Below are 72,089 nucleotides of genomic sequence, written 5' to 3' on the forward strand. Positions count from 1 at the left end.
TTCAATTTTGACCTTTTCAACACCAATACCGAAAAGATTACTTTTTTGGTAATTAACTTTTAAACTGGACGTGAGCTCAAAACATTTAAGGAGATTGAAGAGGTTTCGAAGATTTGGAGCACTCCATTCACCAAAAAAAATGGTGTCATCCGCATATTGAAGATGCGAGATGAGAACTTTATCGTAACCAATTTCAACACCAAGAAATTTTTTTGTTACATACTGCCATTTTCGCCAACACATTTAAACCTATCGCCGCGATTATGAAGAGGAAAGGTGAAAGTGGGTCACCTTTCCGGACACCTCTCTCCATTTTGAATTCACAAGTAGGCGAGCCATTTACAAGAATAGAGATTGATGCCGACAAAAGACAAGAGCGGATCCAACCTCTCCATTTGTTCCCGAACCCCATTATTTCCATTAAAAATTCCTAATTTAAACAATCAAACGCCTTCTCAAAATCAACTTTGAAAATAAGACTTTTCGCACGATTATGTTTTAAATAACTAAAAGTCTCGTTTGCAATCAAAGCACCATCAAGAATATTCCGCCCCTTTATGAATGCACTTTGTTCATATCCGACAAGATTCGGAATAACCTTCCTTGATCTATTGGAAAGTAATTTAGCAATGATTTTGTAGAAGCTTCCAATGAGACTAATAGTTCGGTAGTCGTTGAGCATTGAAGGATCATGTTTTTTCGGGACCAAAGTGATGAAGCAAGATTACATCCGTTAGAGATTACACCCTTGGAACAAAACTCATCAATAACTAACATCAAATCATCTTTAACTACATACCAAATTTTTTTGAAGAACCTCATATTAAAACCGTTCAGCCCATAGGCTTTGGAGCTACCACAACCTTTAATTGCCTCCCACACTTCACTTTTGGAAAATTTTGTTTCTAATAAGTCAGCTCTCTCTTTTGAAATCGTCTTTACATCAGGCCTGGTTGGTGGATCAGACCCAACAAGCTTGTGCGCAGGCCCATTAAGCCGAGCTGGCTCCAAATTATTACTATCGGACTGATTTGGACTGAACAGAGGGGTTGGAACAGGAATCTGTTCAACAACAACGCCCAGAAGCGAATTAGGATTATTGGGCTGAGCCTGATTTATCAAGATATTGGGCCTGATCAAATTTGTAGCGTTGAATCTGTCACGGAAGTAATTACATATAGTCGATTTTATAATATTGGGATCTTCGTACCATGAACCATTAATATTAAGACCTCTAATATTATTTTTGTTGTACTTCCTTTTCATTGTAGAGTGAAAAAATCTTGAGTTCTCATCACCATCAATTGCCCAACGAATGCGCGCCTTTTGTCTTAACATACTTATCTTGACTTTTTCTTTCGCGATCCAATTCTTTCGGGCTTCAAGCCAACTTAATCTCTCATTTTCCGATAATGTCCCGTTTTCCGCTTTAACCTCCCAACTAAGTGCAATATCCTTCAACATCTTAATTTCCTCATCAAGATTGCCAAATTCTTTCTTACTCCAACTTCTCAATTCGGATTTAACATTTTTAAGCTTATCGCAAAATATACAATCTTTCCTATACCCCGTACTTCTTTGTTCCATCCCTCCGCAATTACTTTATCCACCACATCTTTGTGTAGCCATTCATCGAAGACTTTAAATGGTTTCAGCCCAAAGTCGGTTATACCATCATGAAGAATCAATGGACAATGGTCCGAATCCATTCTATCAAGAACATTAATGGAGAGATCATTCCATGAATTGATGAAACTATCCGAAACAAAAAATCTATCAAGTTTGCTAAATTTGGTGCCATCATCAATAATTCTTGTAAATTTCCTCCTGTTGCTTGGTATCTCAATGAGATTGTTCCTAGTAATGAATTTATTGAACCTTCTAGCTCTAGCTACATGAAACATACAATTTAGTCTATCCGATTGATCACACACTTCATTAAAATCACCACAAAGAACCCATCCCGAATCAACCCCCACCATTAGCTTATCAAGATCTTCCCACATTTTCTTTTTATCGACATTACTATGAGGACCATATACATTAACTAAAATAGTATCGTGCCCAAAACCTACCCAATTACACCTAATAGCTAAGAAAAAATCACCTCTCACAACACAGTTAACCTTAAATCGATTACTATCCCAAATAATTAACAACCCACCCGAATTACCTATAGCAACCTTTTGAACATAGCCTACATCACTATTACCCCACAATTGGTGAACCCAAAAATCATTGAGATTCTTACACTTCGTTTCTTGTAGCGCAACAATATCCGGTTTCTCATTAAAACACAAATTCTTAACCCAACCAAATTTACCCGCAACCCCAGTTTCTCATTAAAACACAAATTCTTAACCCAACCAAATTTACCCGCAACCCCGAAACCCCTTACATTTACAGACATGATCTTCATAATTGAAATAAAGACAAACGACTGGAAGAGGAAACTTACTGATGCTTAGGCCAACATCATTTATCGAACCCCCCCCCCCCCCAACCAAGAATCTCATCCCATGACTTACGCTTGATTTTCTTGACTTGCTTTTCGGGATATGTTTCCTACAACAATTCTTACACTTGAGAAGCCTCTCACCATTCTTGTTGTTAATTCGTGCCATCTTCTTTAGTTTCATTATTCGTGAGGACGCCTTCCAATTCCCAATCGTATCCCAGTAACAGTCGTTGCAGATGGAAACATCACGTGTTTCCAAACTTTGTTTTGATTTGGACTGACGAGACTTACTTTTAGAATTTATCTTCTGTACAGGACCCTTCGATTTATCCCTTTTTTATTATTCACGTCACACATGGGCTCTGCATCAATAGGCCCACCACCGATAACACCAGCTTCATATTGGGCTTGAGTATCATTTACTTTATCACAGTTGGTCTCAATTCAAACCTCTGTTGGGCCAAAATTAATATTGGGTTGTTTAGGACTTTTCTCAGGCTCAATAGTTCTGGAAACGTCTGGTCCAATTACCTTTGAACCCACCTCATCGTTTGGAACATTAGTAGCATGAATTGGTGTATTGGAATGATTAAAATCGCCGTCAATATCCCGACGTCTGTCATTATTATCTTTTTTGGAATTGGCTTTTTCCACATCATTAACTTGTGTTTCCCCAACAAACTCCTCGTTCCCATCAAAGAGACAGCCAAACCCATAGCAATTAGACTCATGATCTTCTTCTATTACTGGACTTTTGGGATGATTATCGGCATTAATATAGTTCGGTTTGAAATCCTGAATTCGAACGGATTCTGGGTATTCACTCGCATCTGAATCATCATCATCATGTGAACTAAACGAATCATCTGCATCAATCTCATCCGTAGGTCCGATGAGTTCCTCATCACTAGGAATATCGTCGGAGTTTATAACCTCTGTCTGTACCCGTTAGAGTTGTGATCATCATAAATGGAATCATCAATGGACTTCATATTTCCCTTTTTCTCTTCAACTACACTAATAAAATAAGCTTAATATAAGCTCTACCATAATCTAAACGATTAGCTTTAACAAGATCACAATTGTGTAACTCATAAATCATGCCTCACCACTCGGCAATGGACATGAAGGTTTTTTCATTGCAGCAATGTGGTGGAACACCTTGGATTTGAAGCCAAACCATACGACCTTCAGGCCATAGTGAGGGATCCCACTTGCTTATCTTATGAACCCATCTTCTGAGGGGATGGTTTGATCAATTAATCACGTCTGAAAAAGACTCTTCGTTATTGAATATCAACAAAACACTCAGCCCACCTAGAGATTTGACAAGAACATTACTAAACCCTTCATCTGCACATATTGATTCAAGTTTTTTAAGAACCATTGAGTTAATTGCATCACCCACTACCGCATACTTTAGTGTTTTATTATTACAATCATCATCTACAACAGTAACATTAAACGTCTTATCCCCATTACAATCATCACCAGTAGGTCGAGAGGCACCACCCCAACCTTTCTTTGTGTTTAACTTGTAACGTAGATCCTCCTTATTTTGATTCAGTCCATTACGTAAGTCATCACCATTCATCCCTAAGATCTCATCTTTTTTCTTTTCCTCTCTCATCTTAAACCCTAATAACTCATCAAATCTTCTGTCATCACTATAACTATCATTGAAATCCCTAGCATGATTAAAAACTTCAGCCCCAGCATTGCTTTTATTGGTTGACTTGTTGCCTACATCAACTGATATGGGTTTACGATTTGTTTCCCTAAAGACCTTAATAGGTTTCTCACCAAACTTCACGCTTCCTAATCGACGTAACATGAAATCCGGATCCCTAACCTCAGCAAATCGGACAAAAGCATACCTTTCACCATCCTTTAAACAATTCCCAGCAATGTAGACGTCCCTTACCGAGCCATACGGCTTGAAAGTTTTCCAAAGATCAACTACCTTGAAGTCACTCGAAAAATTGAAGAACATGTACGATGTCAGATCGTTTCTGCTTGACCACTTGGACCGGTGTTGATAGTCGTCGCCGTTGTATCCACCCTGAACCCTAGCCGACCCTGCCCTCACTCTCTCTCTATTTTCTCTCTCACACATAGTTTCTCTCTCTTAGTAGGTATACAATACAATGTTTACTATCGGGTAAATCCAACTAAACATGTTTTCTTTGACTTATTTGACTATTTGACTTTTGAGCCAAACTTTGATGCTTATTTTCTGTAAACACAAAATGTACTTTTGTACTTTGAAACATATTTTGCTAAGGCCATTCACTATCCGTGTCCTTTTTGCGTTATGAATCGTACTACAGAATTCTATATTATGTTTCTCATCCTTTTCCTTCCATAATACTCCAACATGTCAAAATTTATGACAATGCCATATCAAGGTTGTTCAAATTACTCTGACCCTACGATATCAGCAAACTTGTAAATATGTGATTTTTTTAGGTTAACAATCCTATTTTTTTATTCGGATATCATATTATTATTAAAATGATATGTACACTAAAGCACATTTCATTATGCCCTGCAGGGATGTTTGAAGGAAAAATATGATAAACAAGTTGGATTATACATTGTAACAGACTTAATGAGACAAAATTGTTTCCTTATGAGTAACAAATAAATAAACTACCATAACATAAACCACTAAATTCCAACGAACGCACATCAATCACACTTGCTCTATAGCAAGTTTACCTCAAAATCTCTTTGTGGTTTTGCAGATACTCTTTCTTAAGAGCAGTGAACGTGTTAACTAACTCATCATAGTCCGGGAGTTTCGGGTGAACATGTGGGGAAGACGGTGGAATTTGAAAAGATTGCGACCTCCTTATACTAATTTCATCTTCAAAATTTGTCGCACGCTTACATGGCATAGTCATTGCCCTTGAACGCTTTCCTGGTTCTCCAATTGGTAGTTGATGACTTTTATGGTTTTTTGAAACAAGTGACGATTTAAAAATAAAAGCTCTTTGGTCTATTTCGACATCACCCATTCTCAGTGGAGATTTGATCTCTTCAATATTGTCAATGTATGTTATTTCTTCTGGCTCGTGAGAGTTCGAACGTTCAATCGAGGATTCAGGGTCAACATGATGGGTAACTGAATCTTCTTTGTTATCGATAGGATGGTCAAAGTCAAACTGATTCGACGAATGGTCACCCGTAGCTGGAGCATGCTGAGTATCATTTTCTTCAATTGCCTATTATGCAAATTAATATGATGTACAAGTGTTATATGTCTATATGGTCGCAATGTGCACTTCATCGTAACGTAAAAGCAATTAGTACATGGTGAAAAACATTTGATGATAACATAGAATAAGAACAATGGTTTTATTGCAAAAAAGATTACACATACCTGTGGATGTTGGTCAGTATGAAATTTATAGATATGGATCAAAGATGTTGATCCGAGAATATTTGTACTTATGTCCTCAAGCAATTTGTACATCACTTCATATGGTACTTTTACCATTGATAGAATTCCTCTAATATTTTCTCTCATCTGTATCATTTTACATAGTTAACATTCCATTTATCAATAAAACTTTGAACTAGGAGAAACTAATTTATAAGAACTTGAATTTAAATACCTGAAAATTGACAAGATTTCCTGGTAGTAAACCGAGAGCCGTGGCCTCAAAACGCTCACCAAAAAACTCTCTAAAAAGCCTCTGTATGCGTATAAGCTCAGGCAGGTCCTCTCCAAATCTCGTTGATGCAAAAATTAGACTTGATATTGCTTCATTAACGTTGTTAGGGCAATCCCTATAATCCAAACAAATATAACAACTTTTAGTGAAAAAACGTGTTTTTTATTATAAATAAAAACATCTATATTTTTTGATGATCTAGGATAAAATATACTTGGTTCGCCAAACATAGGAAACTTCATGAGAAAGAATTTGACAAAATTTAGCCAAAAGGTTGTATACTTCAACCATGCACTCGTCCTTGTAAATTTGTTCAACCTGATGTTTTAAAAACGCCAAAAAATCAGCTAAATTTATACTTTATCATGTTAGAATGATAATTTCAAAATTCATTCAAAAGATTAACTTATCAAATTTGACATCAGAGTCTACACCGGGCAAAAATGTCCATTTGGATGATTTTTTTTTTTTTTTTTTAAAGACAAGCCCCTCAAAATGTGGGTAGTGAGGATTGAACCTTGGTCTCCTTTGGAGATTTCCAAACACCTAACCACTAGACCACCCCTTGAGGGTTCACTTGGATGATTACATATTGACTAGTCAGCATATTAGATTTTAGACTAGCATAGTAGTACTTCATACAATCATAGCCTTGATTAAATCCACAAAACCACAATCAAAACCATAAAGCATATTTACATAGCTAACTACAGTACGTGTCTATGTACAATTTAATGAGATTAACTACGTATTATATACGATTCCATTATGTTAATGATCTTAGTTACTCCAATTAATGTGGTAAGTACGTACTCGTTTTTATTTAGGATATAAGTTTATACAGAGTACTAGAATCTTAATTCTTAATAAGTCATTAAATCATCATGTAATATCAATAAATAATTAAATGATAAATAAATAAATAAATGTTAAATATTTATAATTTATAATAAAAAATAAAAAAAAGTGAATGCTAAGCTTACCATATTCAATTTAATACCAAAACTAAAAATAAGGAATGTCAATATTAAAAAAAATCTCAAAAATATAAACTAATCTCAGTCTCTTTTATACGGAGTATTATATAAAAAATAGCAAAGTGATGAAGAGTTGAAGAAAAACATACTATATCAAATACATTTTGGTAATGACCTTCTCGAGCCAATTGCACAATGTCGTTTCTTCGTATATTTATAAATGAACATTTCTCGACCTTCAACACATTCATACGACGCTTAAGCTTCTTGATCAGATTCTTGCTGCATAGATTTCATTAGTTAAGGTATGTAATATTTAATGCAGTTATTATACATAATAAGATAAGATTATAAAATCAACAACACATAATGTTATTGATCAAGAATTAAAGTAGAACTTCACCATTCGGAAACTTTTGTCCATCCAAATAAGAAATAAAACGTAAAAAGATTACTCATATTTTTGTAATTGGACGAGATCAAAATTACAATGTGAAGGATAATGGGTTAAGTAGGGTGGTTATTTGCTTAACCTTAATTAAGCATGCGGAATGTAAGTTAAAAATTTGCAGTAAAGAACAAATTATGAGGAGTGGGGATGGTGGGTGAGATTAAAAAGGATTTAGTGGGCCTGGGTGTTAAACAAATATTTTTCATGGCCCGTGGGCTTAACTTAAACTGTTCTCAACTCAAATGGCATGTGCAACTAGAAAAATTAAATATCCGATTCTTTAACTTTTTCCTTTTCATTGTGATGTGAATTGTGACTGTGATATATATTAAAAAAATGGACATTAAATAAATCTAGTCCTATAAGCTATGATTAAGATTACGTATTTACTATTTTTTAAATTAATTACAAAGTATCAATATTCTATTTATATATTAACTTTCTTTGTTTAAATTTAGGAATAATATTATTCATGGTAGGGTTTAAATTTAGGAATTATTCATGGTAAGGAGGAGAGTTACGATTTTGAAATAAAGATTAATATGACAACCTTAATCATAGCCTTTGTTATCATTTTCTTTAAAAAAATTATAATACTCCCTATCTATTTTTAAATCATACTAGTGAAATGACCCGTGAAATCACGGATTTGTTTAAATGAAACAATTTAATGACATGTTTTACGTATTAAGTGAATGTAAATGCTACAGTCATTTATTTTAATGACCCGTTTGACTAAGAAACTTTTTGTTGTTTTTACAAATATATAGAGACATTATTTTCGCATACATATATAGCGTAACTAATTTCGTAAAAAGAATTAATATTTAAATATTAATAATATAATAATTCTAATTATAATTATTATATTGAAGATAAATAATAATAGTAAAGTTCGCTCAAAGTTGAGTATTTATATTTTTAATAATAATAATAATAATAATAATTATTAGTAATAACAAATGCCTTTTAAATATTTAAAAAAAAATTAAAATACTATTATATAAAAGTTGTACAATATTCTTTGAAATTTAGGTATTCTGTAGAAGATTTTATAATTTAGGAGAGATTAATATTTCCTTTTATAAAAGATTTCGTATTATTTTTTAATTAAATTAATATAAAATTATGACATCTTCATTATAAAAATTAAAGGGTAACTAATTTAATGATAACATTATCATTTTAGAGTTTTATATGACCATATAAATTTAGGACAAAATAGCTTAAAACTATTTAATTCACTTATTAATATTGCAATTAAAAAATCACCAAATCGTGACTTGTGTTAACAAGATTCACACAAATCGTGCTTATACCAATATCTACATCAAACTATTGTCACCACAAAATTAATAACTAACTAGAATGTACAATTAATTTAAGTGGACAACGCAACCCTAACATTAGAAAAATTAAAAAAAAAAAAAAAAAAACAAAAATGACGGTTAGCAATTTTTCTTATAACTAATATTTCCCTTAAGACTTGTACAATAATGCAAATACATATTAATACATATTGAGTTATAACCTGGTCCAACAAACAATGAAACATAATGTCTAGGTAATTTGTAAACAAGACCAATATTTTTTAAGAACTAACCTATAAAAATCATAGATATTATTAATTTTATTCAGCTATGCATGGATCATTTTTTTTTTTTTTTTTTTTTTTTTTGAAAGGCAACAAGAATTATATATTAAAAGAAAACTCGGAGTACAATTACACGAATGGAAGAAAAACACACGCGAGCAACCACTTAGATAAGGATGCCAAACTAGTAACCTAAACAAACTAGATGAGAATACAACGAATGAACATCACGAATTAAGGATTAAGAAGAAGATGTGGACAAGTATGCATGGATCATGAAAATTTTATATCCATTCATGAGATCATCTTTGCTCAACTGCTGCATTAAACATCATACTAAAAGCTTTCTCAGTGCATATTCCGAACTTAACAAGATCTATAAGACCTTTTTCCGCTCCTACCACAACCATTAACGGGTCCATTAAGTTATTAGCGTCACCGTTAGACTCTGCCATAAAGTTACCATAATCATTAGTTCAAAATACATTGAATGTACCCTAATTAATCAGCTTTGTACCTGTGGAACATTGACCACCATGAAATACAAGCCTTTGATCGGTTGATTAACAAGAGCCATCTTTTCAAGTGGCCCGATCATATTTGAAACCATCATGCTTGAATTCTTGAACGTGCTATGAATGTGATGTGTAAAATCGTACCCTAAAATAACTAGCAAAATACCTAACAATTATCACACAAATAAACTAGTTCGTATTGTAATTTAATAAGTATTAGATTACTTCGTTTCACATATAGCGGTTTAATTAAGAATCTCAAAACTAATAATTATCCTAAGTAAATGGGGGGTTTTTGGTTGAAATCGAATAAATTGAAGAAAATGCGTAAAGTAATTTGAACTAAAATCAGTAGAGACATATGTATCCACTTAGAATCTATTCTCTGAAATCAGAATTTCTTGTTAAACCAGTTTAAACATATGTAATTATGGTGACATTGCAATTATCTTTCGACTTTCACAGTTTATTAACTACTCTGTAATTCCTTAGTATAATTGTCGTTATCCTAGTTTACTAATTCATTCGCCAAAAAACTACCCAAGATAATAATCTAACTTAAGTTGTTTTGGTTTCCCTTCACAACTTCACAATTATCGCAGTACATCACAGTTTAATTGCTAATTGTCGAATTATATTGATTTCCCGCATACGATTTTACGAAATCCTAAATCATTCACGTTTAATAACCTAGTAGAATACCAATTCTTTTAAGTTTCGTTAAAAAACTAATAAAGTCCGCAATTTAAACTAGTCAATTAACCTAGATAACGGTCATTTATCAATTAAACAAGATCTGAGCAATTTAATTAATTGTATAAAACCTAAAGATAGCAATCCATCACCTTAGTTCAATCATCTAAGTGAACACTACAAATTTAACTACTCATGATCATTCAAGAAGTAAATAAACATAAGGAATAAACATAAATAAACATTGTATTAATCGAAATTGAAAGAAGAAGAGTTATCACACGATTAAAACTAGCTACAATTGAGACCCAAGTGTAAACTCTCTCCAAATAAATATGAAAACGGTATTTTCATACATATGCATGGGAAATAATTTCCCCACACATGTGGAGATCGCTCCGGCATATAAAACGGTATTTTCGTATATATGCATGGGAAATAATTGCCCCACACATTTATCAAACATTGAGTGCTCTTGGGAGCTCATTGGCAGAGCATTGTTCAATTCGTCATTAAAACCATAACGTTATGTGCCTACATTGGTGCAGGATGAAGAGATGAACGTCTTATCGACAAAAAAGAAGTTCTCCTTCCAAGACGCAGGTACTTTTCGTTTTGGTGCCTGAGTAAAAACCACTATTATCTTTAAAAGAGTACCAACCCTGGTCGAACCGTTCATAGCTAAAAATATTCTCGAAAAGATTTAATTTGGGTGTAAATTTATGCGCGTTGCACCACATCTGAAATAAAGAAAGATGGCAAGCGATGTCTGGATCGAGTTGCTCAACACCGATGCTTAAATGAGAAACGAGCATGAAAAATTTAGTGGGAGGAGTACGAATGTTTCCACGTTCCATTACCAGGTTATAAACAGAAACTTTATTTGGAGGAGGACGATTATAGAAATAGCAAGGCTGCTTGACACCATTGTTTCCGGATAGGTATCGCCCGTGCTTCTCTTGTGAGAAGCACTCCCTTGCTTCTGGACATACAGGTTATAGATTTATATTCTTTCTTCCTGCTTTCTCTGGTGGAGCTTGGAAAGCACCCCAACTTGCTTCCGGATTGCTATTCTCTCTTCCTGCTTTACCTGGTCGTGCTTGGGATGCACTCCCTGCTGCTTTCCGGACAGATAATTTTATATTTATAAACCATGACCGCTCGAGAAAACAACTATATATATATATATATATATATATATATATATATATATATATATACAATGGTAAGGTGTACGCTCCGGGACCTTGCCTTGTTTTCTTTCATAAGGGTCACATCCAATGGTCCTAACGCTCAGAGGTTGTGCCTTTTTTGGGTGTCACTCAGGGCTTAGAACTGTGACTCGAGTAAAGAAAGATACAGTCGTCCTCTAGTAAAGCACTCCTTGCATGTTCCGGTCGGACATATTAAATAGTTTTCTTCACTTGCCTGCTTTCTCCAGTCGTACTTGTCACACCACCAAAAGTGGTCCAGTGTAAATGTGACTCATCATATCATAAACACAATTGTATAACTAGAACGACTCTAAATGAACCATTTTAAAATAACAATAAATAATTTTTGCAGCAAAAAATAAGATTCATTGTTTACATCACTATGAAATAAATGAAATATAATGTTTAATAAAATAGAAAATGATAAATGTGGACTCCATGTAGGCAGCAATCAATCATCATATAGCACATAGTTAGTTACCTGAGACAAAACATGCTTAAAAAGTCAACACAAAGGTTGAGTGAAATTCATAGGTTTATAAATAATAACCAAGTTGTTTTAGACCACAAGATTTAGGTAAAAAAAGGTTGATATAAACATATCAAATAAAAATGCCATGAGCGTATAATATCGAAGCTAAAAAAGTTACCACATGACACTTAGACTTCGTGTCGGTAATCATTATCATGTAACCAATTGACCAGAGATCAATGGATAGAGACGTTGCTCTCAATAGGCCTATTCACAATAATTAAGTTTGCATAATAAAAACCAGCAATTGACGATATTATGGTGGGGATTTTGCATGTACAAAAACATGAAATAAGACTACTCGTGTGGGTTGCTGATATTGGCTAAAAAGTCACGTTTTTACCCCTCATATTAGCCCCATTTATGATAAAGTAATTGACTTTATCATTTAAATAAGCATTTATTTGCTTCATTTGGTAGATTTTGTCATTACAAAGGCTATGTTTCAAGAATCACTAAAAACGGATGAAAAACGAGGAAAAACGAGCAAAACCGGCTAAGACGATTAACTCGCGTTTAAATAACTTATTTTATAATCGGTTCAAAAGTTTATTTACTTAATCTCATGTTGTAGGATATTTAATTACGAACGCGTGGGCGCAAGAATCGTCAAAAAACTGAGCTAAAACGAAGATTCTAGAGCGAAAATGGTGAAAGACAAGTTATGATCCATCAAACGGCTTGTCATAAGGAAAAACGGACTGCCAGCAAACAGGCACCAAAAATGGCTTGCCTTGGCAAACGGGCATCGAAAACGACCTTGGCAAACGGCTTGCCAAACGGTCTGCCAAACGGACTGCCAGGGGTTTTTCAGCCATTTAATTACAATTTTGCCACCAAGCATTTCCTATAAATGGGGGTTTCATCCCACCATTTCAACACACACCATTCTTCACTTCTCTCTCTAAATATCTCTCTATAGTCGCTTTCTAGTGATCTATAGGAGATTAGTTCTCTCTCTACTTTCTCTCTCTAGATTCTAGAGAGAAAAGTACAGAGATTAGGAAAATAATTATCTCTTTATTGTCGCTCTCTAGTGATCAATAGGAGATTAGTATGTAGTTAGTAGTAGAAGCTATCGAGCATTGTAACGCTACGGATATTATGAAGAAATACAAGTGTTATTCTGCCGACATTATTCGGTAATATCTATCTTTTCTTTTATTAATTTATTATAATATTCTTGTTACATGTTTGTGATTTATTAATATTAGAAATGCTTGTTGCCATGATGTGTGAGTAATTGCTTGATTGTTTGCCATGATTTAATAATGTTAGTTAGGGATGATTATCGTTTCGTACTTGCTTTCTGTCTATGATATTAAACCTCGTTATTATCGTCCTTCCCCCAATAAACGTGATTAAAACCTTTTATAAAGTCGACAATTATAAGGTAATTAATTATCTGTGTTTATACACTGGTCAAGGTATGAACCCATCGGAAATATTATAAAGTACATGGGGAATTCCCGTAGGACCAGATCAAGACATTGGTCAAGAGTATAAGACTCGAGGAAATACTGTTGCAACAGTAGAGTACAGTGTTGATGTACTATTGTTGGTCTCTTGATAAACAACAGAAGTTTTGTAGGGGGGGGGGAATACAATTCTTTTTAATTAACTTAAAAGTTAAACGCAATTTAGTATTCAAGCAAGTAAATTAAATAGAGTCAAAGGTAATTTTCCAACAATTATTCTTTATTGATTAAATCACAAAGAATTACAATTATCCTTGGCGGAATGATAGTTGGTTGATACAGATTTACCTAAGTATAGCTACAGAGTGTGTTCTAATCTATTACACGTTTTGGGACTCTAAATAAACAAACTCACACCACTAGTTGTTACAAAAGTGGATACATCAATTTATACTAGTCCTATTATCCGTGTAATTGTTCTATTGTCCACTGGTACATAGGATGTCTGTACTTGTGGGGACAACTACATCAGAGAGCGTGCTCTCCTCTTTCCTCTTTGGTAGCTATTTGTTGGAACACCCCAATTCGGTTTGGCACCACTATTTGTTTAAACAAATAGAATGTTGTGTTTTCTAGGCATTGACAAAGTATAACACATGTCTGCACATGCGTTAAACTTCTGCATTCCCACGTGGTCATGTAAGGTCACTTGTCAGTCACCGACGCGTATCCTTTTCTATTCAACTTTGTCTTTGACTTTTGTTGAATAGTACGATTGATGTAGACCACTCAGGAAACCACTATGCTTATAGTGGAGCATAGCTTTCTTGTATAGTAAGCTGCATTCTAGCTATGCTGGTTCTTCATTGCTAAGTCAATTGATATTCTTGAATTGCTGAGTACACGTCATGTTCTTAATTGAAGAATACTGTCTACCTTGTGTTGGTAGACTAGGCAGCAAACTAAACACTCGACACAGTAATATCTGCTGTCTATACATAAACAAACTTGTGCTGGCTGCACATAACATTTTAGTACAAATAAATTACAGTTTTGTCATAATTAAATCCTTAATTATTTTGGGGACTCAACAACTATAGGACCACTTGAGCATGGTCAAGGTTAGAAGCTATGGAACCACTATAAGTCTAGTACATGGTGGATAACTAAGGGATTTATTGGGTAGATTTAAGTAAGGGCTGGTTTAAGTCATAAAAGGGAGTTTAACGCACTACAATACAAACTAAGCTTATAAATCTTTAAGGATGACTGAGAACTATCAGAGGTTCTAATTTGTCTACAGACCCTTAGATTTTACCAAACTATTGACAGAAAAAGATTCGAAACACAATCATAACCACTCACTTGGGTGATATACTAAGGTGTTAAAAAAGGTTGGATATTATATGTATATGGCTATGCTACTTTATTCATGCGCCCAAGGTATGCATTGCACCCAATGTGGGCCGCTTATATTCTTAAACTGGATAAAGTGTCGGGAGTTGGGCACAGTCCATCCGATCAGAATATTCAAAGCCTAGTTCCTCGTGACATGCTAATCGGGAAACCGCTTAGTAGGGAATCTAGTGTTCACACCAAGGTATATCTATCCAAGGAGTGTCTCATAATCATCCTGACACTACTTTATCTTAAATCATGGTGAACCACGTCTTCTCTATCCTTAGATGTTGCATGCTAGCTAGCTTATTATAATTATATTGCTTTAATATTTTAATTACAATTATAAATCAAATAAACCCAACTATTGCCTTTACATAATTTGATATTCCTGATAAAGTGGTGTCTAGAATAAACCGGTTGGACTTGGTTGTTGAATTTTCCGAACAGTCGCCAATTTACTGGGACCAAAAGGATCATGCCTCTCCACACAAGGTGTACCTGACCACTAGTCTTGGATACTAAATTGTGTATAAACTCAATCTTAATTACTAAATTATCTGGTTTAGCTCCGTTTCAAATTCGACCGCTCAAGGAACGACCCTAGGTCATATTGGCCCTTGCTAACCCATAGGAAGGAATAATAGATTTGGGCCAAGCATATATAAGCTAAATAACCAACTTCTTCTGTTGATATCCTGAATTGACGTTTTACAACCTAACGACACCGCATAAATAAACTGTCTAATTCGTGCATATCATAGGTAGTAGTTAATTTTTGGCGCCGCTGCCGGGGAGCGGTAGTACGATTTGGAGCGTGTTTAGATTAGTTAGTTTTTAAGAGACCCTTTTGAATGAGTCTAGCTGTGTCAGAAGTTACTAGTTTACCGTATTTAGGTTAGATAATATTAGCTTAATTTAGTTTAATTAAATAGTTTATAATGGACTTCCTTATTAGTGAACCTTTAGGATGGTTTAACCTACTTAGACCGCTAAGAATTCTTCTGACACATCCTTTCTTCTATCCGATATCATACATTGTACCCATCCGACGAGATCCACACTTACCTGCCGATAGTTCGATGATGACCGCACGCATCACTCTCGTTGACATAACCAATCCCTCGTTAGAAGGACGAGGAGGACCGATACTCTATCCAGAGGTTAACGGAGCGTCTTTTGTGCTTAAGCATAGCATCATACAACTCATTCACAACTATTGCCAGTTCCATGGCTTACCAATTGATGATCCCAACTCTCACTTAGATAGATTCCTCTCCTTATCCAACTCATATAAGCAAAACGGGGTTGAACAAGATGTAGTTCATCTGTATCTGTTCCCCTATTCCTTAACTCTTCATGCACAAACCTGGTTTGAGGGGTTAGAACCCAACTCTATCACCTCATGGGAGGAAATGGCAACATCTTTTTTAATCAAGTACTTTCCCCCATCAAAACAAATCAGACTTAGGAATGACATCGTAAACTTTCAACAAGCTTGCGATGAATCACTCTACACTGCATGGGAAAGATTCAAACACTTGCTTCGAAGATGCCCAAATCACCGTCTTGAGAGCTCTGATCAAATTTTGACCTTCTACAAAGGTCTGAAACGGAACAACAAGTCTACTCTTGATGCTATTTCTCAGGGTAACTTCATGAACTTCACTGCTGACGAGGCCTGGAGATTGATCGAGGAGATGACTATGCACCATCATGATTGGAACACGGAAGAGCAAATTTCATCAGCAACACCGCTTTCCGCCTTCGATCCTATCGAAAATAAAACCATCAAATTTCTCTTGGACCAAATAGAAAACCTCACCAAAGAAGTCGGTGAGCTAAAGAAACTCCCGCAACATGTGTCTTAAGTGCAATTATGCCAGAATTGTACAGACCCACATCCAGCTAAGGTATATGAGGCTGAATGTGAGGACTCTGTTGTCTAATCCGATAAGATCCTAGCTCATCCACACAACCTACCCACTAAACCCACTACCCCACTAGAGACAAGTCTAGACGATATCCTACTGCGAATCATCCACATGATTATAGCAAGACAAGATGCAGCTGACTTAGTCATGACTAATCACTTGAGTAGTCTTGAAAATCAAATAAGCCAGCTAAATTAGCGTCTTGATTCTCTAGGTTGTCTTAAAAATGACTCAAAGGGGGCACATAGCCAACCTTCAGTTTCTTCTAAGGAGGAGAAACTAACTAATACTCGTTCGGTAGTAGTCATTGAGTCATCACCTAAACCTACTGGGAAAGCACCCATTCCATTCCCGGGTCATCTCAAGCAAAGACATAACAAGATGAAATCTTTCAAGCTTGACGGTAAATTTTTGGACACTGTGTCTAAAAATCCTCATAGTAAGAAGTATTTTAGGAAACTCCTATCAAACAAGGATAAGGTACCCGAAGTACCCAATGCCCCGCTGAACGCGGATTGTTCAGCCATTATCTTAAATACTCTTCCTGAAAAACTAGGGGATACTGGACGATTTACCCTTCCTTGTTTTATCTACCAATCTGGTACTATCTATTCTCTCGCTGACCTTGGTGCCAGCATCAATCCCATGCCCTACTCACTGTTCCAGAGACTCAAAATTGAAAACCTTACCCCTACCAAAATGAGCATCCATCTATCTGACCAATCCACTAGATATCCTAAGGGAATAGCTGAGAACATCATGGTTAAGGTCAACAAATTCCTCTTTCCGACTGACTTTGTGGTTATGGACTATAAAGAAGACATGAAAACCCCTATCATCTTAGGAAGGCCTTTCATGAATACAGCCAAAGCAATCACTGACGTTTATTCACGGACTATCACCTTGAGAGCCCGTGGAAAAGAAGTCACTTTCACGATCGATGAGTCTGTATGTCCTTCTGATGGGAACGCCGAAGTAAATACCATCTCCACTAGGAAAGTCACCTTCTATTATAAGAATGAAGAGAAGAAGATAGAAGTAGAAGACAAGAAGAATAACCACTCCACACCAATCCAATCTTCATTCCCACCTTATTTTGATCTTTTAATGACTGGAGAGGATTTCGTTCTAGAAGAACTCTCTGAACCAATTATACTTGAATCTCTCGACCAGAGTGACGAGGAGGTGGATGAAGAAATTGGAATGGAGAGCCCGGATGAGAAGAAGGAGATGGAGGATTCTAGCATCGAAGTAGTTGTTAATGTTGTTACCACATTGGAGACGTCAATGGACATTGTCCCACCTCCATGCCTAGAGTACAACATTATGACCAACCTGAAGTCACAAAGAAGAAAGACGAGTTTTGCGTCGGGGCTACCCTATAAACCATCACTCAAATACATAATGACATACACATCATGGAGTGATGAGGACCCCTTTGACCATCTCGTACCAATCAAGGAGGAAGAAGAAGTTGATAGCTTTGTTATACCTCAAGTTAAACAAATCATTCACTTCGAACCACCTTCTCCTCTCACTGCACATACCTTATTCTATTTCCGCTTCAATATTTTCGGTATGTTCTAATATTACCTCTTGTGTCTACTGATGGATGCAAGGGAGACGCCTAGAGTTCCTGATAAATAAGGCTAGAGTCAGGCTCGTGACTCGAACAAAAACAAGCGATTCTCGAGAGGCAACCCGTATGTTTATTTTTCTATAGCTTTAGTAGTAGTTAGATTAGGATAATTAGGTTAATTGAATAAATGAGAAAGTGAAACTTAAAATAAAATTTTCAACGTCTCTTAGGACGAATTCACTTCTCCTACTTTTCTTGAGCTTAAATGCATTAATTGCTACATTATTTCAAAAGTCTTAAATTTAAAGGTAGTCAACACTTTAAGTGTGTGATTAAGCTTTTTAGTCATACATTGATTTGTTGAATTTTCAAAAACCTAATTTTGAAACCCTCAAGTTTTCAAATAACTTTTTCATCAAAACGCAAATCAGTGAGTCTATGGCCTAAAGCTTAATCACATGTCTAGGTTTAATCTTTTCCATTTTTATAAGTAATAGACAGTTATTGATTCCTGTGGTGGAGACTCTTTGAATAATGATGAAACGACAAGGAAATCCATTGATTATTTCATTGCAAGTTATTGGTGGATGGTGTATGGAGGATGAGAACGCCATAATGAGCTCGAGTACACTTCAAGAAGACCAATTCGAATCCAGCAGAAGATGGTTCTGACTTAGTCTACCTTCAGATCCTCAGCTCACAACCACGCCCAAGGGGACCAAAGTTTGAGGGACCAAAGTTGCCAAGTGGGCAAACTAGTTGACTAGGTCAACTACTCAACCCATTTTCCACCACTCATTCATTTCATCTTCAACCTCCTCTCTCTTTTCTTACTTCCACTTTTATAGTCTCAAACCCTCAAACACAAATTCATCATCCAAATTAGATCTATCAAGCACCAACTAAAACAAATTACATATTCGGAATCCTCGCATCTTCCTCTTCGAATCCATACCAACTTCATCTCGTTTGGATAACTTTATAAAAACACTAAGTTTCTTGTTCTTGATCTTTTAAACTTAAAAGTGTGTTAATTAGTATCTATGGCTCAAGTCTAACATGAATTCATGATTTGTATGTTCGATCATGTTGTTTTAGTATAACTAGCTTGAACTTGAAAAGTATGTGTTTAATCTTGAGTTTTGGATGATTAAATGTTGTTGTTATGTTAAAGTTCATGTATTAAATGTGTTACTAGCATCATTAGCTTCAATTTGATGTGTAGGTTGATTAAGAAAACTTCACTAACATGATTATTGATTTTGTGATTTTGGTTAGGGATTGTTAGACTTAAATATGAACCTTTGATGCATTGAATGCCATGAAATGTTATTGGTAAGTGTTTAGCTGTATTGTATACGTAATTTCCTACGAAACGGCGTATTATATGTAGGTAGTAAGTTCCCGAATCATCAAATTGCATTTATGATCTTGGATGTATAAATGATGAACATTCAATGCTGTTTTGGTTATTGTAAATGATGAGCTTGATTGATGATATGTAATTAGTTGTCTTCCTTGTCAAAATACCTTTCCAATGATATAAGATACATGTGTTAAGTATTTTCGGTTCACAAATTGTGATTGTTTGGGTTTTGGTTCGAGACTTGTGAAATTTCAGCAAACTGCAACTGCCCAGGTATTTGGACGCCATCCCAGCCTTTGGACGCCGTCCAGTCCTTCATTACTGGATGCCGTCCAGCCAATCTGGACATCGTCCAAATGAACTGCCAGGGACTGTCCAACTTGGTCATTTTTCGTTTAATTCCAACTATGCTACGCACCTCCGATTAACATGCAACTTGTTCTAACATGCTCATATATGATTATAAAACTCATAAAAATTGTCCGAGACCCGACCCAAATGTGTTGACTTTTTCGTTGACTTTGACTTGACCAAAGTTGACTTTTATTCAAACTTAATCGAATACTTATGCAATCGTCCTAACATGCTTTTATATTTGTATCTTGCATAAAACTTGACAACGTGATCCACATGCTATATATAATCGAGTCGTAACGAGCCATAGGACTAATTGAACAATTTTGACCGACCATGTTTACCGTTATTGATACAACCTATTTGTTTAGGTCGAGACTAGCATTCGTTCTTTGCACACATTTACTTATGAAGTACATTTATATTCGTACACTCAAGGTGAGATCATAGTCCCACTTTTACTCTTTTATACTTACATTGGGATGAGAAAACATAAACGTTTCATTATACAAAGTGAACACAAGTACGAAAACAAACATTCTACGTACTAGTTAGAACAAAAATGCCTCAATTCGATTATCATTAATTACACTTGCCGGGTGTAAGCGAGAACTTATGTTGTGTGGCCATACGGGTTTGACATACCCTCATTCGAACGGTTCGCTACCGTTATGTGGATGAAATATATTTTCGAGAATAAAGTGTAGGTTCTAACACTATGTGATGGGGTAACGTTAGTTAAGTCTTGATAATTGGGTGCTCGTGATATCAACTTTTAGAATGTATTACTATTATCTCAATGTTATAAATCTTGTGGTTCAACTTACTTACTTACATACTCACTTACTAAACCTATGATTTCACCAACGCTTACGTTGACAGATTTTCTATGTTTTTCTCAGGTCCTTGAACGATATGTGTTACATGCTTCCGCTCACTATTTTTGATACTTGCTTGGATGTCGAGTATACTTGCATACATGGAGCGTCTTTTGACTTTACATTAAATCGTGTCGCATAAGTTTCATTTATACTTAAAAACGTTGTATCGTATTAGACGTTGAACTACTTTGTAAACTTTGAAACATCTTTACATATGAAATGAATGCGACATATTTTGGTCAAACTTTGTTTTAAAGACTTATGACCACGTAACGGGACCTAAGTAGACGGCGCCGTTAATGACGATTTTGTCGGGTCGCTAGAGAGAGAAAAGTACAGAGATTAGGAAAATAATTATCTCTCTATTGTCGCTCTCTAGTGATCAATAGGAGATTAGTATGTAGTTAGTAGTAGAAGCTATCGAGCATTGTAACGCTAGGGATATTATGAAGAAATACAAGTGTTATTCTGCCGACATTATTCGGTAATATCTATCCTTTCTTTTATTAATTAATTATAATATTCTTGTTACATGTTTGTGATTTATTAATATTAGAAATGCTTGTTGCCATGATGTGTGAGTAATTGCTTGATTGTTTGCCATGATTTAATAATCTTAGTTAGGGATGATTATCGTTTCGTACTTGCTTTCTGTTTATGATATTAAACCTCGTTATTATCGTCCTTCCCCCAATAAACGTGATTAAAACCTTGTATAAAGTCGACAATTATAAGGTAATTAATTATCTGTGTTTATACATTGGTCAAGGTATGAACCCATCGGAAATACTATAAAGTACATGGGGAATTACCGTAGGACCAGATCAAGACATTGGTCAAGAGTATAAGACTCGAGGAAATACTGTTGCAACAGTAGAGTACAGTGTTGATGTACTATAGGACCACTTGAGCATGGTCAAGGTTAGAAGCTATAGAACCACTATAAGTCTAGTACATGGTGGATAACTAAGGGATTTATTTGGTAGATTTAAGTAAGGGCTGGTTTACGTCATAAAAGGGAGTTTAACGCACTACAATACAAACTAAGCTTATAAATCTTTAAGGATGACTAAGAACTATCAGAGGTTCTAATTTGTCTACAAACCCTTAGATTTTACCAAACTATTGACAGAAAAGGATTCGAAACACAATCATAACCACTCACTTAGGTGATATACTAAGTTGTTAAGAAAGGTTAGATATTATATGTATATGGCTATGCTACTTTATTCGTGCGCCCAAGGTATGCATTGCACCCAATGTGGGCCGCTTATATCCTTAAACCGGATAAAGCGTCAGGAGTTGAGCATAGTCCATCCAATCAGAATCTTCAAAGCCTAGTTCCTCGTGACATGCTAATCGGAAAATCACTTAGTAGTAACTATAGTGTTCACACTAAGGTATATATATCCAAGGAGTGTCTGATAATCATCCCGACACTACGTTATCTTAAATCATGGTGAACCACGACTTCTCTATCCTTAGCTGTTGCATGCTAGCTAGCTAACTTATTTTAATTATATTGCTTTAATATTTTAATTACAATTATAAATTAAATCAACCCAACTATTGCCTTTACATAATTTGATATTCCGGATAAAGTGGTGTCTAGAATAAACCGGTTGGACTTGGTTGTTGGATTTTCTGAACAGTCGCCAATTTATTTGGACCAAAAGGATCCTGCCTCTCCACACAAGGTGTACCTGGCCACTAGTCTTGGATACTAAATTATGTACAAACCCAATCTTAGTTACTAAATTATCTGATTAAGCTCTGTTTCAAATTCGACCGCTCAAGGAACGACCCTAGGTCATATTCGCCCTTGCTAACCCATAGGAAGGAATAATAGATTTGGGCCAAGCATATATAAGCTAAACAACCAACTTCTTCTGTTGATATCCTGAATTGACGTTTTGCGACCTAACGACACCGCATAAATAAAGCGTCTGATTCGTGCATATCAGTTGCATATAGTCTGATTACTTGTGTCCAAAGCGTAAAATAGTTGAAAATGTAGCACGTGTCTCACCCCAAGTTATAAAAATTAATAAGGAAAAAGGGGCTTTAAATTCACCTTAAAATAGCACAGCGAAGAGTTATCACGCAAAGGTAATAAGAGCAAAGTATAGCAGACCGGGATCTAAACCTAGAGATATAAGTTTGTGCATTAGTTTGTCCAACCGACAATAAGGTTCATAAGTTTGTTTATGAGTTGTTTTATTAATGTTTGCGTGTCCACTATAATCATGATTACATGTTATACAACTTGTAACAAACCTCGGTGCTATCAAATAAGTCAAGGGATGGCCAGATGTGACCAGGAGCCAGGATTCTTTTAGTTTGACTATAAGTCGTAACCTTTCATAATCTACAACCATATCCCAAATGGAAACCTAGACACCATCAGTATGACTGTAAGTAGCGGTGAAATTTATATAAGTTATATGCTATCTTGTTGAGATTATAGTTTTCACTTGTTATATTGTACCATTGTATATTATTTAATATATATATATATATATATATACACATATATATGTATATATATATATATATATATATATACATATATATGTATATATATATATATATATTATGTGTGTGTGTGTGTGTATATATATATGTAACACATATATAATATAAGTGATGTTATATATTTATGTTTAATTATTAACATTAACTAAAGTTAATTATATAATAAATATAAACTTTAATTAATATATTGTGTCGTCTAAAAAATAATATTTATTCAACGTTGAATAATTCATATAGTAATAACATATTAATTACATGAAGAAACCCTAAGGGAAAACAGTCATTTCAAAAATGAAAATTTGAGGGTTGTAGTAGTGCTCTTGTGAAACACTCCATGCTTTACGTTATAGCAATAGAAGTAATACAGTATATCTCTTAAAAATGCTTCTAAATTTACGTAAGTGATCAGTGAACCTTTCTACTAAGTAGCTCTAAACAGACTCCATGTTAGGAATCTAAAGATGCTACAAGTCAAGAAAGACAAGACTCACTGATTGATTCTTCTAGTTCTAGGAGGCTCCAAAGGCGTTGGCTAGAAAAAGCTACTGTTTTGAAGTTCGAGGTCCTTGGGAGTAGTGATCCCAAGGCCCTGTGGCAATCGAACAACGTGGCTCCATACCCTCAAAATCAAGTAACATGACAATAAAAGCTTTAGCTGACTTGAAGATTCCTTACTTGATAGAGGAGAGGTGAATAGAGTGAGAGTAGCCCCTCGTCTATAACGTGGATTAGTTTGTGTTTCAGACCTGAGGATAAAAATGTTATACTCGCCTGGCTAATACATTCTGTAAGTAACTAGAGGGGGTGATTAGTTACTTAATACGATTTTTAAAACTTTTTTGATGATCAACAAGATTTGAACAATCCTTGATCAACTTAATCAACACAGACCCAATGTGTGTAGTGTTTATATTTGTAGTTATGCGGAATATAAAATAAAGAACATAAACACAAGGATTTATAGTGGTTTGGGTAGATGTTAACTAATCCACCTTAATCCACTTCCCAATTCACTAATCTCGAGTTTTGCTTCACTAAGCCTCTTTTGCCAAATCCGGTGGAGATCCGATTTACAAGTCTTGTACTCATTTGTAGACAACAAACCTAATCCTTCTATCCCGTTGAAAAATTACCTTTAACTTAAATTAACTTGTCTTCACCTTGGACAAGTATTAATCCTCAATGGAATTAATCAACTTCCTAGTTCCCTTTAAGGAAGAAGATAACTAAGCTAGCTTATGCTTCTGATTACAAAGTACAAGACTCACCCTTTCTGGTGATGACAATCCTCAGATAATTCAAAGGATTAAATACAATACTAAGTAAACACACAAAGATAGTAATGTGATAGTAAGTTTACAACCCCCTTCTACAATTTATGAGATTATAAAAATTCTCTTGCTAATCATAAACACGTGTATATGAGTTATGGTCTTGTGATTATCTGATGATTTTGAGTTGAAGCATGCAAGAGGGTCAAGTCTTCAAGGTTCTCCAAGTCTTTCTATTTATATGCAGAGATAAGTGCTGCGGCTCAGCCCACGGTCGACTGTGGGTCGACCGCGGCGATACAGTCCAAAACACTTATCCGTTTTATAGCCGTTTAAATCATTTTTAAACTCGAATCTTTGGACTCTTTACTTCATTTAATACCTGCAAAAGATACCCAACATCCTATATAAATACTATATGCATAAGTGTTCATTTACCTTGCATGTATTGCCTTGACAGTGACTTGTCATGTTCAAAGTGGTAAGTCTAACATTCTTGGATACAAGTTATGATAATCATTTGAGGCAATCTCAGTTTTATCATAATCTTTTGTTTGTAATCAACACATTTGCTAAAGTCCTATTGGTTGCTCAACATGTCATTGATGACAATAATCCACTTAATCACAAAGCACATTAATATTCATCTTTAAGCTTATTTGTGAATTAATTAAGTGAGTTCATGATGTCTTAACAATTTAAACAAGTAATATCAATTAAGCATGTTATAAGACATCAAGTTAATCAAGTCTAAATCATTATTAAACTAGTTTCTAGACTTAAGCAAATTCTATGTGTGTTAATGATTCTTCATCCTTAGTGATTTTCATCCTTTTAAGATCACTAGATTATGACTCCTTAATTGTTATCCAAGTAGCATATATCAAAGTAGTCCAAATACAAGTTTATGGTTTACAAACTAGTAATACATAGCAAGACAAAGTTCATACATTTATATTAGGTAACTACTAGCAAGTTAGCATTTAGCACATAGTCAAATAATACTCATGTATTAATAGCAAGTAGTCAAGTAATGTTCATGCAATGACTAGCAAGAGATCACTAATTAATCTAGGATTAAACATATAGTGATGAAATAGCATTGTACCAAGGCTATGTAAGTTTTATTTGCAAAGTGGCATGTGAAATATTAATGTATACTTATACATTAATGTCCAACACATGTACAAGTAAGGAGCAACTTTTGGTTGGGACTTGATGACCATAATAAATATGTCTAAATACATTTTAGGAGTATATGTTTTCCTATAACACGTATGTGTTATCCTTAGTCAAGGTTAAATCGTCATTAAGGTGTCATTAGGTGTGATTAACCAAGATTAGCGTTCTAATAACCAAAACCCTTTTGGATATAAATTAGGTAACTATTCTAAGCATGTTTAAACGAGTTTCATAAATTATAGAAGCCTGTAGTGGTTAAACTAAATTTGTAGAAAATTCGGACAGAACCTTATGTGGACGACCAATGGTTGACCATGGAGTCGACCGTGCACTCCTGGTTTCATAAACCAGGGTGCAGGGTTCCACGGTCTGACCTGCGATTGACTGTGGACCGAACTGTGCAGCTTATACTTTCATTCTAAGCTTTGTTTGATTTTGGTGTTTTGCTAGAGTAAGTGTAGATTAGTGAACTTGTATATTATTATCAAGATGTCTATCATCACCTCTAGTTATGTGCATGTGTCATCATCAAAACACTTATTGTTATGGGTTAAAATAATATAATCGTTAAGTATAAACCCACATTCTCTCCCAACACATTCATTTTACGCTCAAAAACCGTTATAAAAAGGGCTTTTGTGTTACCCTATATGAATGTTGGCAAAAGACCTATGGTCGTAAGTCAACCTGTTCATATAACTAGTTTTATAGCATTGATGAAAGACATTTTGTGTTAAGTCAACCAGTTGCTTTAGCTTGTTTGTAAGGGTAACCCTTATCTCATTTTTCTTCCTTCGTTGGATCGATGTAGGCTTATTATTGGAGAAGTTATGAAAATACAGAGTAGGTCAACCTTATCCCATTTCCCTCCTATTGTTGAGGAAATATCGAATTGTTGTAACTGCAAATGTTTGTTAGTAACCTTGTTTCTATCTAAGAGAAACAGCAAGGCTACTTAACACCATTGTTTCCGGATAAGGATCGCTCGTGCTGCTCTCGTGAGAAGAACTCCCTTGCTTCCGGACAGACAGGTTGTAGATTTATATTCTTTCCTCTTACCTTCTCTGGTTGTGCTTGGAAAGCACTCCCTGCTTGCTTCCAGACAGGTTATAGTTGCTATTCTCTCCTACTGCTTTATCCGGTTGAGCTTGGGAAGCACTCCCAGCTACTTTTTTTATGCGATCGCGCCATGATGGGACAAATGGTGTCAGCTCTTTGATAAAGGGTACCATGAAATAATTTCGCTTATGTATTCAGGGGTGACATCAGACATAATAGATCCCACATTGTAAAATCAGCATTTGCACCACAAGCAAACATTGTTCAACAAAGGAAAATGTTTGGAAAAAAAAGTAAGAGAGAGAAATAGACCAAGAAAGAGAGAAGAGAAAACCAGAAGTATTTATAGGAAAGTAAAAATGAAGAAAGAGAAACTCGCTGACATGTGGACCGTACACGTGTCAAGTAATGCGAAGCGGATGGAAAAGAAATTTAATGAAGTGTCAATTGAAGTGATAGCTACATGTCGACATAATGACTACGTCAGAAGTAACTAACACTTCACATTTAATAAAGACAAGAAGTTAAGATACATTTGAGTTCGACACCACGCGCAATGCTTGGGCCTAATATCGAACATCGAACTGGGGGACTAAATGATTCGCATACTTACATACTTCATACATACGCATCACATGTGACTTGTACATGCCTAACAAGACATCATCTATGGAATACTAAGAAAAAAGCATAAGTTTCCCACCCACGTAATACGTAAGAAGCAGGATGCGTGCATCTAAGCGAATGCGCTAACAATACTAGCATCATCAACGCTAAACTTCGGTCGCCAAAAAGCCAAACCAACGAATACAACGTATATATTGTGAGCATGGCGTTAAACTAATAAAAGATACCTTGGATGATTGTCACGATCCCAACAATGTACGACCAACAGAAAGCATTGCAGTCTGCAGGTGGCTGTCGGAGACAACTATCAGGTTGCATTAGGACCACGTATACTTTTCCAGCTTTAACCGATAAAATAGTACAACATAGGAAAATCATGTTCCTTTTATCCAATTACGTGGCACTACAGGACACATATGTTCGGCTATAAATTTTAACGACCCATTCATATTGATTATAAATGATTCATCTCAATTGATTTCATTACGAGGTATTGACCTCTATATGATACGTTTTACAAACATTGCATTCGTTGGAATACAACTCATTTCAAAATATAACCTTTCGATATAAATGATATATGATTCTCCTAATATGAATGACTAATCTTTTATAACAGTCTTTTTGAACTCAACGACTTGAATGCAACGTCTTTTGAAATATGCCATGAATGACTCTAAGTAATATTGCTAAAATGAGCAAATGCACAGCGGAAGATTTCTTTCATACCTGAGAATAAACATGCTTAAAAGTGTCAACCAAAAGGTTGGTGAGTTCATAGGTTTATCATAACAATCATTTCAATATTTTAATAGACCACAAGATTTCAGATATTTAATTATACACGTAACCCGAGTACAAAATAGTACGCATAACCTGCGAATTAAAAATCATTCATATGGTGAACACCTGGTAACCGACATTAACAAATGCATCTAGAATATCCCCAAATATACAGGTACACTCATCTGTATATAAAAATCGAAGTACTAACGCATCCATAACCTGGATGGGGTTTGTTAGGCCCATAGATCTATCTTTAGGATTCGCGTCAATTAGGGGGTCTGTTCCATAATTCTTAGGCTACCAAGCTAAAAGGGTGATATCCGGTATAATGATTCAGCCATAGAATGTAGTTTTAAGTACTTGTGTCTATTTTGTCAAACATTTATAAAGCAGCGCATCTATTCTCAGTCCCAAAAATATATATTGCAAAAGTATTTAAAAAGGGAGCAAATGAAACTCACGATACGATATTTTGTAGTAAAAATATGCATACGACGGAACTGAACAATGCAAGGTTGGCCTTGGATTCACGAACCTATATCATTCATATATATATATATATATATATATATATATATATATATATATATATATATATATATATATATATATTAAAACATATACTTGTAATCGAATAAATCTATATATTATTATTAGTGATGTAATTGTTATTTTAAATTTTCTATAAGTTTTGTTTTTATATTTTCATTTTACATATAGTAATATTTATATAGTTAAGTTTTGTATATTAAATATATATTTATATATATCTATATTTTTATGTTTATAACTTTAATAACGTCCTTAAAACTTTTATTTTCATAATCATAATTATTTTAATAATAATGATATAGATAATACTGCTAACAATAATAATGATAGTTTTAGTAAAAATAATGCTTTTAATAATAAAGATAATGTTTAATAGTTTTAATAGAAATTTCAGTACTCATACGATAATGCTAATATTAATGTTTACATGATAAGTCTATTATTGATACTTTGTAATATTAATAATAATAATAATGATAATACTAATAATAGTACATATGTTAATGATAATAATACTAATAATTATACTAATAATGATATTTATGAAAATAATAATAACTTGTATTATAATAATAAACATATTCCTTATAGTGATAATAATATTAAAGTTATAAAATTATTAATAACATAATAAAAAATATTTATAATAATAATAATAATAATAATAATAATAATTAATAATAATAATAATAATAATAATAATAATAATAATAATAATAATAATAATAATAATAACAACAATTATGATACTTATAATAATAATTGTAATACTAATAATAATTATAATACTAGTAATTATAATAATAATAATAATAATAATAATAATAATAATAATAATAATAATAATAATAATAATAATAATAATAATAATAATAATACAATTAATAATAATCTCAAATCATTATAATAATCTTGATAATAATTAGTATTCTAATAATAATAACATTAATAATAATAATAATAATTTTTGGTTTTTGAAACTACCTCCACATGTGTCAAAAAAAATAATCGTCGCTAGTAGGACTCGAACTCGAAACCTCTCGTTCCTCGCAAACACTCCAAACCAATCCGCTGACCCTTCATTTCTGATTTTAGCTCGCAAAAATCACTATATAAACCGTATTGCAGTCTGTTTCTTTCTTCTTCTTTAAACTACATCTCATCATCATCAAGTAATACCATCACCATCTTATAGTCAACAACATCTCATTTTTGAATCGTTTTCATTTCCAGCCCACACGAAATAGAAGCTGGATCTCGTACAGGAACACGGCCCAATAGATAAATTAGCCCAAGTAACAAATCCATATAAGGTTAAGTGGCCCAATGGTTGTTGTTTAATTAAAAAAAAAATTCGGAGCATGCTAGGATTGAACCCCTGACCACTCGTTCACAACCCATTACACTCAACCACTAAACTGACACCTTAATTTGTTTTGAACTATAATTGCATGTTGCCTCATAACTGTTTATCGTGTCTATCACCATCACTAATATCATCATTTCTTCATTCGATAAACACAACAGGAAAAGAAAAGAACGCGGTAAATAACATCATAAAATTACCTCCTCGTAAACACATCATCTTCTTTATTCAATTAAATTGTTCATCTTCTTTGTTTACTCATTTTCGCTGTAACAGTAACGGGACAAGAATTTCTGCTCAGCAGCGTACACGAGAAACACCAATATTAAATTGAAACAGAAAAGACGTACATCAGTAGTAATATATAACGTGGGGTTGTAGGAGAGTTGTGATGTCGTTCGAACAGAAGCAATAAATAAGGTAGCAGCAGTGGTATTCGATCAACAAAATGCAGAAACATAGTTGTAGAAGTTTACGATAGAAAGGATACAGAAACAAAATAAAATAGCTGGAGAAATAGAATGAATGGAGGCAGTGATCGAGTGATGGTGTTTTCTTGGTGGTGTATAGTTTGTTGAGGCGGTGATTAAGGTGGCGGTTCATGGCGGTCAACAGTAGCAGCAATAATTATAATGGTGGTGCTCAATGGAGATTACGGTGGTGGTTGTTTTGGTGGTGGAAGTGTGGTGGTTGTTAAGGTGGAGTAACCGAAGAAAGTGGTTATACATGGAAGTTGATGGCGGTTTTAAAGGTGATGCAAGGTGGTCACGATGGTTGATTAAGGAGATGAGAAGGGTGGCGGTTCAAATGGGTTATATCAAAGAGACAGACCATGGTGGTGGTAGGGTTTCGCATAAGCTGGTAGAAGTAGTGCTCGATTCAACAAGTAAGAAGTAATAGTTTAGAGTGATGGTTGATTGTTTGAAGTCATTTTCAATTACAAGTGTATATATAACCTATATAATAAATATCCCGGTGCACAAATTGATAGAATGGAATAAAGTAAACCAAATAATTGTACAATTGTAATTTGGTGATAGAAGTCAAAAGCAAATAGTTTCAATTAGCTGCCTTAAATTTTGTAGTTTACTTATCGATATCAATTTATTTTGGACATTATTTCGTACTCGGTTGTTAATCAGTGGCAGATAAAAAGTATTCGGAAAAATCCCAAATTTTTACATTAATCATATTTATTTATTTTAGTCCTTATGGTATAAAATTTGGTTATTAACTATTAAATAAAAATTACATCAACTGTCCCTCTCGATTCTGGGTAAAATATAAAAAGTGTTAAAACTTAACAAATAGTTCCTAAATACATTTTTAATAAGCCTAAAATTTATAGAACTCATTTTCGTATCACCGTTTATTTTAAAATTACATAAGTTTGAATTTAACTTGCTTAATATCAATCGGAACATCAAACGAGTATTACAATCATTTAATATTTATTTTTAATATACTTTTTATATATATATATATATATATATATATATATATATATTAAATAATAATTATTATAATATCCTATTTTTATTTTATTAATTTTTAATAACAACAACATATAATACTTCAATTTATATTTCGAATTATTATTTATATATACATACACACATATCTATTTACAATTAATTGTTCTTGAATCGTCGGGCGCAGTCCAAAGGTAAATGATTACATGAAAATAGTTTACAAATTTTAATATTCAACATTACAGACTTTGCTTATCGTGTTAAAAATCAATTAAGAATTAAGTTTAAATTTGGTCGGAAATTTCCGGGTCGTCACAGTACCTACCCATTAAAGAAATTTCGTCCCGAAATTTGATTGGGATGGTCATGGCTGACAATAAGTATGTTTTCATGACGTATACGAGATGAAAATTAGAGTTTTATCATCATCGAGTAATATAAACAAAACAAATTTGATTTTGTGAAGAGTACGAGTGAAGCTATCACAAAAGAGTGAAATGAGTAAATGCAGGTTTGACTTAACCGGGGACGTAGTCACGGTTGATTTCCGGAATTCAAGGAATTTAGAGGTAATCTTCGTAATCTATATAAGATTTGATTCTTCGGTGATTAAGGAAATTAGGATCCTCTTCGGTTAAATGCGATAATCTGTCTCGATTGCCCTGTCGGATATTTCACTATAAATCCACTCCCTTCATTTCCTTATTTACACAAGTCCTACCTTCTATTCTTTCTCCTTCAATTCATACTTCAAAGCATTCGTTAATATGCTCCATCCAGTTCTGATTCTTGATATACTCCTAACTTTTATATCTGTCATTCTCCTTTTTCATCTGCCGCCAGAAGAATTTATTTACTTCTACTATACTCTTGGGTTTATAGTGTTTTTAGTTCTCCCTTGTCTTTACATTGTTATATGCATCGATATACACGGCCTGTAATTTCTGAGTTGTTGTTGGGCTTTATATTTTCCGTTATAATTCGGAGCTCTTTGCCTTTTTATTCTCTTCTCGACTCAAAGTACAACAAGTAATGGTCCAGAATTCGTAGGTATGGTGTTTCGAATGAACGTGGCAAATGTTCTAAGAGATAAATTATAATAGCACGATCTTGATTGATTAAATTACCAGAATTTAAGAGAAAAAATAGAACTATCAAGAAAATATGTTCTTGATTTGTTTAAAGATTAGGTAAAATGTAAGAGTCATGTAACATAGCACATGATGACGATAAGGTCTGTGAATCATCATGTTCCATTAGAAACTCACCATGACTTACTGTAATACAATCACGTTGATCAAGTGTCATTATATTATACTAACTCATGCATCAATTTCCAACACTACTTCAAAACATTCATTATTCAAACTCGAATTTTTCAAAATTTTAGAAACTGAAACAGTTTCTTTTATGATGTAATACAGATAACGCGGAGAGATAATAATATCGGACAAGAATATTTATGAAGATATCTTCAGAAATATTGAGGATATTAATAATGAAAGATACGATAATATCTTAGAATTTTAGAATCAAATTGTGATGAAAAAATTCATTCACGATGATTTAGAGCGATTATGGAGTAAGGTATTCGCTAAAGATTTTATCAGAAGCAGAATCATCTGGATTCTTTATGTACAAGTTTAGTCCTTGTGATTTGTTCAGAGTCTCCTTCATGGTTTTCTCAATTTGTTTACCAGTTCCAACTATCCTTCTCTTTTTTTAAGCTTTGCCAACACGTTATTCTTTATCATCAAACTTTCGATTGTTAAGGTCATTTACAGTTTTTGTTGCTTCTTTCAACTTTTTCAAAATCTGAAGCATTGATTCGTAGACTGGCTGCTCTTCAGAATTTCAGAATTGAAGTTTCGTAAATCCAGGAGATAGAAGTTATATATATATATATATATATATATATATATATATATATATATATATATATATATATATATATATATATATATATATATATATATATATATATATATATATATATATCATTGTTGTCGTAGCATCGCTGAGAAATTCGAGATTATCGATTGATGCCTCCCGGTATTTGGTATGGTAATTATCGTTACAAGATGTCGATGAATTCATGATAAGACTTCAATAAATAAATATAGTGATTTTTTGGAGAGATTTAAACCAAAGAGCAACGAGGTTGCGGGTACGTCTGCTGGTAATGTGGTGGGATATAAAAGGTTCCCCAATAACAATAAAAGAGCACGCATATATATCAAGATTATAATAAGGTTGTTTCGAATGAAAAGTCGAAGTTGACTTGATGGAGCTGTGATAAAATTGGCTATCTCGAACAGGAGTTGCAAGGTTATTTTCGGTAATAATAACGCTAAAGGGATTAGCACAGCTATGTTTTAAACTTTTACTCAGTTTCCGAGAGTTTTCAGGTGCATAACCATATGCATCAATCTTTTCTTCCGTAGATGAAGTGCGGTTGGTTCATTCTCTCGATTGAGGTGTTTTCAAGAATCATGAAAGGTTTGAACGCAGATTGTAATCGCAAAGATACAAATGAGGTTTAAGATGAAATCAAGTGGCAAACGTGAAGAAATGTTTAGTTTCATATGTTATAATTAATATTTTAATTCATTTTAATTGTCAATGTTAATAGTCCACAGTTAGTAGTCCAAAATTAGTAGTTCAACAATTCATATATAGTTTAATATATAATATTCGAATTAATTAATACGTGTCGTGACCCATTGTATACAAGTCTCAGACTCGATCACAACTCAAAGTATATATATTATTTGAGAATCAACCTCAACCCTGTATAGCTAACTCGAGCATTACCGCATATAGAGTGTCTATGGTTATTCCAAATAATATATATAGATGACGTCAATATGATATGTCAAAACATTGTATACGTGTCCCGATTTATCCGACGATATTTTAAGTGCGTAAAATAAATAACAGTAATTAAATGATGATAAATAAAATTGCGAGAATTAAAATTGCGATAAATAAATTGCGATAAATAAATGTAATAAGGAATTAACAGTTAGCTAGGAACAGTTAGCCAGGATTTTGTTAGCATGGATTCTTAACAGAATTTCTCATAGTTAATTTGTTTGTTTCTAATAAATTTTATTTTATCCAATGTTTTCTTCATTATGCCACTTGTTGGATTCTGATAGGTCAAAATCCAAATATGAAATTAAATGAAACTGGTTATTCTGCAGTGAACGGATACATATATCGTTGGATGTAAGTAGGATAGTAAATGACTGTTGAATCAGATTCGAAGAATGTACAGTGTAACTTATTAATGTGAAATCTAAATATTTCTAGGGTGTTACCTACCCGTTAAAATATTTTCACCATTAACAGTTTATACAAAAGAATTTTTAATTACAATCTTTATGAAAACATACATACATATATATTTTCTTCAGATGTAATCATGGATTTAATGAGTCAATATGATATTAAACTCATTTGATTTACCGTTAGAACAAGAATATATAATCTCTAAAACATTAGAGATTACGTAATCGCCATGTAGAACGAAGATAAATGATGTAGAACGTCATGTAGAACGATGATTATACTCGAGGTACAGAATGAGATGTTGAGGCATGTGATGTTGAAACTTGGGTTGTTGGTGGTACTGGTGTTGATGTTGGTGGTACTGTTGGTGCTGGTGATGTTGCTGAAGCTGGTAAGTTTTGCACCATATTTTCCAAATTGATTACTCGAGCGCGAAGTTCGTTGACTTCTTCCATTATTCCGGGATGATTGTCGGTCAGAATGAGTGGATGAATAAGATCTAGAATTGTGGATAGAATATAATCGTGACGAGCTACCCTGGAAATGAGGCTGAAAGTGGTGTTTCGGATAGGTTCGCAGGTAAGTGCTTCAGGTTCTTCGCCAAGAGGGCAATATGGTAGATGGAATGGATCACCTTCTTCTTGTCTCCAATAATTAAGTAGGCTATGAACCCATCCCCTTTTCATCCAGAATAGATGATGGCTAATTGGTTGATCCATTCCGGTGATGCTGCTTTCGGAGCTTGAGTGAAAATCCATATCGGAATCCGAGGGACTTGAACTAGTGGCGAGTTCCATTTCGTACGATTGAATAAAGAATTTTTTGATATGAAATGATTTTCGGCTATCGGATGGTATTCTAATTACATAGAGTATATATTTATATATATATATATATATATATATATATATATATATATATATATATATATATATATATATATATATATATATATATATATATATATATATATATATATATATATATATATATATATATATATAGAGCAAAAGATTTCATAGATTACGGAGAAATTTACGGAATATACTAGGCATAGTTTACAGTAACAGATGCGCTAAGATATGAATTAGCAGATACGCTAAGATATGAATTTTGTCTATACACTATTCATGCAATCGATACAGTAAGATGTGTCTAGACTAAGAATGATAAGCAGGTAATTTTCTAAGGATGATAAGTAGGTAATATTCGACACGAAATGATAAGCAAAACTTTTGACATGTAGACACGGTCTAAGTCCAGACTCACTAATGCATCTAAACTACTATCAGTTAGACACACTAATGCAAGACCTGGTTCGCTAAGACCACTGCTCTGATACCAACTTTAATGACCCGTTCATATTGATTATAAACGATTCATCTCAATTGATTTCATTGCGAGGTATTGACCTCTATATTATATGTTTTACAAACATTGCATTCGTTGGAAGACAACTCATTTCAAAATATAACCTTTCGATATAAATGATATATGATTCTCCTAATATGAATGACTAATCTTATATAACAGTCTTTTTGAACTCAACGACTTGAATGCAACGTCTTTTGAAATATGCCATGAATGACTCTAAGTAATATTGTTAAAATGAGCAAATGCACAGCGGAAGATTTCTTTCATACCTGAGAATAAACATGCTTAAAAGTGTCAACCAAAAGGTTGGTGAGTTCATAGATTTATCATAACAATCATTTCAATATTTTAATAGACCACAAGATTTCAGATATTTAATTGTACACGTAACCTGAGTACAAAATAGTACGCATAACCTGCGAATTAAAAATCATTCATATGGTGAACACCTGGTAACCGACATTAACAAATGCATCTAGAATATCTCCAAATATACATGTACACTCATCTGTATATAAAAATCGAAGTACTAAAGCATCCATAACCTGGATGGGGTTTGTTAGGCCCATAGATCTATCTTTAGGATTCGCGTCAATTAGGGGGTCTGTTCCCTAATTCTTAGGCTACCAAGCTAAAAGGGTGATATCCGGTATAATGATTCAGCCATAGAATGTAGTTTTAAGTACTTGTGTCTATTTCGTCAAACATTTATAAAGCAGCGCATGAATTCTCAGTCCCAAAAATATATATTGCAAAAGTATTTAAAAAGGGAGCAAATGAAACTCACGATACGATATTTTGTAGTAAAAATATGCATACGACGGAACTGAACAATGCAAGGTTGGCCTTGGATTCATGAACCTATATCATTCATATATATATTAAAACATATACTTGTAATCGAATAAATCTATATATTATTATTAGTGATGTAATTGTTATTTTAAATTTTCTATAAGTTTTGTTTTTATATTTTCATTTTATATATAGTAATATTTATATAGTTCAGTTTTGTATATTAAATATATATTTATATATATCTATATTTTTATGTTTATAACTTTAATAACGTCCTTAAAACTTTTATTTTCATAATCATAATTATTTTAATAATAATGATATAGATAATACTGCTAACAATAATAATGATAGCTTTAGTAAAAATAATGCTTTTAATAATAAAGATAGTGTTTAATAATTTTAATAGAAATTTCAGTACTCATACGATAATGCTAATATTAATGTTTATATGATAAGTCTATTATTGATACTTTGTAATATTAATAATAATAATAATAATAATAATAATAATAATAATAATAATAATAATAATAATAATAATGATAATACTAATAATAGTACATATGTTAATGATAATAATACTAATAATTATACTAATAATGATATTTATGAAAATAATAATAACTTGTATTATAATAATAAACATATTCCTTATAGTGATAATAATATTAAAGTTATAAAATTATTAATAACATCATAAACAATATTTATAATAATAATAATAATAATAATAATAATAATAATAATAATAATAATAATAATAATAATAATAATAATACTAATAATAATAATAATAATAATAATAATAATAATAATAATAATAATAAAATAACAATTATGATACTTATAATAATAATTGTAATACTAATAATAATAATAATACTAGTAATTATAATAATAATAATACTACAATTAATAATAATCTCAAATCATAATAATAATCATGATAATAATTAATATTCTAATAATAATAACATTAATAATAATAATAATAATAATAATAATAATAATGATTTTTGGTTTTTGAAACTACCTCCACATGTGTCAAAAAAAATAATCGTCGCTAGTAGGACTCGAACCCGAGACCTCTCGTTCCTCGCGAACACTCCAAACCAATCCGCTGACCCTTCATTTCTAATTTTAGCTCTCAAAAATCACTATATAAACCGTATTGCAGTATGTTTCTTTCTTCTTCTTTAAACTACAGCTCATCATCATCATGTAATACCATCACCATCTTATAGTCAACAACATCTCATTTTCGAATCGTTTTCATTTACAGCCCACACGAAATAGAAGCTGGATCTCGTACAGGAACACGACCCAATAGATAAATTAGCCCAAGTAACAAATCCATATAAGGTTAAGTGGCCCAATGGTTGTTGTTTAATTAAAACAAAAACAATTCGGAGCATGCTATGATTGAACCCCTGACCACTCGTTCACAACCCATTACACTGAACCACTAAACTGACACCTTAATTTGTTTTGAAGAATAATTGCCTGTTGCCTCATAACTGTTTATCGTGTCTATCACCATCACTAATATCATCATTTCTTCATTCGATAAACACAACAGGAAAAAAAAGAACGTGGTAAATAACATCATAAAATTACCTCCTCGTAAATGCATCATCTTCTTTATTCAATTAAACTGTTCATCTTCTTCATTTACTCATTTTCGCTGTAACAGTAACGGGACAAGAATTTCTGGTCAGCAGCGTACACGAGCAACACCAATATTAAATTGAAACAGAAAAGACGTACATCAGTAGTAATATATAACGTGGGGTTGCAGGAGAGTTGTGATGTCATTTGAACAGAAGCAATAAATAAGGTAGCAGCGGTGGTATTCGATCAACAAAATGCAGAAACATAGTTGTAGAAGTTTACGATAGAAAGGATACATAAACAAAATAAAATAGCTGGAGAAACAGAATGAATGGAGGCAGTGATCGAGTGATGGTGTTTTCTTGGTGGTGTATAGTTTGTTGAGGCGGTGATCGAGGTGGTGGTTCATGGCTGTCAACGGTAGCAGCAATAATTATAATGGTGGTGCTCAATGGAGGTTACGGTGGTGGTTGTTTTGGAGGTGGAAGTGTGGTGGTTGTTAAGGTGGAGTGACCGAAGAAAGTGGTTATACATGGAGGTTGATGGCGGTTTTAAAGGTGATGTAAGGTGGTCACGATGGTTGATTAAGGAGATGAGAAGGGTGGCTGTTCAAATGGGTTATATCAGAGAGACAGACTATGGTGGTGGTAGGGTTTCGCACAAGCTGGTAGAAGTAGTGCTCGATTCAACAAGTAAGAAGTAATAGTTTAGAGTGATGGTTGATTGTTTGAAGTCATTTACAATTACAAGTGTATATATAACCTATATAATAAATATCCCGGTGCACAAATTGATAGAATGGAATAAAGTAAACCAAATAATTGTACAATTGTAATTTGGTGATAGAAGTCAAAAGCAAATAGTTTCAATTAGCTGCCTTAAATTTTGTAGTTTACTTATCGATATCAATTTATTTTCGACATTATTTCATACTCGGTTGTTAATCAGTGGCGGATAAAAAGTATTCGGAAAAATCTCAAATTTTTACATTAATCATATTTATTTATTTTAGTCCTTATGGTATAAAATTTAGTTATTAACTATTAAATAAAAATTACATCAACTGCCCCTCTCGATTCTGGGTAAAATATAAAAAGTGTTAAAACTTAACAAATAGTTCCTAAATACATTTTTTAATAAGCCTAAAATTTATAGAACTCATTTTCGTATCACCATTTATTTTAAAATTACATAAGTTTGAATTTAACTTGCTTAATATCAATCGGAACATCAAACGAGTATTACAATCATTTAATATTTATTTTTAATATACTTTTATATATATATATATATATATATATATATATATATATATATATATATATATATATTAAATAATAATTATTATAATATCCTATTTTTAATTTATTAATTTTTAATAACAATAACATATAATACTTCAATTTATATTTCGAATTATTATTTATATATACATACACATATATCTATTTACAATTAATTGTTCGTGAATCGTCGGTCACAGTCCAAAGGTAAATGATTACATGAAAATAGTTTACAAATTTTAATATTCAACATTACAGACTTTGCTTATCGCGTCGAAAATCAATTAAGAATTAAGTTTAAATTTGGTCGGAAATTTCTGGGTCGTCACATAAATAAAGCATCAAACCTTCATTATAATTAGGATCCTCAAATATTAAGAGACACACATATTTATATACTTACGAATAGTCTTAAAATCATCATACCTTTATCACAGAGTGAGTAACCCGCGCTACCGAAATCTTGACAGCTTCTAAGTTACTGTTAACGGTTACCGGTAACGTTCCATGAACATAATACCTAACACCCTCCATGAGCCATCAATACCGGCTATCCCGATGACGATGGTCCTATGTTTAACTACCTCTGCTTAGATCATCATCTCACATTAGGGTTATTCCCGGCGTACCAGACCGGAGTGTTAAACTCGAATAACCCTTAACCCCTCATCTTTTGTTGACCAAGTGTAAACCGAATCTCTTGAACTAATTTTTGCTTGATCATTTCTAAATATACGGAAAATATAATATTAAACTATTTTTATTTGTGTATATATGTAAAAAAAAATAAGTAAAAATATTTCTGTAAAATGTGAAAATAAAAGTTTTATTTTATGAATGCGGCATAAGAATAAGAAGTGGTGGGGATGAAGGGTATAGATGTAAAATGAAGTGGGTCTCGTTATCATCGAGGATGGGGTGTACCTCGGATTCAGTTAGCAACACGTGTTCTACTACTTTCTCCACTTCTTCCATCTATCTAACAACCCCATTTCCTCCATTTTTCACGATTTTTATAATCAAACTAAATACGTACAGAACAGTAATATGGAGTAAATAACTACTTCGTACTAAATAAATAACCGATACACACACATACATACACATATACAATGATATAATGACAATAAATATGGAGTACGTAGTAATAAATAAATGATAGATGATATTCTATTTCTAACCAACCAGTTGATCGAATTGTATTGGAAATGAAATCTATGTAAACAGATCAGGCTTTCTTTTATTGAAAATCAAACACAAATTGATCTTTAAGAAATTACTCTGTTTTATATTTCTAAATATATGCATCCTTTTTTTTTGGTGATACATAAATGCACCATCTTTTTAAATACATCCATCATGAATTATGCATTAACATGTTGTATCGTAATAATTGTTAATACAAAATTGGTGGATGTAATAAAAAATATGTTGTATATATCAATTCTCTCTTTTGTAATGAAATCTCTTTTTTATATTAGCGAAGAAACCCCCTTATCAATATGAATGAGCATGTTTGAGAGTAAATCTCGGATGGCCTCTTATAAACGAGCGCATCTATAGTTAATATTAAAATCCTATAATGATGATGTCATTATTAGTCTAATTTCCTTTATTAAGAAAAAATTAATAAGAAAAAAGAAAAAAAATCTAAACATTATGGGTGATGTCATTAATCTAAATAATTTTGAATTAAAATTAAATCTTATTAATTAATTATTATTATTAAATCTTATTAATAATTATATTAATTATTAAAATTAAATAACTTTGAATTATTTTAATTAATTATTTTGAATTGAGTACGAGAAGTTATAAAAGCTATGCAGGAGTAAGCCAATTTTAAATTTATATTTTAATTTACACTTTTAAAATAAAATGACAATCAATATTATCTCTTATTATTGAATGTGGATTGTTTAATATGCATTTTAGGTATTTGATGAAATGTTCAAATGATGAGTTTCTTAGTCGGACTATGTGGTTCCACGGGTCATTAAACTAAATGACTTTAGCATTTACGTTCACTTAGTACCTAAAATATATCATTAAACTATTTCATTTGAATAAACTCGTGGTTCTACGGGTCATTTCACTAGTTGTAATCTCATGAAATACAATATGTGTATTGTGATTGTATATATTACGTGGATTATGTTATGACATTATTTTTATAAATGTAAATAGATAGATTCAAGTGCAATTTTAAACACTTTCCCCCTTATTTGACACATTTATTTGACATGTCAATCATAAAATCAACATGTGAAGTCCTTCGTTGTATGTTTCATTCGATTAATTAGACGGAATTATATGGATTTGGTATGATTTGACAGGCTATATTTGATACACTTTCATGTATATCATGTAATCATGTATTCAAGTCCACTTTGAATTGAGTTATGGCAAAATTATAAAAGTGAGAAATTAATGCCGTATACATTAATCTCTTCGTGAATAGCAGGTTTTTGTTCTCTTCAAAATAATCTCTCTCGCTTGGGCTAATTGAGGTATGGTTGAGAGACTTTGTCGCTGAATATCATCACTGTATTTCGCATCACACCTCAGCTTGACTTTACAAGTTCTGCTCATTGCGAGGAGACTGTTGAGAAGTCGAACCTTTTTCTTGCATTACTCCTCTTTATTCGAGTTTACATGCTACTGCTTCCCTCCTCTTGTATAGCTTTTAGTTTAGTAGTAGGTTATACGGTATATCCTTAATATTTCGAGTCTGCTGGCATGTACTTCTCCTGTTTTAGGATCGATAAGTTAGTAGATCCTCTACTTGTAACTATGTCTTATATTCAATAAATTTTGTTTGCCTTTCAAAAAAGAAGTGGTGAATCGAATGTTATTTGTAGTACAACTTATTTACACTTTAACTCTTATATTATTAATTTACAGTAATATATTTATTTGAGAACGTCTTATTTACTTCTTTCTTCAAAGTAATGTTCACTTTACTCTTTATATTTTTCAGAAACAAGTATCTAATTTAAAATTAACTAGTAAATACCTTTAATATTCATCTTTTACCCTTATTTATTAGAAGAAATATATCTTTATAAGCAAATTTAACTATATTTACTTTATAGATAAAAAAATTAAATTTACATTCATAGATAATGATAAATATATTTTAATGATACATTAGAGAAAGTTATACCATGAGAGTTTATGAAACTAATATTAATATTGATAAATAATAATATATAATATATAAATAATTAATATTATATTAATATTAAAAATAACAGTAAGAATAAGATATTACATTAATTTTTATCCACATCACCTAGATAATGGTAAAAAAAAATCAAATCAATCGTTGAAATTCAAATAAATTATTAAAAAATAAGATAGAACAAATATGACGCTATTTAAATTATAATTGTATCATTTTTTGTATAGATAAATAAAAATAATGTAAGTAATCAAATAAAAATTAAATTAAATTATTTTATATAATAAATTTAATTTTACAACCAAGTTTTTTAATTAACTTAGTTGGAATTTTATTACAATTTTATTTCATCCTAAAAGTTTTATTTTATTTTATTTTAGTGGTTGTAATATGCAACTTGACAAACTTAATATAAATAAATATTAATTAAAAATAATAATAAATAGTAAAAAATACAAAATAATAATTAGTAATTAATATTAATTATTAATTATTAATAAATATTAATAATAATTAATAATAGTTGTATGTAATAATTTTTATTTGCATTATGACATCATTGGTTGAAATTCGATTCAATATTTTTTAAAATATGAGAGAAACGAATATATTATTATTATCTAAATTATTATTGATATTCTCTCTTTAAATAAGTACTATACTAAGACCGAATAGTTAGATTAGATTAAATAGTCTGGATTAGATGAGTTTAAATTAGAGTATAAAACCATTATCAACTATGTGCACCCAGACCACGCCCTCGACCTCACCCTGCAGGGCGTAGATAGCATTCCCTACGCCCTGCTATCTCGCGCCCTGCATTTTTCCTTTATTCAACATAAATGTGGACGAGATTTGGTGGTTAAAATGTAACCATTGGAGGAGATATATTCGTTGGTAATAGATTTTTTTTGTTTTGAAAAAACGTTATTTATCCAATACATAAACACATACAATTTAGTTTTTTAAACTTTGTTTCTCTCATTTCTCACTTCTAATCATATAACCACATATTCTTAGTTAAAATGAGTTGCAATCGCAATAATTGTAACGATGATGATGTGAATGAAACTAACTCAATCACTAATAGCTTTAATTTTATAGGTGCACTCAATATGGTTAATAGTTTGGAACAATTAAGTAATGATAAATTCGAAATTTTGATACTAATACCAAGAGCACCTAGAAGGTTCATTCCAAGAGATCGGCAAGCTAACGCAAAACAATTGTGGGATGATTACTTTTCTGACATGCCTACTTTTCTCGCGGATTATTTTCGAAGACGATTTAGAATGAGCAAGTAATTGTTTATTCGTATTTGTCAAGGTATAACAAATCATTCCCACGCACCTGTTCCTTCTTATTTTACTTATTATCGTAAAAAATGTGATGCTACCAGTTTACCTTGATTTAATGATTTTCAAAAAAGCATGTCGGCTATACAGAAATTAGTGTACAGTACTTTTGCTGATTGTAACACACTGATTTCTGAGTCGAGAAAAATGTCGCTTCGCGACTTATGCACTTTCGTCATGTTGGGGGAGAATGTGTGTTAACATGGGATTATACTTAATGACTATACAAATATTAACTTATAACAATAAGTGTTTTGATGATGACATATGCACATAACTAAAGATGATGGTAGACATCTTGACATAAATTATTAAGTTCACTAATCCACACTTGATCTAGCAAAAGACTAAAAATCAAAGAAAGCTTAAAATGAAAAACAGGAAACAAGGCTGGACCACGGTCGACCGCAGGTCAGACCGTGGAGACCTTCACCAAGATTTGTGAAATCAGGGGATGCACGGTCGACTCCACGGCTGACCATGGGTCAACCGCAGAAACCTTCTGTACGGTTTTTGATCGAAAAATGTTTGACCACTTCCGGGCATCTATAATTTATGAAACCTGTTCAAACATGCTTAGGATAGTTGCCTCCTTCATTCCCAAAGGAGTTTTGGTCACTAGAACATTAATCTTTGTTAATCACGCCTAATGACACCTTAATGAAGATTAAGCCTAGATTAAGGATAACACATAAGTGTTACAAGAAAACATGTACATCTAAAATGTATCTAGACGTTCTTAGGATGGTCACCAAGTCCCAACTAAGAATTGCTCTTTCCTTGTGCATGTGATTGGATATTAATGTATGCTTATACATTAATCTTGCAAATGCCACTTTGCAAGTAAAACTTACTTGTCTTAGTTTATGTTATGATATGCTTAATTCTAAGATGATTTTAATGATCTCTTACTAGTCCTTACATGAATATTACTTGACTACTTATTATTAGTACATGTGTATTACTTGACTACTTGTTATTAGTACATGTGTATTACTTGACTATTTGACTAAGTGCTAAATGATAAGTAGTAAGTCAATATGTATATGTATCAAACTTGTCTTGCTATTTGTAACTAGATGGAAGTAGTATTTGGACTACTTCATTATATGCATGTGTTACTTGGATACATTGTAAAATGTTATAATCTAGTAAACTTAAAGGACAATGAAACATTAACACACATAGGTTTGCTTAAGTCTAAAATTAATTTTATGTGTAAGTCTAAACTTGATTAACTTGATGTCTTGCAACATGCTTAATTGTTATTACATGCTTAATTTGTCAAGACATCATTAACACACTTAATTAATTACAAACTTATTCAAATTTTGTATACTAGCATGCTTTATGATTAAAGTGGGTTTGTGTCATTAATGACATGGTGACCAACCAATAGAGATTGAGTAAATGTGTTAAATACAAATAAAGGATTATGACAAAACTAAGATTGCCTCAAATGATTATCATGTCTTGTATCCAAGAATGTTAGACTTTCCACTTTGGACATGATAAGTCACTATCAAAGCAATCCATCCAAGATAAATGGACATTTAATGCATATAGTACTTTGGTTATCTTTTACAGGTATTAAATGAAGTAAAGTGTCCAAAGAGTGGTGTCCAAAACTGATTCAAACAGCTATACAACGAATATATATTTTGGACTGAAGCACGCGCGGTCGACCCGCGGTCGACCGTGGGTCAAGCCGCGGACAGTGCTGCATATTTATCTCTCAATATAAATAGCAAGACTTAGAGAGCTTTGAAGACTTGGACCTCTTGCATGCTACAACTCAAATTCATCAGAGAATCACAAGAACATAATACTTCTACATATGTTTGTGATTAAAGCAAGAGAAGTTTTATAATCTCATAGATTATAAAAGGGGTTATTGTAAACTTACTTTTAAATTCTAATCCTTGTAAGTTTGCATAGTGATGTAATCATTCTTAGAATTGTCTTAGGATTATCATCACTAGAAAAGGGAAAGTCTTTGTACTTTATAATTAGGAGCATATGCTAGCTCAGCTATCATCTTCCTTAAAGGGAACTAGGTAGTTGATTAATCTCATTGGAGATTAATTCTTGTCCAAGTTGAAGATAAGTTGATCTAAGTTGGAGGTAATCCTTCAAATGGATAGAGGGATTAGGTTTGTGGTCTAAGGAGAAGTACAAGTCTTGTAAATCAGATCTCCATCGGATTTGGAGAAAGGTGCTCAGTGAAACAACAAATCCTGATTAGTGAATCGGGAAGTGGATTAAGGTGGATTAGTTAACATTCACCCAAACCACTATAAATCCTTGTGTTTATGTTCTTTACTTTACTTTCCGCATTATTACAAACATAAACACACCACACATAAGTTTGAGTTGACTAACGTGATCAAGTATCATTCATATCGCATTGATCATCGAAAAAGTTTTAAAAATCGTATTAAGTAACTATTCACCCCCCTCTAGTTACTTACAATTGGTATCATAGCGATTGCTGGTAGATTTGCTCTAGTAACATTTTTGATTTAGTCAAAAATCATTTTGGGCAAAAACCCGAGTCAAGCGTTCTTGGGATCAACTCAAACGATGGCATATCTTTACAGATTGGCTAATGAAGCACCAATCTTTGATAGAAAGAATCTCTATGTGTGGAAGAGAAGATTTGAAATCTGTGTCAAATCAAGAGATTATGACATGTGAAGAATCATCAAGGAAGGAAACCTTGTTTCTCAAGAATCTTTAAAAATGGTGAACTCCACATTCCAAAATAGTGAAGTAGTGGACAAAGTGCAAAAGTAAATTGATGTTATGTCACTACTTCATAAAGTTCTTCCTAATGAATAGAAGGTTAAGATGCTTTCATTTGAAAGTGCAAAAGAATGTTTGGATTCACTATATCCTCAAGAAAAAGAAGCTTCTAATTGGTCAATGAAGAATGGGTCAGAAGAAAAGGTAACAAGACTTGATTGTCTTGATGTGAATTGGTTGGTTGATCAAGATGGAGATAAAAATGAAGACTTTTGTCTCATGGGTTCAAGATACTCTTCAAGTCAAGATGCTCGTAGTGAAGATGAAATGGAATCGTGCTATCAAGAAGGAGAAGGTGAAAGCTCAAGCATCCAAAGCAATGAGGTACATGTATTATATCCTTATAATTATGAAGATTTGCTAGATGAGTACAAAGCGGTAAAATTTGTGTATACTAGAAGTTGTGACAAAGTCAAATTGTTGGAAAAAGAATTGCAAAGAGTAAATCAACTCAAAAAAATTTGAAGTGATGAAAACAATTATTTGAAAAGATCTTTAAATGATAAAAATTGTTTTAAATATGAAATTGTTTTGAAAACTAGTCACAATTCTAGTAAACACAAGCAATGTACTCTAAGTCCAAGGTCAATTATCTATAAAGTTGAAAACGTAGGAAAGGTAAACAAATCTAGCAAGTCTATAGGAGGAATAAGTTAAGGGTTGGGTAATCTTAGGATAAATGAGAATCATTAATCAATACTAAGAAAAGAGGATTGTACATTTAAAACTTAATATGTTTTAAGTCAATGTGTCACAATTTCAAAACTGCACATTCTCTAAATAGTTAAAAGAATTTCTTATTAAGATTATGCTTAACTTAGGAATATATGCTTACTTAAATGGATTGCATGCTAGTTGTAGGATAATGTGCCTTATTTGTATAATATATGTGTAACTATATATATATATATATATATATATATATATATATATATATATATATATATATATATATATATATATATATATATATATATATATATATATATATATATATATATATATATATATATATATATATATATATATATATATATATATATATATATATATATATATATGCCTACATACGTGTCATTGATGATGAAACATCGGTTGGATGTGATCATGCAATGTTAAGCAAAGAATACTTGTCCTCAAGTATTCTTTAAAATCGAAAAAATCGCCAAAACGCGCTCGATGTGAAGAAACGGACAAGAATCCACTATCCCCTGCTACACGGTCAACCCACGGCGGGCCGCAGAGTAAATCGCAGAAAATCACCACGGTCCACCCTACGGTCGACCGCAGTTTGACTGCACGGTACAGACGAGTGTTTAAACTCCATCATAACTCATTCCGTATTTTCACTCAAAAATCGTTTTTATTTCCCTCTCCTCCACGGCTCAAGATCTTTGATCGCACACCAACGAATCTACTCCTTCTCATATCTAATCTTGAATCTCGGTAAGATTAATCTATGAATTCTCCTCATTCAATTGTGTTAGTATGATGAATTCTTCAAACATTGCTTGAAGAAACCTTAATTTGAAATTGCAAATCAAATTGATGCTAATAATCAATTATGTTCATGAAAACTTCAAAAACCTTTGAAATCATGATTAACTTTACATCAATTCAAGATTTTGAATTCTAGGGTTCATCATACAACTAGATTAGTATTCATAAGTTAATTGTTCACATCATTCAAACACATTGTCACTAAGGAAGAAGTAATAATGTAGAAATTGGTAACATCAAAACATCAAGTTTACAATGAAGCTTACATTTGCAAAATACGAATCCATGTGAACATTATGAAAACCACTAATAATCTAAAGTGCAAACACATTGTCACCAAAAGTGGGTGAGAATGTGAAGAATGTTAACATCAAAACACTAGGTATTGATGATAACTAAGTTTGCAAATCATTGTGTTGTATGAACAATATGGGAACATATGTTCATATAGTTGAAAACGCGTTCTTACCAAAAGAGGGTAATAATATGAAGGAAAGCTAACACAAGAACACTAGTGTACTTATAATTAGCTAAAGTTTGCAAAACATTGATTACACAATTGTATCATTTGTACTTTCACTTTGATTTAAATTAGAGTGCTATTGTACAGGAAATGGCAAGAACTAATGTAACGACCCTGGATTTTCCAACATTTATTTATTAATAATTACTATTATTAATACGTGTGATTAAACGAATGTATATAATGACATTTACATGTTGCCATGAATGCCCGTACTTGACTTTTAAGGGCCCGAAACGTCTCTACGACACACGAAACTGCGCGAATAATATTTTTAGAATATTATTTACATTCATGATTATTTATTATTAATCATTTTAATTAATCAAGGTTAGTGATTAATTACTTGAGCTTTAATTATTTAAATTGCACCTTTAATTAATTTTGGGCTTTTAATTACTAGACTTGGGCCAAGTAAGCCCACCCTACTCTTTTATGGACATATTAGCCCACTTGTTAAGACTAGTTTGTGTTAGGATTAATCAAGGTTTAATTAAGTGAATTTAGAGACAAAGTTGTCTCAAGCATGCAAGGTCTTTTAACTCCTTTACCCTTCTTAGCTTCCACCCTTTCTCCCATGCTAGAAAGTTGCATCTTGACCTCCCCCTTTAGACCTAGAAACCGTCCACCACAAGGAGAGAGAGGAGAGTCCATTTTCACTTCACATATCACTTGATACTTGCATTCTCTCATTCATTTCACACACACATTCAAACTCCTCTCAAACTCTCTCAACTTCCTCTCATTCTTTTGTAAGTTTAAACTTTTTTTTTCTTCTTTTCTCCTTCTTGAAACCGTAGCCTAGAGCTCAAATAATCATCATCATCTTTGCTTATTACTTGATTGTTTGTTGTAATTGTTACTTGTCATTGTTAAAGATCAAACTTAGTAGTTTGTATCTCATGTAATCTTGCTACTTCCATTATGTTTAAGGAAGTCAAGAACAAAGGATCTAAGTTCTTTCATAACTTATGGTTCTACTCTACTTGTTTTCAAGATTTAAAGTTTATAATCTTTATAATTGTTACTTGTGTTCTTGTTTGTTGTATGTTACTAGAATACCACCTTCATGGTTGGTTTAGGCTTATCATTCATTTTCTTTATTTCTTATTGTTAGTTGCTTACTACACATTTGAACAAGGACATGAAACCAACAAGAGCTTACACTTTGGTGCAAGTATCATGGATCCAACACTTGGTTGTGATCTTTCTTAGTGTTCATGAACTTGTTCATAAACTTACATGTAACCTTGGTCATGATTACTAGTTAATCTTGATCTTATATTTCTTGAATCTAACTTGTTAGTTCAAGAACAACACTTTAAACTCTCTAACTTGTGTTGATTTGACTTAAGAACTATAGATCTAGACTTTTGAGTCTTGAATCTTCAAGATCTAACTAAGAACTATGTTCTACAAGCTAAGATCTTGCTTACTTAAGTTCAATTCAAGTTTGTAACTTATTATTTGTTTTAAAGTTCATGTGTGTGCTAGATCTAAGACTTTGATGAAACCTTGGTTCATCAAACATTATACAACTCTTAAGTGAGTTGATCTACATGTCTTAGACTCACACTTGTGTTGCTAGTGTCAAAACTTAGTTAGAATTACTTTCATTGTTCATGTGTGTGTAGATCTAGGACTTGATGTAACTTTGGTTCATCAAATTCATGTCTTAGACTTGCACTAAGGTTATGATGGACAAATCTTGGTTAAGATGATGTATACACATCCATGAGTTGTGCACTTGAAGCTAGACGCATCAAGGATGAGAACCATGATGAGCATCCAACACCAAGATCACCGGAACCCTTGAAAACCCACTGCATTCTGTCCAAAAGTTTCTGACCTACTGTTTCTGGACCAGACCAGTAGGTCTGGGCTGATCCCATCTTGATTTTTGGATAGAACTTTTCGAGTAGATAACTTTTCATGTAAGACTCATTTTCATACGAGTTACGGTTTAGAGTTTATGGCCCTCCGTTCGTCACTATGTCCTTTAAAGTTGTGCAGAAATTTCTGACCTACTCGCACTTAGACCGTCGCCACGGTCAAACCAAGACGAGTTTGCTTCTGTAAATTTTACCACACTTAAGGGACTCATAGACGGAGCCATGGCCACTGGTCTCACCTTAATTCAATAAGGGTAGAGGCCGTGGTGACTGACTGAAGTCAGACTTTGTTGAAAACTACTTTCATAAACGAAACTTACTTTACGCCTTGTGTTTGATGATGAATGATGATGACCCTTAAGACCTTAAATACATACTTTTAAACCTATTAAGACGATTTACTGACTTAGTAATATTTGACTTAGGTTGAGGACTTCGGACCATTTACTTGCACACCTTTCTCGACTACTACTTTACCGCTACTACTATCATTGTGAGTTATAGCATTCCCTTTTTACTTTAACTTATTTTGGGAACTGAGAATACATGCGGATTTTATGTTTTACATACTAGGCACGAGTACTTAAACTTTATATATGTGTGGGTTATACAACGGCATAAACATTCCCTTTAGCTCGGTAACGTTTAATCATTGGTTTTTGAACCGTGAACGCGAATCTTAGATATGGATCCATAGGGTTTGACATCCCCACTCGGGCTAGTAGCGCTAGCATTTAACGGGTGTTTAATACTTTGAGGTTATACGCACTTGCCAAGTGCACTTTCAGGGGGTACATTAAACGTTAAGTTAGTTACCGGGTGCCCACGGTTAAGCATATACTTTTACATACTTTTGAACGCTCGTTGTAGCACTGAAATCTCGTGGCCTACTTACTTTACTGTTATACTTAAACTATAGCTCACCAACCTTTGTGTTGACCTTTTTAAGCGTGTATTTCTCAGGTGCTTGAAGTCGTTTCCGCTATCATACTAGTCGTGCTGTAGAACCCGCTGCTTAGAGTTGTTATCGCATGACTATTTATCTTGCATTCAAACTTAATTACTTTTGAACTTATGTTACGTAACGACCTTTATGGTCATGTACACTTATTTAACGCTTCTACTTAGTGAAGCATACTTTTGGTTTGTAAAACATTCGATGTTTGTTATGACGTCACTTTTATTAATGATTGCAACTCTGTTTTGAAAAAGCATATAGTACTTAACCTTGTAATGATCCTGTTGATGATGGTCCGTACATGATGATTTAGTACGGGGCGTCACATTTGGTATCAGAGCATTGGTTGTAGGGAATTAGGTTGCATTAGTGAGTCTAAGACCGACCCGAGTAGGATTCACTAATAGGACTAATCTACAACTTGCTAGTTTACGTGTTTCTGCTGAACTTACTGCATGCTGCTGCTTACTATTACTGCTATATGCCACATGCTATTACATGATTTCACTACTGGACGATGCTACTTGCTTTCGATTGCATGCTACATTCATACGAATTACTGATATTGCCATGCTACTTATTGTCATACATGATTTAAACTGTTGGCCTATTATTTGCTTGCTTTATGACATACTGACATGGAAAATTTACTTTTCCTTGTTCAGATGTCGGACGTTCCACCTGTTGACATTCCGGGCAGTACAGGCTCAGACCCCGTTGTTCCACCTACTGCTGCACCTGCTGATACTGCTGCTGCCGATATTCCGGCCCCGACACCCACTGGCGATCCCGGCGCTTCTACTTCTGGAGCTAGCTCTAGCGCACCTGCCCCAGCGTCTGCTTCCAGACCCCCGAGGCAACTGGCTCGCATTGGTGGTATGGAGATCCCCGCGGAGTTCGGGGAAGGTCCCTTCCGTAATCACTGGCGCACACCTTGCCGACGCACTCCCGACGGACGCCTAGCCGTGATTACGCCAGGCCGACACCGACAGATGTTGGCCGCTTTCGGACATTTCGGATTACCACCTCCGCCACCCGCGTCACCACCACATGATTCAGACGACGGGTCTTCCACCGATGCTCCTTCAGATGACACCTCATCTGACAACTCCAGCGATGATGAGGATCCTGCCGATAGACCTATTCAGGCACCCTCCACCCCGCCGAAGAAGCGGTACCGTTTCGATGGCACCGTCATTCCAGGGGTGAATGGAGGTCGTGTTTTTACTGATGCTTTTGGCCATCGACGTAGGGTTACTGCTCGTAAACGAGTTGTGCCATACCCTGCCGACCCACAGATACGTAAGGTTCCCCATTACGTATTGACTATTCCTGGAACCGTACCACCTAGATTTAGATACGGACCACTTACATCTAGGGACGTACCGTCTACATCCGGAGCCGGACCATCTACATCAGCACCACCGGCACCACCCGCCCCACCTGCACCGCCTGCCCCACCAGCTCCCTCTAACGAGGAACTGATGAGGGAGATTGAGACTCTCCGAGCTCGAGTCACTGAGCTCGAGGAGCAGTTGGCTCGAGGAGCAGTTCACCCGCCTTCACCGTAGGACCTTGTATTTAGATTTCATGATGTAATCTAGATATAGTTTCATGTATTTCATATGTATTGTACGAACTTATTCAGATGTATGAAACTTATTATTATTAATGAATGGAACTTTGCGTTATTTAATTCTTGCACGATGTTCTATTTACATTGCTGTACGATGATTCTGTGGTAATTGTACCTAGATGCATTATTTAATAACATGTGATGTTTTGATTCCATGTTAGTCACTATATACTGTATTACTACTACTTGCATGCTGGATTTTGACTTGGGTCAAAATTTTTGTTTAGAATACCATGGCCAACGGAAGAACCACACCTACCGCCGCCCAGATTGAGGACATGATTAACGAACGTGTTGCTGCTGCTCTAGCAGAAAGGAACCCTCCAATTGTACCACCGCCTGTCGTTCCACTAGCCCGAGATGGGTGTACTTACAAGGAATTCCAGAGCTGCAAACCGCATAACTTCAGCGGCACCGAGGGACCAGTTGGTCTCACCAGATGGTTTGAAAAGTGGGAATCGGTATTCAGGGTTAGCAATTGTTCGGAAGCTAACAAAACGAAATTTGCATCTTGCACGCTTTCTGATGGCGCGCTTACATGGTGGAATACCATGGCCCAAGCGCAAGGAATTGATGAGGCGTATGCTACGCCTTGGGAAGAATTTAAATGTGCTATGATCGAGGAATACTGTCCGAGAACCGAAATTCAGAAGATGGAAATCGAATTTATGCAGTTAAAGGCCGTAGGGAACGACCTTAACAGTTACAACCGTAGGTTTTTGGAGTTGGCTCTTATGTGTCCGACCATGGTCACCCCCGAATTTAAACGCTTGGAAAAATACTTCTCGGGACTTCCTAAGTCCATCAAGGGTAATGTTACCTCATCCAAGCCACCAAGCGTTCCCGAAGCAATGCGCATGGCGCATACTCTCTTGAATCAAATCATCCTTGACGAGCCGGAGAAGGCTAAGTTTGAAACTGGTAGTGGCGAGAAGAGGAAATGGGACAACAACCACAACAACAACAGGGGTAAGAACTATGATCAAAACCCAGCGAAGCGACATGAAGGGTTCAGGCAAAACAACAACAACACCAACCCCAACAACAACAGCTCCAACCCGAACTACAAAGGAACTTTACCACAATGTAAGAGGTGTTATAAGCACCACACCGGGTATTGTAATGTTGTCTGTGAGAAATGCCAACGGACTGGGCATGTTGGTAAGGATTGTAAGGTTACTACTTTGAACGTGAAGCCAGACCACAACAACAATGGGCCTAGGAAATGTAATGAGTGTGGAAAGACGGGCCATTTCAGAAACGAGTGCCCAAACAAGCGTAAGGATGGCGGACCACCACGTGCTAGAGCCTTCAATGTTAATGCAAGGGACGCTCGCGACAACCCCGACTTGGTGACAGGTATATTCAAAATCAACAATCTTTTAGCTTCTGTCCTATTTGATACTGGTGCCGATAGGAGCTATGTGTGTAGACATTTTTGTGATAAGTTAGATTGGTCGTTAGTTCCTTTGAAGGAAAGTATGCTTGTCGAGGTCGCCAATGGAAAACTTGAAAAGGTTGACCATATTAGTCGTGGAGCTATTATCAACATAGCTGGTGCAGATTTCGAAATTGATTTGATACCTATCAAACTGGGAAGTTTTGACGTGATCGTCGGTATGGATTGGTTGAGCAAGATAAAGGCCGATGTTATCTGTGGAGATAAAGCACTTCGCATACCACAAGGAGATGGCGAACCACTGGTTATCTATGGAGAGAGATGTACCTCGAAGTTGAACCTCATTAGTTGCGTGAAAGCGCAAAAGATTATGAAGAAGGGACGCTTTGCTGTCCTAGCACATGTGAAAGCGGTAGAAACTGAGGTGAAGAACGTGAACGACGTTCGAATTGTGAACGAATTTTCTGATGTCTTCCCAGAGGAATTGCCTGGATTACCGCCGCAGAGAGCAGTAGAGTTTCAGATTGACTTAGTGCCAGGAGCTGCACCTGTAGCTCGCGCACCTTATAGACTCGCACCTTCCGAGATGCAAGAATTACAGAGTCAACTACAAGAGCTATTAGATCGAGGGTTTATCCAACCAAGCTTCTCGCCTTGGGGCGCACCTGTGTTGTTTGTGAAGAAGAAGGATGGATCCTTCCGCATGTGTATCGACTACCGTGAACTCAACAAATTGACTATCAAGAATCGGTATCCTCTTCCACGAATTGACGATCTTTTTGATCAACTACAAGGATCGAGCGTTTATTCAAAGATCGATTTGCGATCCGGATATCACCAGCTGAGGGTGAAGGAAAGTGACGTGATGAAAACTGCATTCAGGACCCGTTATGGTCATTATGAGTTCCTCGTGATGCCATTCGGTTTGACAAATGCACCTGCCGTGTTCATGGATCTCATGAATCGTGTCTGCAAGCCTTACTTGGATAAGTTTGTTATCGTCTTCATAGATGATATCCTCATCTACTCTAAGAGTGAAGAAGAACATGAGCAACACCTTCGGCTAGTGCTTGAACTCTTAAGACAAGAGCAACTTTACGCCAAATTCTCCAAGTGCGAATTTTGGTTGAAGGAAGTACAGTTTTTGGGTCATGTTGTGAGCGACCAGGGTATCAAAGTTGATCCCGCTAAGATTGAAGCCATCAGCAAGTGGGAGACCCCCACTACTCCAACGCATATTCGCCAATTTCTAGGTCTCGCCGGTTATTATCGAAGGTTTATCGAAGGATTTTCTATGATTGCGCGTCCTTTGACCGCACTGACTCACAAGGGCAAGAAGTTCATTTGGGAACCCGCACACGAATCAGCATTCCAAACTTTGAAGAAGAAGTTAACCTCCGCACCTATCCTATCACTTCCTGAAGGCAGTGACGACTTTGTTGTTTATTGCGATGCATCGAGGAGTGGTTTTGGTTGTGTACTGATGCAACGATCAAAGGTTATTGCCTATGCCTCCCGCCAATTGAAGATTCATGAGCGGAACTACACTACACATGATCTTGAACTTGGAGCCGTTGTCTTTGCGCTCAAATTGTGGAGACATTATTTGTATGGAACTAAGAGCACTATCTTCACCGATCACAAGAGTCTCCAGCACATCTTCGATCAGAAGCAATTGAATATGAGACAGCGTCGATGGATCGAGATGCTCAACGACTACGATTGTGAACTCCGTTATCACCCTGGCAAGGCCAATGTTGTAGCTGACGCTTTAAGCCGAAAGGAGAGGACGTCACCTCTCCGTGTTAGGGCTCTGAACATCACCATCCATTCGAACCTCAACAACCAGATCAGAGTAGCCCAAGTTGAGGCTCTCAAGGAGGAGAACATATCTCACGAGCATTTGAACATACTTGTCTCTCGATTCGAGGTTAGAGAGTCTGGACTCCGATGTTATGCCGGAAGAATTTGGGTACCTTACTATGGAGATCTACGAAGCCTGATACTTGATGAAGCACACAAATCGAGATATTCGATTCACCCCGGTGCAGGTAAGATGTACCACGACCTTAAAGAACAGTATTGGTGGCCGAATCTTAAGAAGGACGTTGCGACTTATGTTGGTAAGTGTTTGACTTGCTCGAAGGTTAAAGCTGAGCATCAGAGACCTTCTGGGTTACTTCAACAGCCGGAAATCCCACAATAGAAGTGGGAAAGGATCACAATGGATTTCATTACTAAGCTGCCAAAGACGGTGGACGGATGCGATACTATTTGGGTTATTGTTGACCGCCTCACCAAATCTGCACACTTCCTAGCGATGAAGGAAACTGATACAATGGAAAGACTTGCTCAGCTGTACATCAAAGAGGTTGTATCTCGTCATGGTGTACCTTTATCAATCATCTCCGATCGCGATCCCCGTTTTGCTTCCAGATTTTGGCGTTCTTTGCAAGAAGCCATGGGAACTCGTCTTGACATGAGTACTGCTTATCATCCTCAGACTGACGGGCAAAGTGAACGAACGATTCAGACCTTGGAGGACATGCTGCGTGCATGTGTCATTGATTTTGGAAAGGCCTGGGAAAGGCATTTGCCACTCGCCGAATTCTCGTACAACAACAGTTATCACTCAAGCATTAATGCTGCACCTTTTGAAGCATTGTATGGTCGTAAGTGCCGATCTCCTATTTGTTGGGCCGAAGTAGGCGAAAAGCAAATCACCGGACCCGAGGTAGTTCACGAAACCACGGAGAAGATTGCTCAGATCCAAGCTAGACTTAAGACTGCCCGTGATCGCCAAAAGAGCTATGCCGATCTTAAACGGAAAGACTTTGAATTTAATGTTGGTGATCGTGTAATGTTGAAGGTTGCACCTTGGAAAGGTGTGATCCGTTTTGGAAAACGTGGAAAGTTGAACCCACGATACATTGGTCCTTTCGAGATCTTGGAACGTGTTGGACCAGTTGCATACCGTTTGGATCTACCAGCACAATTGAGCTCAGTTCATCCTACCTTCCATGTGTCAAACTTGAAGAAGTGTCTTGCTGCACCCGAACTCATCATACCATTGGAAGAACTTACTATTGATGACAAACTCCACTTTGTGGAGGAACCTGTTGAGATTATGGATCGTGAGATCAAAACTTTGAAATGCAACAAGATTCCGATTGTACGAGTACGATGGAATGCCAAACGAGGACCTGAGTTTACTTGGGAACGAGAGGATCAAATGATGCGGAAATATCCTCATCTTTTCCCGACTCCTCCATCTACTTCAGCTTAAATTTCGGGACGAAATTTTCTTTAACAGGTGGGTAATGTAACGACCCTGGATTTTCCAACATTTATTTATTAATAATTACTATTATTAATACGTGTGATTAAACGAATGTATATAATGACATTTACATGTTGCCATGAATGCCCGTACTTGACTTTTAAGGGCCCGAAACGTCTCTACGACACACGAAACTGCGCGAATAATATTTTTAGAATATTATTTACATTCATGATTATTTATTATTAATCATTTTAATTAATCAAGGTTAGTGATTAATTACTTGAGCTTTAATTATTTAAATTGCACCTTTAATTAATTTTGGGCTTTTAATTACTAGACTTGGGCCAAGTAAGCCCACCCTACTCTTTTATGGACATATTAGCCCACTTGTTAAGACTAGTTTGTGTTAGGATTAATCAAGGTTTAATTAAGTGAATTTAGAGACAAAGTTGTCTCAAGCATGCAAGGTCTTTTAACTCCTTTACCCTTCTTAGCTTCCACCCTTTCTCCCATGCTAGAAAGTTGCATCTTGACCTCCCCCTTTAGACCTAGAAACCGTCCACCACAAGGAGAGAGAGGAGAGTCCATTTTCACTTCACATATCACTTGATACTTGCATTCTCTCATTCATTTCACACACACATTCAAACTCCTCTCAAACTCTCTCAACTTCCTCTCATTCTTTTGTAAGTTTAAACTTTTTTTTTCTTCTTTTCTCCTTCTTGAAACCGTAGCCTAGAGCTCAAATAATCATCATCATCTTTGCTTATTACTTGATTGTTTGTTGTAATTGTTACTTGTCATTGTTAAAGATCAAACTTAGTAGTTTGTATCTCATGTAATCTTGCTACTTCCATTATGTTTAAGGAAGTCAAGAACAAAGGATCTAAGTTCTTTCATAACTTATGGTTCTACTCTACTTGTTTTCAAGATTTAAAGTTTATAATCTTTATAATTGTTACTTGTGTTCTTGTTTGTTGTATGTTACTAGAATACCACCTTCATGGTTGGTTTAGGCTTATCATTCATTTTCTTTATTTCTTATTGTTAGTTGCTTACTACACATTTGAACAAGGACATGAAACCAACAAGAGCTTACACTTTGGTGCAAGTATCATGGATCCAACACTTGGTTGTGATCTTTCTTAGTGTTCATGAACTTGTTCATAAACTTACATGTAACCTTGGTCATGATTACTAGTTAATCTTGATCTTATATTTCTTGAATCTAACTTGTTAGTTCAAGAACAACACTTTAAACTCTCTAACTTGTGTTGATTTGACTTAAGAACTATAGATCTAGACTTTTGAGTCTTGAATCTTCAAGATCTAACTAAGAACTATGTTCTACAAGCTAAGATCTTGCTTACTTAAGTTCAATTCAAGTTTGTAACTTATTATTTGTTTTAAAGTTCATGTGTGTGCTAGATCTAAGACTTTGATGAAACCTTGGTTCATCAAACATTATACAACTCTTAAGTGAGTTGATCTACATGTCTTAGACTCACACTTGTGTTGCTAGTGTCAAAACTTAGTTAGAATTACTTTCATTGTTCATGTGTGTGTAGATCTAGGACTTGATGTAACTTTGGTTCATCAAATTCATGTCTTAGACTTGCACTAAGGTTATGATGGACAAATCTTGGTTAAGATGATGTATACACATCCATGAGTTGTGCACTTGAAGCTAGACGCATCAAGGATGAGAACCATGATGAGCATCCAACACCAAGATCACCGGAACCCTTGAAAACCCACTGCATTCTGTCCAAAAGTTTCTGACCTACTGTTTCTGGACCAGACCAGTAGGTCTGGGCTGATCCCATCTTGATTTTTGGATAGAACTTTTCGAGTAGATAACTTTTCATGTAAGACTCATCTTCATACGAGTTACGGTTTAGAGTTTATGGCCCTCCGTTCGTCACTATGTCCTTTAAAGTTGTGCAGAAATTTCTGACCTACTCGCACTTAGACCGTCGCCACGGTCAAACCAAGACGAGTTTGCTTCTGTAAATTTTACCACACTTAAGGGACTCATAGACGGAGCCATGGCCACTGGTCTCACCTTAATTCAATAAGGGTAGAGGCCGTGGTGACTGACTGAAGTCAGACTTTGTTGAAAACTACTTTCATAAACGAAACTTACTTTACGCCTTGTGTTTGATGATGAATGATGATGACCCTTAAGACCTTAAATACATACTTTTAAACCTATTAAGACGATTTACTGACTTAGTAATATTTGAGTTAGGTTGAGGACTTCGGACCATTTACTTGCACACCTTTCTCGACTACTACTTTACCGCTACTACTATCATTGTGAGTTATAGCATTCCCTTTTTACTTTAACTTATTTTGGGAACTGAGAATACATGCAGATTTTATGTTTTACATACTAGGCACGAGTACTTAAACTTTATATATGTGTGGGTTATACAACGGCATAAACATTCCCTTTAGCTCGGTAACGTTTAATCATTGGTTTTTGAACCGTGAACGCGAATCTTAGATATGGATCCATAGGGTTTGACATCCCCACTCGGGCTAGTAGCGCTAGCATTTAACGGGTGTTTAATACTTCGAGGTTATACGCACTTGCCAAGTGCACTTTCAGGGGGTACATTAAACGTTAAGTTAGTTACCGGGTGCCCACGGTTAAGCATATACTTTTACATACTTTTGAACGCTCGTTGTAGCACTGAAATCTCGTGGCCTACTTACTTTACTGTTATACTTAAACTATAGCTCACCAACCTTTGTGTTGACCTTTTTAAGCATGTATTTCTCAGGTGCTTGAAGTCGTTTCCGCTATCATACTAGTCGTGCTGTAGAACCCGCTGCTTAGAGTTGTTATCGCATGACTATTTATCTTGCATTCAAACTTAATTACTTTTGAACTTATGTTACGTAAGGACCTTTATGGTCATGTACACTTATTTAACGCTTCTACTTAGTGAAGCATACTTTTGGTTTGTAAAACATTCGACGTTTGTTATGACGTCACTTTTATTAATGATTGCAACTCTGTTTTGAAAAAGCATATAGTACTTAACCTTGTAATGATCCTGTTGATGATGGTCCGTACATGATGATTTAGTACGGGGCGTCACAACTAAAGATGCAGAATCAAGAGAAAAGAAAAGATACGATCCTCCAAAAACACTAAATGCCAAACTCAAATACAACATACAATTTCTCAGTGATAGAACAATGGTTGAAGGTAGAAGAGTTTCATATGGTCAACTACCTGATCTCATGGCCGCTTTCTCCGCACTCATGTGTGAGTCTTTTCTCACTATTGATGGACCAATCTATCCAACCCTCATCCAAGAATTCTACGCAAATTTTACGTTTGAGAATGGGGTGATCTCCTTCTATCTTCTCAATAAAAATTACACATTCTACCTGAAGGAGTTCGGCACAATAATGGGTGTTCCATCGACAGGTGAAGAATTCTACAGCCGCTATCACAACATGAGTTATCTTCCAAATTTTCTTTCAAATGAAGAAGAAGTACTTAACTTGTTGTGTAAGGAAGATGCTTCACGAGAATAGATTGCTATAAAAGGTATGCTGGAAAAACATCTAAAGTCTAAATATGATCTATGGAGTAGTGTGATCAGCTACAACGTATACTGTAAAGCTGGAAATAATTCCAACATTCATGTCACGCAGCTTGATTTGCTATGGTGCCTAGAAAAGAAGAAACATGTTAACATGGCTTTTCTCATGGCTTCAAGAATGAGCAATCTCATCATTGAAACCACTCGAGGACTTCCTTATGGAATGCATCTTAATAGAATGTTCGAGCACCTTAAAATCAGTCACCCTAATTCTCTTCGACCTACTCATGATTATATTAAGGGAGGAATCTCAAAATTTGCATCTTCAAAAAAGTGGAAAAATGACAATGAAGCTGGACCGAGTGAGCCAATCAGAAGGACAATCGAAATCCCAGACAGTGATGAGGAAGCAACTATTGATCCCGTGAGCAACTTGGATGTTAGTGGTAAACTTGATTACATTTAAAAAAGTTCAACCGAGTGCACAAGGAAACAATCCATGGTAAAGAAGTTACTGAAAGGGATATTGAGGTCATTTGCATGTGGAGCAAGTGAAAATGCTGATGATGAGAGTGAGTGAACTTGATGTGTGTTAAGAACTTGTTTAATCTGGATTTGTAATTCGTACTTCCTCTGTTTTAAGACATTATCGTGTTTGTATGATATTGTGCGTTTCAAAACCTATCCACAGACCCCACATGGTCGAACCACGGTCAACCATGTTCTCAACCGCAGTGTCCATGGTATTTTTTTCTCCATTTCCTTCATTAAATATGGAACAACTTTCATTAAATGCTATTCTCCTGCATACAAGGACCAAATACAATTATAATTAATTGTGCTTGGAAACCCTTGGATAAATCAATCTCCTACATGTGTGAAATATCATTTATTTCTCCACCTCCTTTTAAGAAAGGTCATCAAGGATCTTCATGCTCCCAAAGCAATGAGTTCCTCTATTTTTTAATTCTAAACATCACTCAAATCTGAAAGTCTCTAGAGTCATCAATAAAACCTCAAATGACTTGAAGAAAACATCTTGTAATGGCTCAAGACTCATACAAGAAGAATGTGAAGTATTCTTCTATGACTACTACTCAAAAGGAGTTTGTTAAAGTAGGATGGGAGTCTTTTCACATACCTGAGACTCATATCTTTCCCACTCTTGTTAAAGAATTCTACTCAAACTTTGAATTCTCATCTAATCGCATAGTAAAGTTCAAAATGTTTGATCAAGAATATCTCTTGACTCTCAAATAATTCGAGAAAATTCTCAAAGTGCCATCTAGAGGAGTTGAATTCTATACCACACAAAATTGTATTCAACTCCTACCTCATTTCATTCCACGAAGGGCACACACTTCTCACTTTATCCATTCGAATCTCAAACTAAGTACACTTTGTCAAGAGGGCCTTCTTGATAATGATGTTCGGATTGAATATGAGACATGGAAAGCTTTCATTCGTCACAACATCTTCTTTTGCAAAAATGACGATGACCAACTATCCGTAACTGAACTAGGACTTATGTGGCACCTAAAGCAGTTAGTACCGGTCAAAATTGCCTTCCTAATAGCCTCTCGAATGAACGATCTAAAGAAGGATCCTTCACAACCACTTCCCTATGGGGCACGTCTCACACGTATCTTCAAGTATCTTGATCTACTTGTTAATTACTCTTCTTCGTGTGATACCCCAAGCAACTCACACAAAATGATGTCCTCAACAACAAGCAACTCATGCAAATGACGCACATGGCATATGCCATTGTCTTGATCTCCTGCGAGATACTTTGCATATTATTTCCAATAAGAGCATTTGCTCTCTATGTTTGTCTCTTTATTTGTTTGTTCCCATCATGATTGGTGTTTATGTGTTTTTTTATTAAATAAAATTTGTGTGTTTTTATGTGTCGTGGTTGTACTCTCTTTCCACCATGTACGGTTCAAGGCGGAGCATTTTTCTTAGGACGAGCTTAGTTCTAGGGGGAGCTAACCTTTTTGCTTCGATAAAAGGGGGAGAAAGTTGGATAAGTGATGTTAACACTTGCATGTATTTATAGATAAATGTCCGCCATCACTTATGTGTTTGTCATCATCAAAAAGGGGGAGAATGTTGGGGGAGAATGTGTGTTAACATGGGATTATACTTAATGACTATACTAATCTTAACCCATAACAATAAGTGTTTTGATGATGACATATGCACATAACTAAAGATGATGGTAGACATTTTGACATAAATCATCAAGTTCACTAATCCACACTTGATCTAGCAAAAGACCAAAAACCAAAGAAAGCCTAAAATGAAAAACAGGGAACATGGCTGAACCATGGTCGACCGCAGGTCAGACCGTGGAGATCTGCACCCATATTTGTGAAATCAGGGGATGCACGGTCGACTCCACGGCTGACCGTTGGTTAACCGCAGAATCCTTTTGTCCAGTTTTTGATCGAAAAATGTTTGACCACTTTCGTGCATCTATAATTTATGAAACCTATTCAAACATGATTAGGATAGTTGCCTCCTTTATTTCCAAAGGAGTTTTGGTCACTAGAACACTAATCTTGGTTAATCATGCCTAATGACACCTTAATGATGATTAATCCTAGATTAAGGATAACACATAAGTGTTACAAGAAAACATGTACATCTAAAATTTATCTAGACATTCTTAGGATGGTCACCAAGTCCCAACCAAGAATTGCTCTTTCCTTGTACATGTGATTGGATATTAATGTATGCTTATACATTAATCTTGCAAATGCCACTTTGCAAGTAAAACTTACTTGTCTTAGTTTAATGCTATGATATGCTTAATTCTAAGATAATTTTAATGATCTCTTACTAGTCCTTACATGAATATTACTTGACTACGTGTTATTAGTACATGTGTATTACTTGACTACTTGTTATTAGTACATGTGTATTACTTGACTATTTGACTAAGTGCTAAATGATAAGTAGTAAGTCAATATGTATATGTATCAAACTTGTCTTGCTATTTGTAACTAGATGGAACTAGTATTTGGACTACTTTATTATATGCATGTGTTATTTGGATAAATTGTAAAATGTCATAATCAAGTAAACTTAAAGGACAATGAAACATTAACACACATAGGTTTGCTTAAGTCTAAAATTAAGTTTATGTAAGTCTAAAATTGATTAACTTGATGTCTTGCAATATGCTTAATTGTTATTACATGCTTAATTTATCAAGACATCTATAACACACCTAATTAATTACAAACAAATTCAAATTTTGTATACTTGCATGCTTTGTGATTAAAGTGGGTTTGTGTCATCAATGACATGTTGACCAACCAATTGAGATTTAGCAAATGTGTTAAATACAAATAAAGGATTATGACAAAACTGAGATTGCCTCAATTGATTATCATGTCTTGTATCCAAGAATGTTAGACTTTCCACTTTGAACATGATAAGTCACTATCAAAGCAATCCATCCAAGGCAAATGGACATTTAATGCATATAGTACTTGTATAGGATGTTGGTTATCTTTTGCAGGTGTTAAATGAAGTAAAGTGTTCAAAGAGTGATGTTCAAAACTGATTCAAACGGCTATACAAAGGATATATATTTTGGACTGAAGCACGCGCGGTTGACCCACGGTCGACCTTGGGTCAAGCCGCAGACAGTGCTGCATTTTTATCTCTCCATATAAATTGCAAGACTTGGAAAACTTTGAAGACTTGGACCGCTTGCATGCTACAACTCAAATTCATCAGAGAATCATAAGAACATAGTGCTTCTACATATGTTTGTGATTAAAGCAAAAGAAGTTTTATAATCTCATAGATTATTAAAGGGGTTATTGTAAACTTACTTTCAAATTCTAATCCTTGTAAGTTTGCATAGTGATGTAATCATTCTTAGAATTGTCTTAGGATTATCATCACTAAAAAAGGGGAAAGTCTTTGTAGTTTGTAATTAGGAGCATATGCTAGCTTAGCTTTCATCTTCCTTAAAGGGAACTAGGGAGTTGATTAATCTCATTGGAGACTAATACTTATCCAAGTTGAAGACAAGTTTATCTAAGTTTGAGGTAATCCTTCAAAGGGATAGAGGAATTAGGTTTATAGTCTAAGGTGAAGTACAAGGATTGTAAATCGGATCTCCACCGGATTTGGGGAAAAGTGCTTAGTTAACATTCACACGAACCACTATAAATCCTTGTGTTTATGTTCTTTACTTTACTTTCTGCATCATTACAAACATAAACACACCACACATAAGTTTGAGTTGACTAACGTAATCAAGTATCATTCATATCGCATTGATCATTGAAAAAGTTTTAAAAATCGCATTAAGTAACTATTCACCCCCTAGTTACTTACACATCGCGATCTTGGGCGGGCAGTTCAGGGACTGTTGTGTAAAATGCTAGAAATTAAGGACTCGTTTGCAATTGTGCATGTGACGGGTTTTAAGAACCCAAAACAGATCTTGAGCTGATCTTATCTTCATTTTCATTCACCCATCTCACTTTAGGGAGAGAAGGAGAGCTAGAGAGAGAAAGCTCAAAATTGTGAAGAAGAGGGTGATGCATGCTCTATTTGGAGTTCATCTTGGTTTATCTAGCTTATAGGATTCCCTTTGGTGCTTGAGGTATATCCTAATCCGAATTTCATTGTTTGATTTTCATTTTGGGTTGGGGTTTGTGTTAGTAGTGACTTATAAACCATTTTTCCTTTGAATTTTGGGGGGTTTTTTGTGTAGGTTTGGGGATGTAAACCCTAGTGTTGTAATCTAGGGTTTGGATGACGCATTTTGGAAGTTTAGTCTAGACTCTTGGGTATTAATCACTAGCTAAGTTGTTGGTGGGTGTTTGAGATGTTCATAAGAACATGTTGTGAGTCAAATGGGTGTTAGTTTTGATTTGGGTCAAAATGGTTGATGACTTGATTTTGAGAAAGCTAAGTACACTAGTACTTGGAATATTAATGTGAATTGGAGTTTTGGTGACCTAATCACTATATTAGTGATTATGGGTGTTTTTGACGTGTGTCAAAATGGGTTTTTGCTTATGTGGTTTGGGTTTAAATTACCACCCAAAGTGGTAATTGGATTGCACTCATTAGGTGTTAAATGGCGGGTTGACGAGCAAGTTGTGATCCCTGGACTAAGGGATGTGTGTCAGATTCTCTTTAAGAGAATTGATAGTTATGTGTATCTTGTGCCTATGTGTGATATAGTTGGTTTCTTGCTCGGTCATGGTGGTGGATTTAGTCTATTGCATTCATCAAGGCGCTAAGGTGAGTGTAAATGTATTATATACATATATATGTGTGGGGTGGGTGCGGGTACGGTAGGGCGAATCCCGTGTGTGTTTGGATTCACCTTGCACGTGTGTGTTTTCGGTGACCACCCTTGGGGTATTGCGTGAGTATTCAGATTCACTATGGCACATGAGTTTTCAGACAACCCCGTTGTCGTTGTGGTGTGGGGAGGTAAATCATGTGAGTTTTCGGGTTCACCATGACGCATGATGTGAATACCCGGAAATTTCCAACTAAATTTAAACTTAATTTTTATATGATTTCGATATGATAAGCAAAGTATGTAATGTTGAGTCTAGAAAATTTTGGAACGATGTTCATATATTCAATTGACCTTCAACTGCTCTCGGCGATTCACGAACAATTAAGTATAAATAGATATGTGTGTATGTATATATAAATAATAATTCGAAATATAATTTGAAGTATTATATGTTGTTGTTATTAAAAATTAATAAAATAAAAAAATAGGATATTATAATAATTATTATTTAAAATATATCTCTATATATAAATAAAGTATATTAAAAATAAATATTAAATGATTGTAATACTCGTTTGATGTTTCGATTGATATTAAGCAAGTTAAGTTAAGACTTATGTAATTTTAAAATAAAAGGTGATCCGAAAATGAGTTATATAAGTTATAGGCTTATTAAAAGTATATTTAGGATCTAATTATTTAATTTTAACATTTTTTATATTTTACCCATAAATGAGAGGGACAGTTGATGTAATTTTTATCTATTAAATTAATGAATGAATTTTGTACCATAATGACCTAAATAAATAAAGATACTTAAATTAAAATTTTGGGATTTTTCCGAAGACTTTTATCCGCCCCTGATTTCAAATAGTACACGATACACGGGCCGTGAAGAAGTGTCGGTAGATTAAAACAAAATGCAGTTATTGTGATTCATGTGATTGATATTATCATTATTTAACATTATTATTATTATATTATTAATATTATATTATAATACATATTCTATATGTATATGGCATGAATGATATATATAACCGGGCACCCTCTCTTCTTCTTCGTTGAACACTCACCGCCACCCATCACCATCTCCACCACCATAACCACTTCACCTCCTCCGATCACCTTTAACCACCATCACCCAAGAACTTCAAGTTTTGTGTTAGAAACCCATCAAAACCGCCACCACTCCATCAACCAGGAACCATTCTCCTCACTCTCTCTCCTAATCTAAGATCGACAATCACCAACTTGTTTTACTTTTATTTTCTTCTTCATCATGTACAACCTTTGTAAACCATCACGGCTGCCATAAATGATCGAACAAGACAGCTGCGTTTATTTTTCATCTAGTTTCGTTTCAATTGAACCCAAACTCACCATCACCGTGAACTGCTACTGTAGCTATAACTAAATTCGTTTTCCTTTTTCTATTCGCAGATCACTTAAACAAGTTTCTGTTTCCTGTATTGTTGCTTCTTCTGCTGCCATTCGAATTTAAAAACCCGTTTGTCCGTTAATAAACCGAGACCAAGAACACCTGTATGTTTGTTTTGTGTCGAGCATCATAACCACAATCACTAATATATGTAAATTACACAACCTGCTGCAAACTTACTGCGTGTTATTCTTATTTTTCTTTCTCTTCTTTTTCTTCTTCGACACCCAAACAGTGAGGCAAACTGTTTTCTTTTCTTTGTTTTAGAATACAACCACCGCTGCCACCTTTTTGTTCCTGTTTATGATTAATGTAGAGTGTATGTTGGTACAAAGTGGGGTTGAATAAAGATAATGGTAGCAAGATTACGGCGGATGTTTAGATGATGAAGAAGATCGTGAAAGATGATGATGATTAAGATTGATGACGTATGATGATAGAAGACGATGAATAGATTGCTGCTACGACAGTGATTCTGTCACAGTGAACCTGCAATAGGATAAAGATGATGATGGTGGTAATGAAGGAATGATTGATGATGATGTATGTCACGGTGACGACATGATAAGCATTGATAATAATACGAGTATGAAACTGAAGATGAGATTGATGATGAGTGAGTGACGGCATGATGATGACTGTGATTATTTGCTAGAAAAATTCTGGTTCCTGTCGACACCCACCCACGATGAACACCTGCATCTCTATTCACGATCAGTTTGAAATGTCCCGTTCTTATTGATTAAAAACGTTCCATATTAATTGATTTCGTTACGAGGTTTTGACCTCTATATGAGACGTTTTTCAAAGACTGCATTCATTTTAAAACAAACCATAACCTTTATTTCATCAGTAAAGGTTTAAAAAGCTTTACGTAGATTATCAAATAATGATAATCTAAAATATCCTATTTACACACGACCATTACATAATGGTTTACAATACAAATATGTTACAACAAAATAAGTTTCTTGAATGCAGTTTTTACACAATATCATACAAGCATGGACTCCAAATCTCGTCCTTATTTAAGTATGCGACAGCGGAAGCTCTTAATAATCACCTGAGAATAAACATGCTTAAAACGTCAACAAAAATGTTGGTGAGTTATAGGTTTAACCTATATATATCAAATCATAATAATAGACCACAAGATTTCATATTTCAATACACATCCCATACATAGAGATAAAAATCATTCATATGGTGAACACCTGGTAACCGACATTAACAAGATGCATATATAAGAATATCCCCATCATTCCGGGACACCCTTCGGATATGATATAAATTTCGAAGTACTAAAGCATCCGGTACTTTGGATGGGGTTTGTTAGGCCCAATAGATCTATCTTTAGGATTCGCGTCAATTAGGGTGTCTGTTCCCTAATTCTTAGATTACCAGACTTAATAAAAAGGGGCATATTCGATTTCAATAATTCAACCATAGAATGTAGTTTCACGTACTTGTGTCTATTTTGTAAATCATTTATAAAACCTGCATGTATTCTCATCCCAAAAATATTAGATTTTAAAAGTGGGACTATAACTCACTTTCACAGATTTTTACTTCGTCGGGAAGTAAGACTTGGCCACTGGTTGATTCACGAACCTATAACAATATATACATATATATCAAAGTATGTTCAAAATATATTTACAACATTTTAGTATATTTTGATGTTTTAAGTTTATTAAGTCAGCTGTCCTCGTTAGTAACCTACAACTAGTTGTCCACAGTTAGATGTACAGAAATAAATCGATAAATATTATCTTGAATCAATCCACGACCCAGTGTATACGTATCTCAGTATTGATCACAACTCAAACTATATATATTTTGGAATCAACCTCAACCCTGTATAGCTAACTCCAACATTCACATATAGAGTGTCTATGGTTGTTCCGAAATATATATAGATGTGTCGACATGATAGGTCGAAACATTGTATATGTGTCTATGGTATCTCAAGATTACATAATATACAATACAAGTTGATTAAGTTATGGTTGGAATAGATTTGTTACCAATTTTCACGTAGCTAAAATGAGAAAAATTATCCAATCTTGTTTTACCCATAACTTCTTCATTTTAAATCCGTTTTGAGTGAATCAAATTGCTATGGTTTAATATTGAACTCTATTTTATGAATCTAAACAGAAAAAGTATAGGTTTATAGTCAAAAAAATAAGTTACAAGTCTTTTTTGTAAAGGTAGTCATTTCAGTCGAAAGAACGACGTCTAGATGACCATTTTAGAAAACATACTTCCACTTTGAGTTTAACCATAATTTTTGGATATAGTTTCATGTTCATAATAAAAATGATTTTCTCAGAATAACAACTTTTAAATCAAAGTTTATCATAGTTTTTAATTAACTAACCCAAAACAGCCCGCGGTGTTACTACGACGGCGTAAATCCGGTTTTACGGTGTTTTTCGTGTTTCCAGGTTTTAAATCATTAAGTTAGCATATCATATAGATATAGAACATGTGTTTAGTTAATTTTAAAAGTCAAGTTAGAAGGATTAACTTTTGTTTGCGAACAAGTTTAGAATTAACTAAACTATGTTCTAGTGATTACGAGTTTAAACCTTCGAATAAGATAGTTTTATATATATGAATCGAATGATGTTATGAACATCATTACTACCTCAAGTTTAGTAGGTAAACCAACTGGAAGTGACAAGAAATGATCTAGCTTCAAAGGATCTTGGATGGCTTGAAAGTTCTTGAAGTAGGATCATGACACAAAAACAAGTTCAAGTAAGATTTTTACTCGAATTAAGATAGTTTATAGTTATAGAAATTGAATCAAAGTTTTAATATGAATATTACCTTGAATAAGAAAGATAACCTACTGTATATAACAAAGGTTTCTTGATCTTAGATGATTACTTGGAATGGATTAGAAAGCTTGGAAGTAAATTAGTAAACTTGAAGGGATTTTTGAAGTGTTCTTGAAGTGTTCTTCCTATGATGATTATAGCTTGATTCTTGAAGTGA

At 34.3% G+C, this 72,089-nt stretch overlaps 1 protein-coding gene across 1 annotated transcript; it reads right to left on the reverse strand.

Annotated features, from left to right (window-relative positions):
- Window positions 1–5,175: 5,175 nt before the first annotated feature.
- LOC139901453 (uncharacterized) lies at window positions 5,176–27,264 on the reverse strand. The gene is made up of 6 exons (XM_071884166.1): window positions 27,092–27,264; window positions 7,265–7,397; window positions 6,353–6,456; window positions 6,079–6,253; window positions 5,844–5,990; window positions 5,176–5,685 (listed from the first exon to the last, which is right to left on the reverse strand). The coding sequence occupies exons 1-6, from the start codon at window positions 27,262–27,264 to the stop codon at window positions 5,176–5,178; spliced, it is 1,242 nt and encodes a 413-aa protein (XP_071740267.1).
- Window positions 27,265–72,089: the final 44,825 nt, after the last annotated feature.

Source organism: Rutidosis leptorrhynchoides, chromosome 3, assembly GCF_046630445.1.
Source record: "Rutidosis leptorrhynchoides isolate AG116_Rl617_1_P2 chromosome 3, CSIRO_AGI_Rlap_v1, whole genome shotgun sequence".
In the NCBI taxonomy this organism is placed as follows: Eukaryota; Viridiplantae; Streptophyta; class Magnoliopsida; order Asterales; family Asteraceae; genus Rutidosis; species Rutidosis leptorrhynchoides.

Bases quoted from the DNA above. Each gene is read 5' to 3' on its own strand.
- LOC139901453 (XM_071884166.1), bottom strand. From the start codon at position 27,264: ATGGTACCCTTTATCAAAGAGCTGACACCATTTGTCCCATCATGGCGC. The intron at 6,457-7,264 runs GTATGTTTTTCT...TTAAAACATCAG, and splicing joins ACCAAAATGTATTTGATATA to GTTGAACAAATTTACAAGGA. The intron at 5,686-5,843 runs GTATGTGTAATC...TTTGCATAATAG, and splicing joins ATACTGACCAACATCCACAG to GCAATTGAAGAAAATGATAC.